Source organism: Rhinoderma darwinii, chromosome 1 (assembly GCF_050947455.1).
Source record: "Rhinoderma darwinii isolate aRhiDar2 chromosome 1, aRhiDar2.hap1, whole genome shotgun sequence".
In the NCBI taxonomy this organism is placed as follows: Eukaryota; Metazoa; Chordata; class Amphibia; order Anura; family Rhinodermatidae; genus Rhinoderma; species Rhinoderma darwinii.
The window spans coordinates 413,148,129-413,220,217 of record NC_134687.1 but is presented as its reverse complement, the minus strand read 5'-3'; the positions used below and the strand labels follow the sequence as shown (position 1 = coordinate 413,220,217).

General features: G+C 41.2%; 1 gene segment (V, D, J or C); it reads right to left on the bottom strand.

The window, feature by feature from the left end:
• Positions 1-57,749: 57,749 nt before the first annotated feature.
• Positions 57,750-64,976, bottom strand: LOC142759840 (T cell receptor delta constant-like). The segment is given in 5 exon segments: positions 57,750-58,518; positions 59,382-59,498; positions 61,157-61,228; positions 64,482-64,733; positions 64,946-64,976. Coding segments are annotated over 4 exon segments (471 nt in total).
• Between the last annotated feature and the right edge of the window lie 7,113 nt (positions 64,977-72,089).

Sequence of the window (72,089 nt, the reverse complement as noted above, 5' to 3'; positions counted from 1 at the left end):
GGGGCCCTGAGAGGATGGGCGACCTAGGCAATTGCACAGTTTTACGCCCCCTAATGCCAGCCCTGAATGCAGGTACCACCTGTTACCCAGGAATACTCAGACAACCGCTAACTAAGACTGGTAATAACTTGGCCGAACACTCTACACTGTTGAGTGCACACATTGTGTGGGACCATACATATTTTTCTTGTGTCCCTGTGCAGAATATCTCCATACAAGTGGGCCCGACGAAGGCTAATTGTTCTATTTCATCATTTGTAGTGTCGTAAAAGTGACTGGATTTAGCACTTTATTTAGTTCTTATATATAAATCTATGCTTTTTAGTACTTCTATTCCAAATCTTCTTCCTAACTTTTGCCTGCTGCATTGGAGTGGCTGAAATAAGGAAAGCGGGACTGTTCTAATATTATATCCACCTCTGTGTGCCCCTTGGGGGGAATTTCTGCATGGGCCGCAAAACTAATATGGTCCTGGCGTCTGCAACAGCAAAATCGCTAGTGGAAGGAATAAGCCAGATGGTTAATTTGGCCATGGATGCCCCACTTGACACTGGGACACCAGATAATGATAAAATCATGGCTGCTATCGCTAGCCGCCAAGCTGCCTTGATGTCTAAAATTGATCATGTTTAGACTGATATAAACTGTCTTAGGCATGACGTTGACAAAATACGAGAACGCACCACGGAGGTGGAGCGCAGACTGGGTGAAGTGGAAGACAAAGTGCATACCAGTGCAGATGCTACTCGAATACTGCAACAAGTCAAAATCTTACAGGCCAGAACAAAGGATGTGGAAAATCGGAATACACATAATAATATACATATACTTGGACGGCTGGAAAGAGCTGAAGGCTTAACCCCTTAATGACCAGCCTATTTTGGACCTTAATGACCAAGCTATTTTTTAAGTTTTTCAATCATTGCATTCCAAGAGCTATAACCTTCTTATTTTTGCGTCGACATAGCTGTATAAGGTCTTGTTTTTTGCGGGACAAGTTGTATTTTTTAATAGCACCATTTTTAGGTACATATTATTTATTGATTAACTTTTATTAACTTTTTTTTGGGGGGGAATAGAAAAAAATCTGAAATTTTGCCACTCTTTTTTGCGTCCTAAATCTACGCCGTTTACCGTGTGGTATAAATAACACAATAACTTTATTCAGCGGGTTGTTACGATTGCAACGATACCAAATTTGTATAGTTTTTGTATGTTTTACTACTTTTACACAGTAAAAACGCTTTTTTTTCAAAATTATTTGTTTTTGTGTCTCCATATTTGAAGAGCGGTAACGTTTTTATTTTTTCGCCGATGCAGTTGTATGAGGGCTTTTGTTTTGCGGGACGACTTGTAGTTTTTATTGGTACCATTTTGGAGTAGATGCGACTTTTTGATCACTTTTTATTACATTTTTTTAAAGTCAGGATTCACAGAAAACAGCAATTTTTCCATAGTTTTTTATTATTTTTTTTACGGCGTTCACCGTGCGGGTTAAATAATATAATAGATTTATAGTCGGGGTCGTTACGGACGCGGCGATACCAAATATGTGTAACTTTTTTACTTTATTTTGTTTTTTTAATAGTAAAGCAGTTTGTAAGGGGAAAAGCTGGGTTTTTTATTTTTTTCACATTTTTTTTTTTAATTAACTTTGTTAAACTTTTTTTTCACTTTTTTACTAGTCCCATTAGGGGACTATAATATGCGATTCTCCGATCGCTATTATAATACACTGCAATACTTTTGTATTGCAGTGTATTACTGCCTGTCCGTTTAACACGGACAGGCATCTGCTAGGTCATGCCTGCGGCATGATCTAGCAGGCATTCACTTCGGGCAGCATGGGGGCCTTTATTAGACCCCCGGCTGCCATTAGAGACACAGACACTCGGCGATCGTATCGCCGGGTGTCGGTGGGGGAGAGAGGGAGCTCCCTCCCTCTCTCCAAAACCACTCAGATGCGGTGCACGCTATTGAGCACCGCATCTGAGGGGTTAAACGGGTGAGATCGATACTAATATCGATCTCACACGGCAGAGCAGGGACGCTCCCAGCCCTCAGCTGCCTCTAGCAGCTGAGAGCAGGGAGATCTGACAGTTCCCTGCTCTGTAAACTTATTCCGATGCCGCGACGTAAAAAGTCTATGGCATCGGAATAAGGCCCGTTAGTGACCGACGTAGAAACACGATGGGCCGGTCACTAACGGGTTAAATTCAGAATTCTTTGCAGAACAATTGATTGGAGACCTTCTCTTTTCAATTACTCTCTCGCAGTGTTTCATCATAGACCAGGCCACAGAACTCTTACTCGCTCTTTTACGCCTTGGGGCACATCCCTTCATGCAGAAGGCTTGAGAAAGCGTGTCTACGCGAAACAGCTGTTGCCTGTAATCTGTGTACTCCGTCTCTCCCGCCACTTCACTTTGTGAGCAATAAAGCATTTGAAAACGTCGAATACGGTGAGTGCGGCTCTATTTCCTTCTTGATTCATTGTGTTACAAAGGAACTTTTCTTGCTGAGCCAGCACCTCCCTTGACACACAACGGAACAGTGTGTATGCTACCTTGGCAGTGACCTGCCAAACGTCCGGAGTACTATTCATTGCAGCAGTGCCGACTTATTTTCTTTTTACTACTGCACTTCTATCTATGGTCGCACATCTATAGATGGGCGGTTTCCCTCTCTCATAAACGTTCTTTGTCAGCGCATGCCCTGCTCCGCTGCAGCCAGTCAGAAATGCTGCGCATGAAATTAGAAGAAGATCCGAGGAAGATCCTGGACACTCTGGGGGATGGGATTCAGCTCACTGCAGTAAGATGGTAACTTACTCAGGACTCAGGAGCACACTCTGCAGAACAGAACTATGGAAAAGGAATCCTGCACCACTTCTTTGATGTCTGCCCTAGTACACAGATTTGCCGGGAGAAGGAGTGCAAGCGCAGGGTCTACACACGGACCAAAAAATTAAAAATATTGAAAGCAACTGGTTAAAATTATATTGAACGCCTTTAACACCTTAGAAACTCATGGACTTGGGATTTGAGCAATAAAGTTCATGGACAAAGCCATTTAAGATTGTTGGCTTGTGTTTTACCACCACAAGCCAGCAGGAGGTGCTAGAATACATTAAATAGACAGTGCATCTGAAATTTTTCTACTATTTGCATGCTATGAGAAAAATGTTTAACGTTTAACTGCCATTTGATCTGTCTTATCAAATAGTTCTGAAATCTTAAAGGGAATGTGTTGCCAGAAAAACATGTTTTGTTTTTTTTAATTAAACATTTAGTGTGTAGGTGATTAAACATTGTTCAAATGTATTTTTTTCACGAGTCAGGAAATATTATAAATTAGATTCTAATTTATAATATTTCCCATTGCTGGTCACTAGATGGAGCTATTCCCAAAATTGCAGCATTGCAAAATTTTGGAAAAAGCCCTCGCTTTAGTGAGCTCTCAGCATCCCCCCCCTCCTTTATCCTGGCTAGTGCCGGGATAAACGAGGGGTTTGAACGGTCTAACCTCCTACACTGTGTGTCGCCATTTTTTGAGCTAACACACAGTGTAGTAGGTTTACATACAGTAGTAAACGTACACAAACATGAACATACATAGAAATCTCTTACCTGCTCCTGCCGCCACGGCTCCCTCCGGCCCGTCCGCTCCGTCTGCTGCCGCTGGTCCAAGTGCACAAGTCCGGAAGCCGCGACCGGAAGTAGTAATCTTACTGTCCGGCCGTGACTTCCGGTCCACAGGAAAATGGCGCCGGACGGCGCGCATTTCAAATTGGACTGTGGGAGCGGCGCATGCGCAGTTCCCACACAGACGGCGTACACAGAAGTGGATGGGACGGGACCCGTTCGCAGTCCCTATGTTAATCGACACATACAGAAATGGAACAAAAAATGGCAGCCCCCATAGGGAAGAAAAAGTGTAAAAATAAGAAAAAGTAACACACAAAACACACAAATAAATATAAACGTTTTTAATAAAGCACTAACATCTTTAACATATTTAAAAAAAAATTGTGATGACACTGTTCCTTTAACTACATCTTTTGATTTTGGTGTACTGTTATTCAATTAATCTTCTGTGCATTTTTTAACCTCTTGGTAACATCCGCCGTGAATCTATGTGGTTAGACAGCGGCTAGACAAGATTGCAGGTTGCCAATAGGTAGCCATGGCAGCCGGGGGCCTAATGAAGGCCCCCTTGTCTGCCACCTTGGTCCACTTATTAGGCCCTGCTAGGTTGACATTATATATATATATATATATATATATATAAATATATATACACATGTATAATATGAAAGCAGAAAAAACACATTTAGCTCCGTAAAATAATGTGAACAATAAAAAAGTAAACATAATTGGTATCGCTGCGTGCACAATGATCCGAACAAAATGCCAGAATTGCTGTTTTAGGACACCTCACCTCCCCAAAAAAAATGGAATAAAAATTTATCAAAAAACTTATTAGTCTCAAAATATGGCAACACAAAACAATTTCTTTTTTAACACTGTTTTTACTTTGTAAAAATAGTAAAACATAAAAAATATGGTATTGCCATAATCATACTGACCCGCAGAATAAAGTTAACATGTCATTTGTATCACACAGTAAACGCAGTATAATCAAAACCCAAATAATGGTGAAATTGCTGGTTTTTTTTTTAATTCCACCCCATAAAAAAATATTTTAAAGTCTTTCAGTACATTATATGGTATAATAAATAGTGCCACTAAAACTCGTTCTGCAAAAAATAAGTCCTAATATGGTGACGGAAAAATACGAGAGTTTTGGCTCTTGAAAGGTGTGGAGGAAAAAATGAAAATAAAAACTGGCTGTGGTGCCAAGGGTTTAAATGTTCATGTCAGCCAATCAGATCAATGAATAAATTTTGTACCCTGCATTGAAAATTATTACAGCTGTAATCCGAATGGTTGTTACGTGCAACTTTTTCATTTTTATCTGCACTAGTTTTCTTTTACAAAAGGTTTTATTTTATTTTTAAATTACTAGTAATATAATGAATGGCCAGAACATTTTTTTTTACTTTCCATCTTTAATAGATATTAAGTTCACATTTGACATTGTGGCATTTAATATTTTACAGCAGCAACCAGATTTGTTTTATGCCAGCAGCAAACAAGATTTGTCAAAATTCTGTTCACACAACTCTTCTATTTTACACCCTGCTGTGTCTTTTTCAAACCACAGCATACCCTATTTCTGGTGTTTGTTGTGTTTTTTTTTGTACAAGTAATACTGCAATTGAGGTTTCCCATAGAATCTGTTCTAAAAATATTTTCTTAGATATAATGCTTCTACTATCATGATCACTGTAAAATGATGTAATCTTTTTCTGGGTGATAGTGGTAGGGCGCAAAACAAAATGGTAGTTTTTCATAATATTCACTTTACTATTACAGAATTCTAAGTACTATAGATGTTCTTAAATTCAGACATCAACTGGAAAATAGGCATGGAAATCTTTTCCTAAGAATTGGAGAAGGGTTTTGGTTAGGTGTATGCGGCTTCCTTTACTCCACCTTAGCTATACATTCGTCATGAGCCACACTTCAAAACCTGCAGATGTTCAAATACAGCACAGGTAAGATAATCATGCAATACAGTGTGAAAATAAAAGCCTCAGACACATTTTTATAAATCCGCCATATAGTGCTTACAACATTGGCAGATTGTGCCGAAGTAATTGAGCCAAATAATGCACAAATAACTGTGCCATACAATGTATAAATAACAGTACCATATGCTGTGCACATAAAGGTGCCATACAGTGCACACATACAGTAACTATGCTACACAGTGTACAAATAACATTTCCCCACCGTGTTGAAATACAGACATACTATGTGTGAATACCAAAGCCATATGTACCCAAATAAATTATGCACAGTGCCTAGATAGTGCTATAGAGTGTCCAGATGAGGTGTATACAGTCTTCAGATAAATAGTGCTATATAGGGCCAAGGTAACATCCTAAAGTTCCCCAACAGGTAGTGGCAAATAGTGCTTAGATACAATATATACAGTACATAGATAAAGCGATTATGTGGCCAAATAGTGCCATTAAGTTCCCAGGTGCATGTGTGTAGTGCCTACATAGTATCATCCAGTGCCCAGATAACGTGTATATTTTATAAAATCCATAGAGAGAGTGTAAAGATAAATAATGACAAACAGTTCCCAGATACAGTATATATGGTGACCCGATAAAGGATGAACATTGGCTAGATAATGTCATATTCTACCCAGATAAAGTGTCTATACTGCCAACATAACATCATAAAATACCCAGATAAAGTGTGTACAGTGCAAAAAAATAGATAATACATTGTAGTGCTTAGATAAAGTGTATACCGTGCCTAGATAAAATTATACAGTAGGCATCCAGATCTTTAGGTCTGGGGTTTGCTATATACTCTCAAGATTGACAGCAAGGATAAACCACAGCTGTGTGAATTTCTGGTCTCCGAACTGCCATTTATACATATGTCTTTGCATGTGCTATACTGTCCCTGAAACAGGAATTTTTAAATCGACAGTAAAATTAATTTCTAACTTGAAGAATTTCTGTACAGAATATAATGAATGTGCAGAAGGAAGAATGGTAGCACACAGAGTCCCCTGCTGCTCTGTACGATTGAGCTGCAGTTACTCCGTTTGTGGCCTTATTAGGCTCAATGTGACACCATATTGTGTGGCATGCTGTTGGATTTGTACAGAATCTGACAGAAAAAAGCTTATTTTTGTCTCCGTGTGAAACTCGGAGGCATACGAAGGTCTATAGAAGTTTATGGCAGGGCCGATTCTAGTTTTTCTGCTGCCTGAGGCGAAAATTTAAATGGCGCCCCCCAGATTTTGATTGACATCCCCCTGGCTGTTCTACATCACTAGCAGCCTACTCCCACTCTTGCGGATGCGCCGTTGACTTTACTCCCCTGGCATGCGCGGTGCAGCCAGGCAGAATACACCTCGCTGCACGGTGTGTGCCCAAGTAGCACAAGTACAAGGCGCATCCGAGAAAGTTGGAGGAGACTGGTAGTGATGTATAACAGCCAGGGGATGTCAATCAAACGTGGGTTTGGAGGGAGTACTATGTGACTCTTCAGGATAGCGGCACTGCCCGATGACCCTTTAATGAGTAATAAGCATATAGCCAGTGTCATTTTAAAAGTTGATTTTATAGATTTTGCTGCATCTGCAAAAAAAACATACAGGGGATGTTTGGAAATATTGTTAGGTCATGTATTACTGCTTGGTGGCGGTTCAAGGAGTTAAAATTATCTGACAGATTCCAATTACAATGAATTGAAAACAATTCTATCTGCCCTGCACTTTTGTTATTATAAATTTATTCTATATAATTACAGCATCAGAACCAAGCCTTGAGATATACAGCACCAGAACAAGGCTCAGTACATATATACAGTATTAAAACCAAGCTCAGTAAATATATACAGCACCAGAACTGAGCTCAGTACATATATACAGCCTCAGAACCAACCTCAGTACATATATGCAGCACCAGAACAAAGCTCAGTACATATATACAGCCCCAGAACCAAGTTCAACACATAAATACAGCACCAGAACAAAGTTCAGTACATATATACAGCTTAAGAACAAAGCTCAGTACATAAATACAACACCAGAACCAAGCTCAGTACTTAAAGACTCTTCAGAATAGCGGCACCGCCCCATGACCCTCTAATAAATAATTAGCATATAGTGTGTGCCGTTTTAAAAGTGGATTTTAAGAATTTTGCTGCATCTGAAAAAAACATACAAGGGAATGTTTGGAAATATTGTCAGGTCATGTATCACCGCATGGTGGCGGTTCAAGGGGTTAAAACTACCTGACAGATTTCCATTAAATATACATTGAATTGAGAACAATTCCATCTGCCCTGCAATTTTGTTATTATAAATATATCCCATATAACTACAGATCCAGAACCAAGCTCTGACATATATACAGTACCACAACCAAGCTCAGTACATCAGTACATATATACAGCACTAGAACCAAACTAAGTACATATAGACAGCACCAGAACAAAGCTCAGTACATAAATACAGCACTAGAACCAAGCCCATACATATATACAGCACCAGAACCAACCTCAGTACATAAATACAGCACCAGAACCAACCTCAGTACATAAATACAGCACCAGAACCAACTTCAGTACATAAATACAGCACCAGAACCAACCTCAGTACATAAATACAGCACCAGTGTAATGACAGGGATAGGGAAACAGACAAGTGAGCCCTAATCTACCCGCCACTCAGTCCCTGCCTACTTGCAACGACCCACCCTAGGTGACGGGGTACAACTGGGCGACGGTCCCTACACTCAATAAGTGAACAACAGACAACAGACAAGGAAACACAGAACAAAGGGAAACGGGGAAGTTGCCCACGGTAACACCGTGAGCAACAAGAGTAGTAAACGAGCCGAGTCAAACCAGGAGAGTACGAGATGCCAAACGTAGAGCAGGAGAGTAGTGAACAAGCCGAGTCAAACCAGGAGTGTACGAGGTACCAAACTCAGAGCAGCAGAGTAGTCAGTAAGCCAGGGTCAATACGAAGCAGGGTCAAATAGTTCAGAAGCTGCAGCAGGGCCAGGAAACCAACAGAGAAGAATCACAAGCAAGGAGGAACAGGAAAGGCAGGTATAAATAGACAGAGGGTGGGAGCTAGCTCCGTCTGGCCAGGCTGTGATAGGCTCTCCCACTCCTAAGCCTTCCATCCTGAGTGGTGGAAGATGGAGTCAGTCTCACAGACATAGAAGCAGGTGCAGACTGATTACCTATGGGTGTGGATACAGAAGCTGTGCCTGGCAGATCCTTAACAACCAGAACCAACCTCAGTACATAAATACAGCACTAGAACCAAGCTCAGTACATATATACAGCACCAGAACAAATCTCAGTACATAATACAGCACCAGAACCAACCTCAGTACATAAATACATCCCCAGAACAAAGCTCAGTACATATATACACAGCACCAAACCGAATCTCATACGTATATACAGCACCAGAACCAAGCTCAGTACTTACATACAGCATCAGAACCAAGATCAGTACATATATACAACACCAGAACAAATACAGCTCAATTTAGTGCAACCTCTGCCGTATAGGTTTATACGGCGTAAAACTACAGCTCCCAGCATGGCCCGAACAATGGTGAGGATATGCTGGGAGATGCTGTTTCACAAAAAAAAAATCATATCATAATCATGCCAACTATCATCTCGCTGCAGATAATACAGTGACTACAGCGCTGATTAGAGGCAGAATAAACATTTACATTAAGTGACTCATCGGTGACGTCTCAGATTCTAGTTCTTTTCTTCTCCCTCGGGTTCAGACATCTATGATGGATTTCTACCGGCCATGACCCATTTCTGCAGCTTTCCGCTCAGATGTCTTCAGCTTCTCACTTTTAAAATATTTCTGCATCTATAAACAAAGTTAAAATTCTCAACGCCTCTTGCACCTCTAACTATAATAGTGCCATACACTGTGTCCCTGATTACAATAGTACCATACACTGTCACACACACACACACACACACACACACACACACACCATGCCCCCTGTAGATAGTGCCCCCATAGCCCCCTGTAGATAGTGACCCCCCATAGAGCCTCTGTAGATAATGACCTACATAGAAGCCCCTGCAGATAGTGTCCACATATGGACTCCAGAGCTGCAAGGCAATAGTGCTAACCACTGAGCCACCGTGCTGCCCTACATATAGCTTCCCCTATAGATATTGCTCCACGTATAGCCCACCTCTGTAGACAGTGCCCTACATATAGCCACCCTGTTGCTAGTGCCCCATAGGTAACCGATCCCTGTATATAGTGTCCCACATATAGCCCACCCTATAGAAAGTGGCCTAAACAATAGTTCCCCTATAGATAGTGCTCTACATATAGCCCACCCCTGTATAGTGTCTCACATATAGCTCCCTCTGTATATAGTGCCCCACATATAGACCACCTTGTAGATAGTGCCCCACATCCCCACATATAGACCCCCCTGTAGATAGTGGCCCACATATAGACCGCCCTGTATATAGTGGCCCACATCCCCACATATAGACCCCCCTGTAGATTGTGCCCCACAACCCTATATACAGACCACCCCTGTATATAGTGGCCCACATATAGACAACCCTCCTGTAGATAGAGCCCCCACTATAGATAATGCCATTAACAGTTTTATGAGAAAAAAAACTTTAAATACTCACATGATACCGTTCCTGTTCGCTGGCGGTGCAGATCTGCTGTCTTCTGAGTGGGTCTGCAAGATCTGAACGAGCGTGGTCCAATTACACTGATTGGCAGGGCAGAATGACTTGCCCCGTCAATCAGCGCCTTTCAAGCATGGAAGCGGCGCGATGATGTTAGTCATCGCGCCGCTAGCCAATCAGCATGATAGTAAGGCGCTGAATGGTCGGGCACGGAACATGCCCGGCCATCCAGCGCTAATGCATGTATTTGGCTGTCGCTAGCATCGGGGCCCCCTCTGGTGCTAGCAACGCCTGCAGGCATGAGAGGGCCCAACATACTTGTTGGAGGCTCAGCGACGCAGGTCCCATAGTAGCGGCGCTACCGCTGTAGCAGCCATAACGGGTGCTAGCGGCACCACCAAACATATGGGGGGGGGGCGTTTCGGCTGGCAGAACGGGCCCCTTCAACCGCGGTAGTTACGCCACTGCCAACAGGATACCAAGTCAATATGGGTACCTGTGGTAATTTCAGACAGTAGCGATGGTAGGCTCGGATGGGACCTTGGCAGCAGGCAGATACCAGGCGTGGTATAACACGACTCCAACTCTCAATGGCACAGCAACAAGGTAGCATGGGATACAGGGTACAGGTAGCAGGAACGGGAACACTGGGAACTGGAAAACACTAAGGGACCATTTGCAAAGACTAACACGAGTAAACACAACAACGCTTAGGCAATGAAGGAAGGGGCAAGGCCCTTCTTATAGTCCAGGGTGATCATGGGCTAATTTGACATAATATTCAGGTTCGCCCTATTGGAAATAGCAGAGTGAAGCAGAAGTGAGCTCTGGCGTCTCCTGAGAAGGCGACGCGGACCAACGCTCACTGATCCATGGCTGCGGCCGTCAGGGGTTGAGTAATCCTGACGGTCCGCTTCCATGGGTGTCAAACTCAGTACATATATACAACACCAGAACCAAGCTCAGTACATATATACATCATCAGAACCAAGCTCAGTACATAAATACAACACCAGAACCAATCTCAGCACATATATACAGCAACAGAACAAAGCTCAGTACATATATACAGCATCAGAACAAAGCTCAGTACATAAATACAACACCAGAACTAAACTCAATACATAAATACAGCACCAGAACCAAGCTTAGTACATATATACAGCACCAGAACAAAGCTTAGCACATATATACAGCATCAGAACCAAGCTCAGTACATATATACAACACCAGAACCAAGCTCAGTACATATAAAAAGCTCCAGAACTAAGCTCAGTACATATATACAGCATCACAACAAAGCTCAGTACATATATACAACACCAGAACCAAGCTCAATACATATATAAAGCTCCAGAACCAAGTTCAGTACATATATACAGCACCAGAACAAAGCTCATTACATAAACACAGCACCAAACTCAGTACATAAATATAACACCAACACAAATACAGCTCAATTTATTGCAACCCCTGCCGTATAGGTTTGTACGGCGTAAAACGACAGTTCCCAGCATGGTCCGAACAATGGAAAGTTTCACAAAAAGAAAAAAAATCATACCACCCATCATCTCGTTGCAGATCATACAGTGACTACAGTGCTGATTAGAGGCCGAATAAACATTTATATTAAGTGACTCACCGGTGACGATTTCAGATTCTAGTTGTTCTTTTTCTCTTTTTTCTCCATCCTTGTCCAGACCTCATGACGACTTCTCCTGGCCACAGACCATTTCTGCAGTTTGCCACTCAGATGTCTTCAGCTTCTCACTTTTCAAACATTTCTGCACCTATAAACGAAGATAAAATTCTCACGATGCCACACGCTACACCCCTAAATATAATAGCGCCATACACTTCACCTGTAATTATAATAGCACCATACACTGTCCATGACTATAAAAGCACCATACACTGTGTCCTACACACACAGTGCTCCATGTAGATAGTGCCCCCTAAAGATCGCCCTGTAGACAGTGCCCCCATAGATAGTGCCCTACATAGATCCACCTGTAGATAGTGCCCTACATAGACCCCCCTGTAGATAGTGCCCTACATATAGCCCCTCTGTAGATAGTGCCCCACATATAGCTCTTCCTGTAGATAGTGCCCTACATATAGCCCCCTGTAGAAAGTGCCCTACATATAACCCCTGTAGATTGTGCCCTACATATAGTCCCCCTGTATATAGAGCCCTACATATAGCCCGACCGGTAGATAGTGCCCCACATATAGCCCCCTGAAAATAGTGCCCCAAATATAGCCCCCTTGTATATAGTGTCTCACATATAGCCCCCATGTCTATAGTGCCTCACATGTAGCCCCCCTGTATATAGTGCCCCACATAGCCCTCCTGTATATAATTCCTTACATATAGCCCCACTGTAGATAGTTCCCTACATATAGCCCCCTCTATAGATTGTGCCCAACATATAGCCCTCCCCTCCTGTAGATTATGCGATGCACACTTTTTAAAGAAAAAAAACAACTTTACATACTCACCTTGATCCCGTTCCCGCGCCGTCCTGTGTCAATGCAGGCCTCTTCTGAGCAGGTCAGCTGGGTCTGAACGATGCAAGCGACACGATGACATAATCGCGCCTATTGCATCGTTGAAAGGCGCTGATTGGCAGGGCAGAATGACTTGCCTGCCAATCAATGCCTTATCGCGCTGCTAGCGCCATTGAAAGGCACTGATTGGCATGGCAGAATTACTTGCCTCGCCAATCAGTGCCTTTCAAAAACGGAAGTGGCGTGCATCGTTGAAAGGTGCTGATTGGCGGGGGAAGTCTATCTGTCCCGCCAATCAGTGTCATTGTAAGGCGCTGAATGGTCGGGCACGGAACATGCCCGGCCATTCAGCGCTTTTGCATGTAATTGTATCTGTGTCATATAGACGCAGGTACAATTACTGAATGAGGGGGTGGTTTCAGTGGCACCGCCGCCCCCTAAGAGAGGCAGCAGGACGGTGCGGCCCTGGTCTATGGGTGTATCTCTTTATGGCTCTGTACAGCTTGAAGGTTGTATAGAGCTGAAATACGTCCATGTGCATGAGGCCTAGCAAATCACAACTCCCTCAAACTATACTAACACATAAAAGGTATTGTAAATTGTATCATCTTTGTAATGACGTTTTATTTAATTACTGTTTCGTACACTGCTGTGTTTTGTGGTTTGTCTAATTTCTGTGAAATGTAAAACCCTTAAATAATCAGCAACCCACAAGTTGTTCTAGACCAGTATTTTCTATATTCTCACACCACTGCTCAACCACAGCTCAGTAATGATCCTTTCATAGCGGAAACCTTGTAATAACGTCTCTTGTACATGAAAAGTTTACAATAGTGTTTCTTTGGTGATTCCCACTGCTATCCAACCATCTGGTTTCCTCTAGCTAAACCTCACTCAAACAGTTAAACAGAATTTATTTTTACCCATGACATTATACAGGAATATATATACACAATACACAATGTATATATATATATATATATATATATATATACATACACACTACCGTTCAAAAGTTTGGGGTCACCCAGACAATTTTGTGTTTTCCATGAAAACCCACACTTATATTTATCAAATGGGTTGCAAAATGACTAGAAAATGTAGTCAAGACATTGACAAGGTTAGAAATAATGATTTTTATTTGAAATAATAATTTTCTCCTTCAAACTTTGCTTTCGTCAAAGAATGCTCCATTTGCAGCAATTACAGCATTGCAGACCTTTGGCATTCTAGCTGTTAATTTGCTGAGGTAATCGGGAGAAATTTCACCCCATGCTACCAGAAGCCCCTCGTACAAGTTGGATTGGCTTGATCGGCACTTCTTGCGTACCATACGGTCAAGCTGCTCCCACAACAGCTCTATGGGGTTGACATCTGGTGACTGCGCTGGCCACTCCATTACAGATAGAATACCAGCTGCCTGCTTCTTCCCTAAATATTTCTTGCATAATTTGGAGGTGTGCTTTGGGTCATTGTCCTGTTGTAGGATGAAATTGGCTCCAATCAAGCGCTGTCCATAGGGTATGGCATGGCATTGCAAAATGGAGTGATAGCCTTCTTTATTCAAAATCCCTTTTACCTTGTACAAATCTCCCACTTTACCAGCACGAAAGCAACCCCAGTCCATCACATTACCTCCACCATGCTTGACAGATGGCGTCAGGCACTCTTCCAGCATCTTTTCAGTTGTTCTGCGTCTCACAAATGTTCTTCTGTGTTATCCAAACACCTCAAACTTCGATTCGCCTGTCCATAACACTTTTTTCCAATCTTCCTCTGTCCAATGTCTTTGTGCTTTTGCCCATATTAATCTTTTCCTTTTATTAGCCAGTCTCAGATATGGCTTTTTCTTTGCCACTCTGCCCTGAAGGCCAGCATCCCAGAGTCGCCTCTTCACTGTAGACGTTGACACTGGCGTTTTGCGGGTACTATTTAATGAAGCTGCCAGTTGAGGACCTGTGAGGCATCTATTTCTCAAACTAGAGACTCTAATGTACTTGTCTTGTTGCTCAGTTGTGCAGCGGGGCCTCCCACTTCTCTTTCTACTCTGGTTAGAACCTGTTTGTGCTGTCCTCTGAAGGGAGTAGTACACACCGTTGTAGGAAATCTTCAGTTTCTTGGAAATTTCTTGCATGGAATAGCCTTCATTTCTAAGAACAAGAATAGACTGTCGAGTTTCACATGAAAGCTCTCTTTTTCTAGCCATTTGGAGAGTTTAATCGAACCCACAAATGTAATGCTCCAGATTCTCAACTAGCTCAAAGGAAGGTCAGTTTTATAGCTCCTCTAAACAGCAAAACTGTTTACAGCGGTGCTAACATAATTGCACAAGGGTTTTCAAGTGTTTTCTAATCATCCATTAGCCTTCTAACACAGTTAGCAAACACAATGTACCATTAGAACACTGGAGTGATGGTTGCTTGAAATAGGCCTCTATACACCTATGTAGATATTGCATTAAAAACCAGACGTTTGCAGCTAGAATAGTCATTTAGCACATTAACAATGAGTGTATTTCTGATTAATTTAATGTTATCTTCATTGAAAAAAACTGTGCTTTTCTTTCAAAAATAAGGAAATTTCTAAGTGACCCTAAACTTTTGAACGGTAGTGTATGTATTTTTTCAACCGTACTAACTATGTAACTATGTAAATATATATATATATATATATATATATATATATATATATATATTACTGTATATAGTATATTTATATATATCATCACCACATCTAGTGATGTCACCACTGTAAAATAATAATTTATATACCATTAGGCTGTGTGCACACTTGCAGCTTTGTTGCGGTTTTATTTCTCATTTGCAATGTTTGAACATAGCCTTAAAGGTATTGTCCAGTTTGTGGGCTGTTTTTTTATACTGATGACATATCCGCAGGATAGGTCATTAGTATATGATCCGTGTGGGTCTTTCAACCGGACCCCGCACCGATCAGCTGTTCCGGCTGCCTCCGTGCACCAGAAGTTATGCAGGTGTCGGTGCCAGATGCAGAAGGCTCCAACCACTGTATAGCAGCTGTGCTGCAGCACTGTAGCAGCTCTGCTCCTATTAAAGTGAATAGGTGCAGAGTTGCAGTAACCCAGCACGTCTGCTATATTGTGATCAGAGCCTTCTGCTTCTGGCACCAACACCTGCATAATTCCGGTGCCCGGAGGCAGCCGGAACAGCTGATCGATGCAGGGTCTGGGTGTCAGACCCCCACCAATCATATACTGATGACCAGTAGCGTAGCTAGCGTGTGCAGAGGGTGCGGTGGCCCCGGGCCCACCGATATGGTGGGGTCCACGGCCTGTCCCCCAGCGGACCAACGCTCACTGATCCATGGCTGCGGCCGTCAGGGGTTGAGTAATCCTGACGGTCCGCTTCCATGGGTGTCAAACTCAGTACATATATACAACACCAGAACCAAGCTCAGTACATATATACATCATCAGAACCAAGCTCAGTACATAAATACAACACCAGAACCAATCTCAGCACATATATACAGCAACAGAACAAAGCTCAGTACATATATACAGCATCAGAACAAAGCTCAGTACATAAATACAACACCAGAACTAAACTCAATACATAAATACAGCACCAGAACCAAGCTTAGTACATATATACAGCACCAGAACAAAGCTTAGCACATATATACAGCATCAGAACCAAGCTCAGTACATATATACAACACCAGAACCAAGCTCAGTACATATAAAAAGCTCCAGAACTAAGCTCAGTACATATATACAGCATCACAACAAAGCTCAGTACATATATACAACACCAGAACCAAGCTCAATACATATATAAAGCTCCAGAACCAAGTTCAGTACATATATACAGCACCAGAACAAAGCTCATTACATAAACACAGCACCAAACTCAGTACATAAATATAACACCAACACAAATACAGCTCAATTTATTGCAACCCCTGCCGTATAGGTTTGTACGGCGTAAAACGACAGTTCCCAGCATGGTCCGAACAATGGAAAGTTTCACAAAAAGAAAAAAAATCATACCACCCATCATCTCGTTGCAGATCATACAGTGACTACAGTGCTGATTAGAGGCCGAATAAACATTTATATTAAGTGACTCACCGGTGACGATTTCAGATTCTAGTTGTTCTTTTTCTCTTTTTTCTCCATCCTTGTCCAGACCTCATGACGACTTCTCCTGGCCACAGACCATTTCTGCAGTTTGCCACTCAGATGTCTTCAGCTTCTCACTTTTCAAACATTTCTGCACCTATAAACGAAGATAAAATTCTCACGATGCCACACGCTACACCCCTAAATATAATAGCGCCATACACTTCACCTGTAATTATAATAGCACCATACACTGTCCATGACTATAAAAGCACCATACACTGTGTCCTACACACACAGTGCTCCATGTAGATAGTGCCCCCTAAAGATCGCCCTGTAGACAGTGCCCCCATAGATAGTGCCCTACATAGATCCACCTGTAGATAGTGCCCTACATAGACCCCCCTGTAGATAGTGCCCTACATATAGCCCCTCTGTAGATAGTGCCCCACATATAGCTCTTCCTGTAGATAGTGCCCTACATATAGCCCCCTGTAGAAAGTGCCCTACATATAACCCCTGTAGATTGTGCCCTACATATAGTCCCCCTGTATATAGAGCCCTACATATAGCCCGACCGGTAGATAGTGCCCCACATATAGCCCCCTGAAAATAGTGCCCCAAATATAGCCCCCTTGTATATAGTGTCTCACATATAGCCCCCATGTCTATAGTGCCTCACATGTAGCCCCCCTGTATATAGTGCCCCACATAGCCCTCCTGTATATAATTCCTTACATATAGCCCCACTGTAGATAGTTCCCTACATATAGCCCCCTCTATAGATTGTGCCCAACATATAGCCCTCCCCTCCTGTAGATTATGCGATGCACACTTTTTAAAGAAAAAAAACAACTTTACATACTCACCTTGATCCCGTTCCCGCGCCGTCCTGTGTCAATGCAGGCCTCTTCTGAGCAGGTCAGCTGGGTCTGAACGATGCAAGCGACACGATGACATAATCGCGCCTATTGCATCGTTGAAAGGCGCTGATTGGCAGGGCAGAATGACTTGCCTGCCAATCAATGCCTTATCGCGCTGCTAGCGCCATTGAAAGGCACTGATTGGCATGGCAGAATTACTTGCCTCGCCAATCAGTGCCTTTCAAAAACGGAAGTGGCGTGCATCGTTGAAAGGTGCTGATTGGCGGGGGAAGTCTATCTGTCCCGCCAATCAGTGTCATTGTAAGGCGCTGAATGGTCGGGCACGGAACATGCCCGGCCATTCAGCGCTTTTGCATGTAATTGTATCTGTGTCATATAGACGCAGGTACAATTACTGAATGAGGGGGTGGTTTCAGTGGCACCGCCGCCCCCTAAGAGAGGCAGCAGGACGGTGCGGCCCTGGTCTATGGGTGTATCTCTTTATGGCTCTGTACAGCTTGAAGGTTGTATAGAGCTGAAATACGTCCATGTGCATGAGGCCTAGCAAATCACAACTCCCTCAAACTATACTAACACATAAAAGGTATTGTAAATTGTATCATCTTTGTAATGACGTTTTATTTAATTACTGTTTCGTACACTGCTGTGTTTTGTGGTTTGTCTAATTTCTGTGAAATGTAAAACCCTTAAATAATCAGCAACCCACAAGTTGTTCTAGACCAGTATTTTCTATATTCTCACACCACTGCTCAACCACAGCTCAGTAATGATCCTTTCATAGCGGAAACCTTGTAATAACGTCTCTTGTACATGAAAAGTTTACAATAGTGTTTCTTTGGTGATTCCCACTGCTATCCAACCATCTGGTTTCCTCTAGCTAAACCTCACTCAAACAGTTAAACAGAATTTATTTTTACCCATGACATTATACAGGAATATATATACACAATACACAATGTATATATATATATATATATATATATATATACATACACACTACCGTTCAAAAGTTTGGGGTCACCCAGACAATTTTGTGTTTTCCATGAAAACCCACACTTATATTTATCAAATGGGTTGCAAAATGACTAGAAAATGTAGTCAAGACATTGACAAGGTTAGAAATAATGATTTTTATTTGAAATAATAATTTTCTCCTTCAAACTTTGCTTTCGTCAAAGAATGCTCCATTTGCAGCAATTACAGCATTGCAGACCTTTGGCATTCTAGCTGTTAATTTGCTGAGGTAATCGGGAGAAATTTCACCCCATGCTACCAGAAGCCCCTCGTACAAGTTGGATTGGCTTGATCGGCACTTCTTGCGTACCATACGGTCAAGCTGCTCCCACAACAGCTCTATGGGGTTGACATCTGGTGACTGCGCTGGCCACTCCATTACAGATAGAATACCAGCTGCCTGCTTCTTCCCTAAATATTTCTTGCATAATTTGGAGGTGTGCTTTGGGTCATTGTCCTGTTGTAGGATGAAATTGGCTCCAATCAAGCGCTGTCCATAGGGTATGGCATGGCATTGCAAAATGGAGTGATAGCCTTCTTTATTCAAAATCCCTTTTACCTTGTACAAATCTCCCACTTTACCAGCACGAAAGCAACCCCAGTCCATCACATTACCTCCACCATGCTTGACAGATGGCGTCAGGCACTCTTCCAGCATCTTTTCAGTTGTTCTGCGTCTCACAAATGTTCTTCTGTGTTATCCAAACACCTCAAACTTCGATTCGCCTGTCCATAACACTTTTTTCCAATCTTCCTCTGTCCAATGTCTTTGTGCTTTTGCCCATATTAATCTTTTCCTTTTATTAGCCAGTCTCAGATATGGCTTTTTCTTTGCCACTCTGCCCTGAAGGCCAGCATCCCAGAGTCGCCTCTTCACTGTAGACGTTGACACTGGCGTTTTGCGGGTACTATTTAATGAAGCTGCCAGTTGAGGACCTGTGAGGCATCTATTTCTCAAACTAGAGACTCTAATGTACTTGTCTTGTTGCTCAGTTGTGCAGCGGGGCCTCCCACTTCTCTTTCTACTCTGGTTAGAACCTGTTTGTGCTGTCCTCTGAAGGGAGTAGTACACACCGTTGTAGGAAATCTTCAGTTTCTTGGAAATTTCTTGCATGGAATAGCCTTCATTTCTAAGAACAAGAATAGACTGTCGAGTTTCACATGAAAGCTCTCTTTTTCTAGCCATTTGGAGAGTTTAATCGAACCCACAAATGTAATGCTCCAGATTCTCAACTAGCTCAAAGGAAGGTCAGTTTTATAGCTCCTCTAAACAGCAAAACTGTTTACAGCGGTGCTAACATAATTGCACAAGGGTTTTCAAGTGTTTTCTAATCATCCATTAGCCTTCTAACACAGTTAGCAAACACAATGTACCATTAGAACACTGGAGTGATGGTTGCTTGAAATAGGCCTCTATACACCTATGTAGATATTGCATTAAAAACCAGACGTTTGCAGCTAGAATAGTCATTTAGCACATTAACAATGAGTGTATTTCTGATTAATTTAATGTTATCTTCATTGAAAAAAACTGTGCTTTTCTTTCAAAAATAAGGAAATTTCTAAGTGACCCTAAACTTTTGAACGGTAGTGTATGTATTTTTTCAACCGTACTAACTATGTAACTATGTAAATATATATATATATATATATATATATATATATATATATATATATTACTGTATATAGTATATTTATATATATCATCACCACATCTAGTGATGTCACCACTGTAAAATAATAATTTATATACCATTAGGCTGTGTGCACACTTGCAGCTTTGTTGCGGTTTTATTTCTCATTTGCAATGTTTGAACATAGCCTTAAAGGTATTGTCCAGTTTGTGGGCTGTTTTTTTATACTGATGACATATCCGCAGGATAGGTCATTAGTATATGATCCGTGTGGGTCTTTCAACCGGACCCCGCACCGATCAGCTGTTCCGGCTGCCTCCGTGCACCAGAAGTTATGCAGGTGTCGGTGCCAGATGCAGAAGGCTCCAACCACTGTATAGCAGCTGTGCTGCAGCACTGTAGCAGCTCTGCTCCTATTAAAGTGAATAGGTGCAGAGTTGCAGTAACCCAGCACGTCTGCTATATTGTGATCAGAGCCTTCTGCTTCTGGCACCAACACCTGCATAATTCCGGTGCCCGGAGGCAGCCGGAACAGCTGATCGATGCAGGGTCTGGGTGTCAGACCCCCACCAATCATATACTGATGACCAGTAGCGTAGCTAGCGTGTGCAGAGGGTGCGGTGGCCCCGGGCCCACCGATATGGTGGGGTCCACGGCCTGTCCCCCAGCGGTGGCATGTCCCCGTTTTCAACTGTATTTGTGTCCTCAAGACGCAGAGACAGTTAAATCCAATGCTGATGGCTTCTTGCTCCAGTATTCACTGTGTAATGCCAGCTCCAGCTGTGAGCGACTCGGTGCAGACAGGCGCAATGTTTTGACGTCGTTGCGCCTGTCTGTGCAGAGCCACACACTGCACAGAGTGGAGGAGCAGACGGGTCTCCTCCACTCGGCATGGGAATGAGGATAGGTAAATATTTTTGTTATTATTTTTTTATTAGGCACTATAGGGCATTATACTGTGTAGTGCCAAATAAGAGGGCATTACAGTAGGTATGGGGCTGCAATGGGGCATTATGCTCTATGCCTGCAGCTATGGGGGAATTTTACTGTATGGGGCAGCTGTGGGGTGTTATAATGTATGGGGCAGCTATGGGAGGCTTTATACTGCATGGGGCAGCTATGGGGCATTATACTGTATTGGGCAGCTATTAGGGCATTATACTGTATGGGGCAGCTATGATGGCATTATACAGTATTGGGCAGCTATGGGGACATTCTACTGTATGGGAGGCATTATACTGTATAGGGCGGCTATGGGGGCATTATACTGTATGAGGCAGCTGTGGGGGCATTATACTGTATGTGGCAGCTATGGATGTAGTCATCTTTATCTTGACTATGATAACTTGCTGCAGCGTGATATCACACAACAAAAGCCATTGAAAAGTCATTGAAAAAGTCAAGATAAAGGATCTTTCCACTGTGTATTTAATGCGTTAAAAGTCAAGATAAAGACGGCTACATCTGTATGGGTTTTTTTATACTGTATGAGGGCAGCTCTTGGGGCATTATACTGTAAGTAGGCAGCTATGGGGCGTTATACTGTATGGGGCAGCAATGGGGCATTATACTGTGTGAGGGCAGCTATAAGGACATTATACTGTGTGAGGGCCACTAAGGCGTCATTATACTGTGTGGGTTGGGGCCCGCTCAGATGTGTTTCACCCCCCCCCTGTGCTAAAGTTCTAGCTACGCCACTGCTGATGACATATATATATATATATATATATATATATATATATATATATGTATATTTATTCAGTATCTAGATATTATTTATAATTGCATAGTAAATAGATGCAGATCTTCAACTTAGTCTCTGTTTTTGTCATGAAAGCTTTTAAAGGCTATGTAAACCTTTGAAGCTTTTTTTTTTACTAAAACAGTGTATTTTGTTTAGTGCAATCTTGTAATTTGTTTTTATTAATTTTTTTTTAACTTTTTCAGATACAGCCTCTATTTTTCCTGGATACATAGAAGTTGTGTCTTGTTCTGATACCTGAATCGGTCAGGATCCACCTGTTACATATGTTCATAACTTAGATGTGATTGATAACAGGTAAATCCTGCGTGTCAGAGATATGCAGGACCCGCTATCATTGAAGCCGTCAGTCCTGCAGGCCTGACGGATTCAGGTTTCAGCACAACATATAGCTTTTATGTATCCAGGATACATAGAAGCTGTGTCTGAAAAAGTAATTTTTTTTTTTAATAAAAACAAATTACAAAGTTGCACTAAACAGTAAAATACACTGTTTTCGTAGAAAAAAAAAATGTCTTTAAAGGTTTATATAGCCTTTAACATATTTAGTCAATGAATTTTGTACGTTTTCAGCTGTACCTTCTGTTTACGTGCTCTCCATAAACTTCTGAACTCTCAACAGAGCTCTTGTACATGCTCTGTGATCTAGCATCCAGTATGTAGTATAGGCAGCCATGCTGTATGGTTGGCATGATAAAACTGTACACCGAGGTTGCCAATACTGAATAGGAAGTCAAAGAACCATCTACAGAACAAACCTCTGAAGCCACAGAAAAAGTCAAAGTTCTACTATTTAAGAGTAACAACAATGCTTGTTTTACCTGCATGATCCCTGAGCTCTTTAGGAAATTGTCCCATGGATAGATGAGTCAAAGCTTGACCTTTTTAGAATAGTCAGGGCCCATTATAAGTAAACCAAATACAGCATTCCATAGTAAGAACATCATACCAATTGTGATAGTTGTGGTGGTGTGGGGGATGCTTTGCTTTCCATTAGGGAAGGTACCATGAATTCTGCACTGTACCGAATTCTTTAGGAGGTTGTCTGGTCATCTGTCTATAAGCTGAAGGTAAAAATAAAATTGGCCCATTTTTTTCAGACTCTGGAGCCTTGGAGAGATTAATCTGCCAGCCTATGCATGGATATTATTGTAATGCTTGCCGTTCCGGAGTCTAAGAAAAACAGTTGACGACCCCTATAGGAGCTGTAATGGCTACCATATTCTTTAGGTGAACATAGAAAGAGTTCTGGAGCATCTTTATTTTGAACGCTGTGTTGTGATGTTCACCTGTTATTCCTCCTGGAAATGCATAATGAAGGCCTGGCCTACATAGAGACTTTTTGTAACCTAATGAATTAATTTTAACTATAGAGCCACAGCTGCGGTACTAAGCAATACATTGAGTTGCATACAATCTTGTGGACTGCAACTGTCACTCGATTGTTAACATCAATCAGTCACACTACAAAAAAATATCTGTGGGGCCCAAGCCTTATCACAAGTGTTACCATTTCCCTTGTTAATAATATATTCCCTTACACAGTCTGATACTGTCAGCGATTATTGAACGCTGTCTGTATGTAGGGACACAGCCCTCTGACAAGGGGAATTGTAACACCCAGTTGTCAATTTATTTATAAATTTCTAGGAAGAATAGCAGAGGAACGGCACAATTCGGATTTCTAAGAAAAGATGCTACAGAATTTTTATTTGAGATATACAAGTATTTAATAAACAGACATGCTAGGATAGGTGACCGGTCCTATTTAATTGTTATGTATTTTGCCTCTAGCTACGTCTGATTAGTCCTGTATTCTCTTGTATAGTCTGCAGCGTGATAATACTCTGCAGGGCGCCTGTACAGAACTGGTATCTGACACTATATGGTCACTGTATGGTGATCATATTCTGCTGAGTGCTGCATAGAACTGGTATCTGACACTATATGGTCACTGTATGGTGATAATACTCTGCAGGGCGCCTGTACAGAACTGGTATCTGACACTATATGGGTACTGTATGGTGATTATATTCGGCAGACCACAAGTATAAAACTGGTATGTGACCACTATATGGTTACTGTAGGGTGCTTTTATTTGTTATATTATGCTTGTATAGTCGTAGTATACAATTGCCCCTGACTGAAAAAGCTAGTGTAGGCCTGTCCTTGACCCTATTATTAGGTGTTTCTATGTTCCACTTTAATTTTCCTATTTGTGTTAATGGTGTGTTTTACATATTAAAGGGAGCGGTGAGGGGAGTGACCAAAGAAAGCAAAACTCTCTGTGGCGTGCGTTTCACTACACTATTTTTCCACCCACCCCTAGGATTCACTTCTAAATCCGCCACTGCAAATAGGTCAGCAAGAAATTTTATTTAGGTCATTACCCTGCATCAGGGAAAAGTACCCTTGGCTCTGTGAGTCATCATCTGCCGGCCTGAACCAGAGTTGTGTTTAAGTGACTGTGTCTTTCCGGTGTGAGAAGTGTTTGTTAGGCTTCGTTCACATCTGTGTCGGGGTTCCATTCATGGATTCCGTCAGACCTTTCCGTCAGGGGAACCCATGTACGGGAACCAAACGGAAACCATAGCTTTCAGTTTGCATTACCGCTGATTTCAATGGTAATGATTCTGTTGCTAATGGTTTCCGTTTGTCTCCGTTCCCCTAAGGTTTCCATTTTTTTGGCCTAATTAATAGGGTAGTCGTTATGAACTTCGATGTGATCGCTTACAGGTGGATCCTGCATTTCACAGACACGCAGAACTCGCAGACTGAACCCGTCAGGTCTGCGGGACAGACAGATTCATTGTAAAACGAGCGATACAGCTGTTCTGTACAGAGAACACAGAACAGCTGTATCTCCAAAAGTGAAAAGATGTACATAGCCTTTGATCGTGGGACAACCCTTCTGGTGCCACATACTCAAATATGTTCAATCTGTTGCACCAACAGGAAAAAACTTGCAGTTCCCAGAATCCACCTGAATCATATGATGCTTCTCACACTCATCTACACTAAAACATTGTGGCACTCTATGGTTTCTTTAGTCTAAGAGATTAGAGAAGAGCCCGCACCACACCATTGGTCATAGTCCATGCCAAAAGTTTTCAAAATGACCTCAATTGATCTTGAAATTGGTCTCCTGAACCAAGCAGAACATTTAAACAAGCACAAAGGGAGGCAATTCTATTGCTAAACCAGAGATATTGCTGCAGCCAGAGAAAGGCCAGTGCAGTATATAGTGACTTCTGTGAAAATGGACACCCCAGCAGATCCCCACCAACAACTGTGTGGCGCCTAACTAGTGATGCCCATCTCACAGTTTCAGAGGCGCTGGTGTAGAACAGAGTATTTGAAAAGAAAGGCATAGTAAAAATATTATTGTTTTTCTTTTATAGCATTCAAGAAAATATTGTTTTATAACATTATACATTAGTAAGGAAATATTTTATATAATGAATATATGAAATGCAGCCCTGAATATTTTTGTATGGTATAAGGATAACACAGCAGCGCATATGAAAAATTATATATATTTTGTACTGTATTCTAAGCAAGCTGGGTGATATATTGGAAATCAGGTTAATCGTTTTCTAGATACAATATATATTTGATAGAAGACTAATATGAAGACACTTTTAATGTTCAGAAGAGACCGGAGGAAACTGCTGATCTGGTCCATAAACTGAATACGCAAAGTTGATAAAGTCAAGTACATTCAATCTTTACTTGGCCACACACTGGTGTCTGCAAAAAAAAAAAAAAAAAAAAAGAAGAAGAGAACCATCGGTGATCCACAGAACTATTATATCCCTCGATGTAAAAAAGTCCATTTATAGTATATAGCAGATCAATATATCAGTATCAACTCATACAGCGAGATTTCTGACCATAGCCAAACTCTATTTTATTATCATGAATTGAAGGGGATGCCTCATCTGAAAAATCCCTCGAGTGTAATCTGCTGTCCGTGCTGGCTCATAGAGGGGGCTCCCCTTTATGATGTCCATATACACTGCTGCTTTATTAGGTATCATTGCAATAATTTATATAAGCGTCACATAGCCACAATCCCATTGCCAGGAGCATTGTCATGATTGTCAGTAACACTAGCAGTTACTGTAGGTGCTTTGTGGTGTTGTTTTCTGTTCCACTCCTTTTTGTCTTTCTCTTAGTTCACACTATGTTTTAGATCAGCCTCTGTTTATTCTGGTTATTTTCTCTATATCTGGCTAGATTGACACAAAATATTCAATAATCAGACTGATATCCCGATAATTTATTATCAGGACAACCACATGCATTATTTATAGGAAAAAATTGTTCTTGCAAAAATTCATCCACTTTGCTGCTACTGTAATGTACTGCGGAAATTCCACAGCGTATATGCCACGTGCGAACAAAGCCTTATAATCATATGGTCACTTGGGACTATTTTACCCTTTGAGGTTTCAGAAATGTCACAATTTTTCTGTGACTTGTTGGCATTGCTGCTAAGCAATAGCCTCAAGCTCTGTTCTCACCAGCCTCATGGCCTCCATTTAAAATGGAAAACACTGACAGGTCTGTCATTTGACAGAACCAAATGTTGACCAACAGATCCATTGGGATTCCATCAATGTTTCTGTTTTAATAGCAAGAGAAGTGTTGCATGCTTGCTAACAAAAGGGACGTAGGCTCATAACTCATATGTAAACAGAGCCTAGGAGTGTTATTCCTTTATCGTTTAACCCCTTAATGACCAGCCTATTTTAAACCTTAATGACCAAGCCATTTTTTAAGTTTTTCCATCATCGCATTCCAAGAGCTATAACATTTTTATTTTTGCGTCGACATAGCTGTATAAGGGCTTGTTTTTTGCGGGACAAGTTGTATTTTTTTAATAGCACCATTTTGAGGTACATATTATTTATTGATTAACTTTAATTAACTTTTTTTGGGGGGGGATAGAAAAAAACCTGAAATTTCGCCACTCTTTTTCGCGTCCTAAATCTACGCCGTTTACTGTGTGGTATAAATAACACAATACCTTTATTCAGCGGGTTGTTACGATTGCAACAATACTGAATTTGTACACATTTTGTATGTTTTACTACTTTTACACCGTAAAAACGCTTTTTTTTTTCAAATTATTTGTCTTTGGGTCGCCATATTTGAAGAGCCATAACTTTTTTATTGTTCTGTAGATGCAGCTGTATGAGGGCTTTTTTTTTGTGGGAAGACTTGTAGTTTTTATTGGTACCAGTTTGGAGTAGATGCGACTTTTTGATCACTTTTTATCCAATTTTTTTAAAGTCAGGATTCACAGAAAACAGCAATTTTTCCATAGGTTTTAATTTAATTTTTTACGGCGTTCACCGTGCGGGTTAAATAATGTAATAGATTTATAGTCAGGGTCGTTACAGATGCGGCGATACCAAATATGTGTAACTTTTTTACTTTATTTTGGTTTTTTAAATAGTAAAACTTTTTTTTTAACTTTTTTACTAGTCCCACTAGGGGACTTTAACCCTTTCAAGACTCAGCTCATTTTGACCTTCATGACCAGCCCCATTTTCTCAAATCTGATATGTGTCAATTTATGTGTTAATAACTCTGGAATGCTTTTGCCTATCCAAGCGATTCTGAGATTGTTTTCTCGTGACATATTGTACTTTATGTTAGTGGAAAAATTTGGTCAATAAATTCATTGCTTATTTGTGAAAAATACCAAAATTTAGAGAAAATTTGCAAAAATTATGATTTTTCTCATTTTAAATGTATCTGCTTGTAAAACAGATAGTAATACCACACAAAATAGTTACTATTTTATATATTCCATATGTCTACTTTATATTTGCATAGTTTTTTGAACATTATTTTATTTTTCTAGGACGTTACAACGTTTAGAACTTTAGCAGCAATTTCTCACATTTTCAAGAAAATTTCAAAAGGCCATTTTTACAGGGACCAGTTCAGTTCTGAAGTGGCTTTGAGGGCCTTATGTACTAGATAGACCCCATAAATCACCCCATATTAAAAACTGCACCCCTCAAAGTATTAAAAATAGCATTCAGAAAGTTTCTTAACCCATTAGGCGCTTCACAGGAATTAAAGCAAAGTAGAGGTGAAATTTACAAATTTTATTTTTTTTGCTGAAATTCATTTGTAATAAAAAAAAATCTGTAACACAGAAGGTTTTACCCGAGAAATGCAACTCAATATTTATTGCCCAGATTCTGCAGTTTTTAGAAATATCCCACACGTGGCTCTAGTGTGATAATCGACTGAAACACAGGCCTCAGAAGCAAAGTAGCACCTAGTGGATTTTGGGGCCTCCTTTTTTTAGAATATATTTTAGGCACCATGTCAGGTTTGAAGAGGTCTTGTGGTACCAAAACAGTGGAAATCCCCCAAAAGTGAGACGGTTTTGGAAACTACACACCTCAAGGAATTTATCTAGGGGTACAGTTAGCATCTTGACCCCACAGGTCTTCTGCTATATTTATTGGAGTTTGTCTGTGAAAGTGAAAATCTACTTTTTTTCTGAAAAAATATTTAAAAAAAATAATATTTGCAAGGAATAAAGATTAAAAAGCACCCCAGAACTTGTAAATCTACTTCTCCCGATTACGCCAATACCCCATATGTGGTACTAAACTGCTGTTTGGACCCACAGCAGAGCTCAGAAGGGAAGGAGCGCCATTTGGATTTTGAAGCGCAGATTTTGCTGGATTGGTTTTCAGTGCCATGTCACGTTTGCAACTCCCTGGAGTAAGCAAAACAGTGGAATCCCCCCAAAACTGACCCCATTTTGAAGACTACACCCCTCAAGGAATTGTTCTAGGGGTATAGTTAGCATTTTGACCCCACAGTTTTTTTGCTGAATTTAGTGGAATTAGGCCGTGAAAATGAAAATCTACTTTTTTCTGAAAAAACATAGAAATGTTTAATTTTTACAATGAATAAAGGAGAAAAATTACCCCAAAATTTGTAAAGCAATTTGTCCTGATTACAGCAATACGCCATATGTGGTAATAAACTGCTGTTTGGACCCACGGCAGGACTCAGGAGGGAAGGAACAATATTTGGCTTTTGGAGCTCAAATTTAGCTGGACTGGTTTTCGGGTGTCATGTCGCATATGCAAAGCCCCTGAGGTACCAAAACAGTGGAAACCTCCCAAAAGTCCCTTTAGGGGACTGGAACGAGCGATCATTAGGTCGCTGGTACAATACACTGCAATACTAATGTATTGCAGTATAATGTCATTTTACAGGCTCCTGTAACAGCGCGATCGCTGTTCCTGTCCGTTAGTCCCGGGTGTCAGCTGTAATACACAGCTGACGGCTGCAGAATATGGAGCGGGCGCAGCGCGTGAGCCCGCTCCATATATAACCCCTCGCACCACGACATTCTATTAAGTCGTGGTGCGCCAAGGCGTTAATGCGCAGCGGATGGTGCAAAGTGAAAATTAAAATTTTCCAATGATATGCCATTTTAATGCACAATATATTGTGCCCAGTTTGTGCCACTGAAGACAAATACCTCATACAATGTTGAGCGGGTTCTCCCGGATATAAAATGTCATATATGTGGACGTAAACTGGTGTTTGGGCACGCTGTGGGGCTCAGAAGGGAGGGAACACCATTTGGCTTTTGGAGCGCAGATTTTGCTTGGTAACTGTTTGGGGTTTTGCTGGTATTTCAGTTATGATGTGGGGGTATATGTAAGCTGTGCGGGGTACATCAGGGCATAATAAGAGGGTATAATAATGGGGTACATAAATAATAATTCGCAGATATGTGGCCTGTGTCACACTGATAAATGGCGCCTGATCCTATCCGCTTTTGGAACACTGCACATTTTGCATCGCCATATTCTGAGAGCCAGAACTTTTTTATTTTTTCTCCAACGGAGCTGTGTGTGGGCTTATTTGTTGCGGGACAATCTGTACTTTTCATTAGTATCATTTTAGGGTACATGTGATTTTTTTTTATCACTTTTTATTAGATTTTTTTTGGAAGCAAAGTGACAAAGAAACATAAATTCTAACAATGTTTTTTGTATTTTTTTTTTTACAGTATTCACCGTGCGGTATAAATGACATTTTACTTTATTCTGCGGGTCGGTACGATTACGGCGATACCATATGTATATAAGTTTTTTATGTTTTGTGGCGATTGCGCAATAAAATCACTTTGATAAAATTATTTATTTTTCTGTGTCACCATATTCTGAGAGCCATAATTTTATATTTTTCCGTCAAAAAAGCGGTGTAAGGGCTTGTTTTTTGCGGGACGGGTTGTAGTTTTTATTGGTATCATTTTGGGGTACATGCGACTTTTTGATCACTTTTTATTCTATATTTTGGGAGGGTTGATGACCAAAAAAAAGTGATTCTGACATTGTTTTTTAATTATTTTTTTTGTGGTGTTCACCGTGCGGGAAAAATAATATCATAGTTTTATAGGTTGGGTCGTTACGAACGCGGTGATACCAAATATGTGTACTTTTTTTAACATTTTCATTTTTTTCCTATAATAAAAGAGACTTATAGGAAAAAAAGCATTATTTCTTTTTGTAACTTTTATAACTTGTTTTTACACTTTTATAAAACTTTTTTATTACTTTATTTTTTACTTTTTACTTGTTTTACTTGAAGCCTGGCAGCACTGATCGCTGCTATAATACATTACACTACCTAGGTAGTGTAACGTATTATAAACTGTCAGTGTGACGCTGAGAGTCACACTGACAGGAAGCTTATGAGAACCAGCATCCGGCTGGTTCTCATAGGCTGCTGTGCATGGCAGACCCGGGGGCTGTTATATGGCCCCCGGTTCTGCCTTATAACCGACTGCAGCACCTGCAATCGGTCCCCGGGAAAGTTTGTTGTAGCAACAAACTTTCCAGTTTGTTATAGCAACAGACTTTCCAGTTCGTTGCTACAACACACTTTCCCTGCGATCACATGACCGGGACCTGAACTAATCAGGTCCCGATCATATCTCCGGGAACAGAGGTAGGTGATAACAGCGCGATCCGGGTGTCAGCGCTACTCTGAGACACCCGGATCGTGCTTTTAACACCCACCGTGAATTCACGTCGGCACTGCACAGAGCCCAGCAAATGCCGACGTGAATATACAGTGGGCGGTCGGGAAGCGGTTAATATGCGATTCTCCGATTGCTATTATAATACACTGCAATACTTTTGTATTGCAGTGTATTACTGGATGTCCGTTTAAAACGGACAGGCATCTGCTAGGTCATGCCTCCGGCATGACCTAGCAGGCATTCGCTACAGGCAGACCTGGGGGCCTTTATTAGGCCCCCGGCTGCCATGGGAGACACAGACACTCGGCGATCTTATCGCCGGGTGTCAGTGGGATGAGAGGGAGCTCCCTCCCTCTCTCCAAAACCACTCAGATGCAATGCACGCTATTGAGCACCGCATCTGAGGGGTTAAACGGGTGAGCCCCCAGCCCTCAGCTACATCTAGCAGATTTCACGGCTCCCTGCTCGGTTTACTTATTCCGATGCAGCGACGTAAAAAGTCTATTGCATCGGAATAAGGCCCGTTAGTGACCGACGTAAAAACACTATGGGCCGGTCACTAACGGGTTAATGCTCTTTCCTACCAATAACACAATTGCGGCTTGTTCTAAGAGGTTGGTATCTTGACTTGTACTGTCCTAAGATTTTATTTTGTTATTTCTGTATGAATTTATTTTTATCGAACTTGCCAAGGAAGTTACATCTTTATAAGATCATTATAGCCCCCTTTTTGACCATACCAACTTTTCTTTTGATGTGCTTTTATGTCTACAAAACCCCCGAGTTGCTTTTAACCCTTAAACGACTGGCGTATAGTGTTTTTACGCCGCCTTTTTATGTCGGTACTTCAGAAGAACTTTTCCCGCATCACACTAACAGCCTTGGGCTTCAGGGCAACGATCGGAGATCACTAGCAGTGGTCTCCGATCATATTTAACCCCTCAGATGGGAGGGGGGAGCTACCTCTCTCACCCAACTGGCATCCAGCGTGCATCTCAAGGTGCCAATGGTTCTATGGCAGCCTGGGGGCCTAACAAAGGCCCCCAGGTCTGTCTTTAGTGATTGCCTGTTAGGCCATGCCAGAGGCATGGCCTAACAGTTGCCTGTCCGTTTTACTCTGACGGGCAATAATACACTGCAATACAGAAGTATTGCAGTGTATTATAAAAGTGATCAAAAGATCGTACAGTATAGTCCCCTAGTGGGACTAAAAAAAAGTAAAAGAAAAGTAAAATCAAGTTTGAAATAAATAAATAAATGTCCCTAGTGGAAAAAAATTAAAAACCCACTTTTTCCCTTACAAAATACTTTATTATGAAAAAAAGTAATAAGTTACCCATATTTGGTATCGCCGCATCCATAACAAACCCAACTATAAAACGGTTACATTGTCTAACCCGCACGGTGAACGCCGTAAAAGATAAAATAGAAAACAAAGCCAGAATTGCTCTTTTCTGATCATTCTACCGTCAAATTTTTTTTATAAAAAGTGATCAAACAGTCGCATCTACTGCAAAATAGTACCAATAAAAACGACAAGTCGTCCCACAAAAAAAATCCCTCATACAACTGCATTGGTCAAAAAAAAAAAAAGTTATGGGTCTTAAAATATGGCGACACAAAAACAAATAATTTTGGAGAAAAAGTGTTTACTGTGTAAATGTAGGAAAACATAAAAAATCTATATAAATTTAGTATCACCGCAATCGTAATGACCCGCTGAATAAAGATATTACGTTATTTATACCACACGGTAAACGGCGTAAAATTAAGACGCAAAAAAAATTGCAAAACTTCAGTTTTTTTTCCAGTACCCCACTAAAAAAAGTTTATAAAAAGTTCATCAATAAATTATTTGTACCCCAAAGTGGTGCTATTATAAAATACAACTTGTCCCGCAAAAAAAAAAAGTCCTTATACAGCTACGTCGACGCAAAAATAAGAAAGTTATAGATCTTTGAATGCGACGATGGAAAAACCTAAAAAATAGCTTGGTCATTAAGGTCTAAAATACCTTCGGTATTAAGGGGTTAATATCTATCTATCTATCTCATCTATCTATCTATCTATCTTTCTATCCATCCATCCATCTATCTGGACCATTTTCCGGCTTTTTTTTTTTTTTTTGTTGAATTGTGGTAGGTTCTTACCTTACATTATGAAGATCTTTGCACTCATTAGCAGGTTAAAGGCCAGAGTCTTGGCGAACAATGCCCTCATCCCCAGTACAGTTAAGGAGAGCATATTGATAGAATAAAGACAAACAAGTAAACCGTAAATATTTCTTAAACATCTATCACAATAAATAATAATATCCTTTCTAACTAGTGAGTTATCACATGCTTCCCTGTTTCTTGGATAGCATATTTACTGAAGATGAAAACTAGGGCACCCTGCTAACCAGAATTATGTTATAATGATACACATTGTATAGTAGCAGAAACCACTTACTAAACTACACTTCAACAGCTATTACTACCTAGAAGGCGAGTCAAGCTATCCATGCACGCCCATGGCATTCTCATGAGTGAGAGAAAGAACACTTAACCTAGTGAGCGCTTATTTTATTGTTAGCATTATAACCTATGTACTGTACATAAATGTGAGATTATTACCATAGGTAATTGCTTAGGAATATATCACTTACGAGAGGTATCCGTTCTCTCACATGTGTTGTCTGTCTCCTCTTCAGATGGATCATCAGTATCTGCATGGCAAACAGGAAACAGTTACGTGCTCTTCTATTCTAGTGTTTCTGTGACTGACACCTTTACTGTACATATAGAAATTCTAAAGACAGAGAAATTCTAAATAATTCTAAAATTATTTACAGAGCCTCAAATTTTTGTGGTTGGTATAATTGTATGGAAGCTTGGAAAGCACCTTGAGATGGTCTCTATATATAATTGGAAAGTTCTCTTGCATTTCTACAACATAAATTGGTAAACAGATTAATCTACATAGCTAAAAAGAGCAATGCAATAAAGCCTGGCGATATAAATAAAGATGTCACATTCATTTGCGTTGTCTGAATCTCTATGTAAGTTTCATAATTATGTTGTATAGAGGCCCAATAGTTGTAAATGTTCTCTTGTGCATGAATATACATGATCATAACTACAGTTCTTATCTATGTATGCTATTTTACAGAACTGGTTTTCAAACCTTAACCAACAAGAGACTAGTTTGTGGAAGACCTCAATCTGTGGATATTCTAGAAAATTCTAACCTCCGCTAAGTATAGCCCCATGTATATTTATGAATGACATACACTATACAGCGCTTACATAAAAAAAAAAATATCACCATCCATTGGGCTTTTTTATGTAACATAATATTGACTCTGGACTTAATCAAACTTTTTATTTTTTATGACATTAAAAGAGGACAACTTGTTTGAAAGTGAAAAGAAAACTTTGGAAAGGAATCTACATTCATTACAATTAGTTAATACGAAATAATCGAATGCATAACTATTCATCCCTATTAGGGCAAAGCCCCACGTGGTGGAATTGCTCTGGAATTCCGCTGCGGACACTCCACAGCGTTAATCCGCAGCGGACCCGTTTCTCCATTGCCTTCCACTTCTTTTTAGTAGGCTTCGTTTAGACGAGGCAGAAAATTCAGCTGCGGAGCATAGGCTGCGGTGCGGAATTTGGTGTCCGCAGCATACAATGGATGTTGCGGACCAGTGGCGGACTGGTTGCGGACTCATTGCGGAAGTTCTCCATTGACTTCAATGGAGGTTCTAAATTCCGCAATGAAGTCCACAGATGTCATGTACATGTTATGTGTGCTGCGGATGCGTCTTGCTTTTTTAACATGACATTTCTTCATTCTGGCTGGACCTATGTATTTCTAGGTCTACAGCCAGACTGAGGAAGTCAATGGGGCTCCCGTAATTACGGGTGACTATGTGTGTGCACCCGTAATTACGGGAGCGTTGCTAGGCGACGTCAGTAAATAGTCACTGTCCAGGGTGCTGAAAGAGTTAAGCGATCGGCAGTAACTGTTTCAGCACCCTGGACAGTGACTACCGATCCCAATATACAGCAACATGTAAAAAAAATAGAAGTTCATACTTACCGAGAACTCCCTGCTTCTTTCTCCAGTCCGGCTTCCCAGGATGACGTTTCAGTCTAAGTGACGGCTGCAGCCAATCACAGGCTGCAGCGGTCACATGGACTGCCGCGTCATCCAGGGAGGTCGGGCTGGATGCCGAAAGAGGGACGCGTCACCAAGACAACGGCCGGTAAGTAGGAAATTCTTTTACTTTCACTAGGGAAAGTGCTGTCCCTTCTCTCTATCCTGCACTGATAGAGAGAAGGGAAGTACTTTCACCGCAATACGCAGCAGCTAGTCCGCATCAATTTACTGCACATTTTGGGCAGATTCGCCACACAGATTCTGTGCGGCATTGATGCGGACAGTTGTGGAAGAAAACTGCCACGTGGGGCCATGCCCTAACTACTACACACCTAAACCACCACTGCCACAGCCATTTTATAAGTTACATGATTAGTTAATTCAAGATCACCTGAAAAGTACATTTGAAAAAAAAAAAATGCAAGTCATGTAATATATCTTGTAGTGTAGCCATACAATATTAAAATAATATTGTATGTCCAAGCCATGGAATATCCCTTGTAGTACAATCAAGAACAGTTAAATAAATCAAGTGCTGGCCATCCTCCAGTGACTATCCAAGGAGGACACCTATAAACACTGAAGAAATTGAAAGCTTTATATAAAGCCAATCCTAAAAATAAATGGTGTAAAAACAACAATGTTAATGTACCGGACTGGACTTGAAAATAGCTGTACAAGTTCCTATGGCATTGGACCTCTGATAAAGAAGGCACTGTTCAGATTATCATTTTAGCTTCTGCTTTTTACGAAGCCATGTACAGTATGACAGATCCATATTCAGACTGATACAAACAAAACCCAACGGCGCTCATGGACCTATAATGGGGTCCGTCAAATTTCTGTTAGGGTTCCAGTTATTTCTATAGCAAAAGTACAATATTCTATTCCTGATATTAAAAATACCTGAACCCAGAGTAATTGGCACAAAAAAATGGAATAAAAAATGTAATGTGAACACATCCTGCAACAACCCAATAATTATTAAGAATTCTAATTACTTTGGGAAAAATATCAGATAAAGAGAATAAACACATTTTCACCTTGTGGCTTTACTGTCTCGTTTAGCATGATATGAGGCTGCTTGACTTCACACGTAAAGTCGTCTGACTTCACATTCTGAACACTGACCGCACTGTAAAATCCCTCCTTAGACAACGTTGGAAGCACATTTTCTTGTTTCTTATTATTAATGTAAATGTCAACATCCTTAGGGAAGAAATCTTTTGCCAGGCAGGCGGTGGAAGAGACATCCCCTTTGGCTTCTAACTCAATAACTTGAGGCAATGTGGTAGGCTTCTTACCTAGAATAACACAAACACCAAAGATGTTGACTATGGTCACTTTAGTAACATACAAAACAACATGAGTGTGACTGACACTAGCTACATCTTGCCTTCCTCCCTATAGTCAACCAGAGACAAACTTTAAAAACTTAGTTTGAAACTAAATTTAGCAAAATTCATTTGTATGAATTAGGATTTACAAGATGAGGTCACCTCACAAATGAAAATCCTTCTGTGTAGGCTTTTGGAACTGTGATGTGCATGAAATTATACTTTAGACCTGTTTCAGTTGGTCAATTTTGCTGCATTTTAAGATCCATATTATGATCGCAATACCAATAGCAGAAAAATGATATGAAAGTGTATAAATGCACTATATGTAAAAGGGTCAATGAAGTATATTTTATAAACAAAAGGTTAATTATTTTATTTGGCTGAATTATGAGCTTGATTTCCTCCTCAAAACTAAGATATAACCTTTCAAATTGCTCAAAAACACATAATTAAAAAAAGGCTATGTATTTAGCTATACACACCCTTAATAAAAAATGACAGACACACACACACACACATATATATATGTATATATATATATATATATATATATATATATATATATATATATATATATATATATATGGGATTGATTGTAGTGATAAAATAATAACAATACCTTGGAAAAATTGTCTGAGATAAACATAAATGTTCTTCTTATAGTAAACTATCCCAGAATGGAGTGAGTACAATTTAAATGTAGGTGTTGGAAAATTTGCAGAGCCATTGAAATATAAACATTGGATGCAAAGCGAAAAGTATAAATGTAAAAAAACACATGACATTTTTGTATTAAATGCAAACGATTTTGATTTGAAAATAAAGAATGAGATCGTGGGTCATGGGAAAATTGTTGCTTGAGTAAAAAAAAAAAAAAAGAAATGTCCACATTTTTTTTTCAATATCCCTATTACTTAATAATTATATGAAATATTCTAAATTTAAACTGAAGTATTTTGAGTATTTTTTTTTATACTTTGTATAAAAATGCGGAAAACCATTTATTTCATATTATAAATTTGAGACATTTATAGAATTGATTGAAAATGACTAATACATTTCCTTTTTTGTTGCTTATATTTTTTATTCTGTTTTTTTTTACCATATAAAAGTATACGTATTTTTAGCATATTTCTATATTGATTAAATCAGAACTATATCTAATTTCTTTGTAATTTTATATGATACAAAATGTCTAATAAAATATGTAAATTTGTGTAATTCTAATAACACTTCTTTAGATAATATAGATTTATGATATAGATTTAAACCAGATATCGCTCCAATAAATGCTGTTTCATTATTACAAAACTGAAGTAAACCAACTGTCTCACCAACTTTTCCAGAAATGCTATAAAAATGTTTGACATAGAACATAAATCTGACTATATAAATTGGTTTAGTCACTTACCTGGCAGGACTTGAAGTCTTGTTCCAGTTCCGAATATAAGCTCAGTCTCATAAAAACACAGTCTAAGCTCAATGTCATAAAACCTACATTACTCTTAAAGAAAATGATAAAAGTTGCATTTTGAAATTCAAGTTTTTATCTGGGAAAATGTCAACAATGATCATGAACAAAAATGAAACTGTTAACTGTTACTATGACAAATATAAAAGAATAAAGAGAGACATTTGTCACTGAAAATGTAAAAATACAAAGAATGGAATATGCTTCATGTCACTTCTTTGTAGCTTTAGTTATTTTCCATGAGTGCCAGAACATAAATAAATAATCTAATTATTAATGTATTTTGTGTTAAATGAAATTTTACTTTATTTTCAATATTCATTTTGCACTTCATACTTTGTGTACAAGTGATAGATGTGTTTGAATCATTGTGCTAGCTCCAACTACACTGTGAAATAAGTTCATTCAAAAACATCTCCCTGGAAAGCCCATATATATTGCATGTTGATGGAATCTTTAGACTAAAATTTGACACATTAATGAAAAATGTATTAAAAATGATAAATTAACTTAATTGATAATACATTTGACATTTTATATGACACCAAAATTAGACTGTAAGTTATATTGGTTCCAACTTTACCTGCTTGTGGCCCTTATGACAGAATTACAACCACAACGTTAAAGTGTAGCTAAATGTTCGACAAACTTCTGACATGTCATAGTGACATGTCAGAAGTTTGTATTGGTGGTGATCCAAGCACTGAGACCCCCACCAATCTCTAGAACGAAGCAGCTGAAGAGTTCGTGTGAGCGCTCAGCTGCTTCGTTTCTGTTTGGCTTTTTCCGGAAAGCCGATGTATCGGAGTACCGGCTCATAGACTTTCTATTGAGTCCGTACAAAGATGAATTTCTTTCTGGAAAAAGCCGAGCAGAAACGAAGCAGCTGAGCGCTCACACGAACTCTTCAGCTGCTTCGTTCTAGAGATTGGTGGGGGTCTCAGTGCTCGGACCCCCACCAATACAAACTTCTGACATGTCACTATGACATGTCAGAAGTTTGTTTAACGTTTAGCTACACTTTAAGATATCCGACTTGGGCTTTTCTGGCCATGATATCAGCTGCTGTACTGCACCTACATGTCTTTTAGTGGTACTCAAACATTGGTGGTATGTTCACTTTTAGATATAGTTACATTTGTAAACTACCCACATACCCCCATGATGACATGCACAGAAGCCCTAAATATAATCTCTAACGCCAAGTATAAATAGATTACCTGCAGTAGTGTAGCATCTTCTATTAGTGTATTTCATATTTCCTGTCAGACCATGTAATAATTATAATAATATGGGAAGTTTACACTTTAGGTAAAATTAAAACAAATAAACACAGTCTTGCTAAATAGTGAAACCTCAGTGATATCCAGAATCTCACATGGAAATTCTTACAAGTAATCATGATGTGTGATGTCAGTACTGTCATTTTTAGGTTTTCTGAATAATAAAATCAGTAAATGCCTGGGCTGTTGCGTTTCTAGGAATGCACTGGGTGGCAACTGTAAATGGGCATAGCCTGTTTCCTGTAAATTATGTAAGGCCTTTGTCAGGCAGCCAGCTGTGTCCTTCCAGAAATGGGTTGGCACTGCATGAGACATGCTACATATTGCTGCACAATGCATCTGTGGTTGTCCTGTAACCTGGTTATTTGGAATGAATGATATACATTATATATATACATAAATTATTATGCAAATGTTAATTTTCGCTGATTTTCCTAAGTAGTCGATGCAAATGACAGTCAGTATAATCTTCAAACCATCAACCATTGGAGTATAATGCAAATTTTATTGAACAAATCTCCTAATGATAACAGATTTTTTTTTAGAAGTAAAAAACTCAAAATGCACTGTTTCAAATTATTATGCACAACAGAGATCAAAACATTCTAAAGGTTGTAAAGAGAACTAAAATGGTAATTTGTTGAATTTGCAGCATTAGGAGGTCATATTTACAGAAATCAAAAGCTCTTTCAATAAAAAAAAAACTTAGCAGGCCAACTTACATGTTAACATAGGACCCGTTCTTTGATATCACCTTCACAATTCTTGCATCTATTGAATTTGTGAGTATTTGGACAGTTTCTGCTTGAATATCTTTGCAGGATGTCAAAATAACCTCCCAGAGCTTCTGTTTTGATGTGAACTGCCTCCCACCCTCATAGATATTTAGCTTGAGGATGCTCCAAAGGTTCTCAATAGGGTTGAGGTCAGGGGAACATGGGGGCCACACCATGAGTTTCTCTCCTTTTATGCCCATAGCAGCCAATGACACAGAGGGATTCTTTGCAGCATGAGATGGTACATTGTCATGCATGAAGATAATTTTGCTACGGAAGGCACGGTTCTTCTTTTTGTACCACGGAAGAAAGTGGTCAGTCATAAACTCTACATACTTTGCAGAAGTCATTTTCACACCGTCAGGGACCCTAAAGGGGCCTACCAGCTCTCTCCCCATGATTCCAGCCCAAAACATGACTCTGCCACCTCCTTGCTGATGTCGCAGCCTTGTTGGGACATGGTGGGCTGTAAAGGATTTGCCTGACACAGCTTCTGTGTCGACGCCCGTGGTTAATCAGCCTTCATCTGTTCCTAGGTCTGCTAGAGTGACTCGATCTGCTACCACTCAGGCTGGTACGCTGAGGAGTGGGAGAGCCTATCGCAGCCTGGCCAGACGGTTCTAGCTCCCGCCCTTGGTCTACTTGTACCTTCATTTTCTGCTTGTCCTTTGACTGTGATTCTCTTGTTTCCTGGCTCTGCTGTTATCATTGACCTCTGCTTCATATTGACCCTGGCTTGACTGACTATTCTCCTGCTGTAAAGGATCTGCCAGACACAGCTTCTGTGTCGACGCCCGTGGTTAATCAGTCTGCACCTGCTCCTAAGTCTGATAGAGTGACTCGATCTGCTACCACTCAGACTGGTAAGCTCAGGAGTGGGAGAACCTATCACAGCCTGGCCAGACGGTTCTAGCTCCCGCCCTCAGTCTATTTATACCTTCATTTCCTGCTTGTCTCTGCCTGTGATTCTTTCCTGTTTCCTGGCTCTGCTGCTCCTGCTATCATTATTGACCTTGCTTCATTTTGAACCTGGCTTTACTGACTACGCTCCTGCTCTGCGTTTGGTACCTCGTACACTCCTGGTTTGACTCGGCTCGTTCACTACTCTTGTTGCTCACGGTCTTGCCATGGGCAACTGCCCCATTTCTCTTAGCTTCTGTGTACCCTTGTCTGTTTGTCTGTCATGCACATATTGAGCGTAGGGACTGTCGCCCAGTTGCACGCCGTCGCCTAGGACGGGCCATGCAAGTAGGCAGGGACTGAGTGGCGGGTGGATTAGGGCTCACCTGTCTGTCTCCCTAGCCTGACATTACATAATCACAGGTCCGTATACCTTTTCTACCCTGGTCCCTGACACACTATGGACCCCCTTGAGGCCCTGGCTCAGCAAATGCAGGGTCTCTCCCTACAGGTCCAAGACCTGGCTCAGAGATGCAACCAGCGTGATGCTACCCAGGTAGTACCCTCCACACCACCTCTTGAACCCCACCTCAAGTGGCCTGACCGGTTCTCAGGGGACCAGAAGACCTTTTTCTTCTTTCGGGAAAGTTGTAGGCTCTATTTCCGTTTAAGGCCCCACTCCTCAGGTTCTGAGAGCCAGCGAGTGGGTATAATTATGTACCGACTCCAGGACGGCCCCCAGGAATGGACCTTCTCCTTGGCCCCTGACGCCCCTGAACTCTCTTCTGTTGACCTTTTCTTTTCGGCTCTCGGACTCATCTATGACGAGACTGACAAGACTGCCTTTGCCGAGACTCAGCTGGTGACCTTACGTCAGGGTAAGAGACCCGTTGAGGAGTACTGTTCTGACTTTAGGAAGTGGTGTGTAGCTTCTCGGTGGAATGAACCTGCTTTGAGGTGCCAGTTTAGATTGGGTCTGTCGAAAACTCTGGAAGACCTGTTAGTTAGTTATCCCTCTTCTGACTCTCTAGATCAGGTTATGGCTTTAGCGGTACGTCTTGACCGACGTCTCAGGGAACGACGACTTGAACGTTTTTGTGCCTTCTCCTCTGGCTCCCCTATAATGGCTTCCGAGGTTCCGTTGCTTCGTTCTTCCACGGAAAACTCGGATGAACCAATGCAACTCTGGGCCTCCGTGTCTCCCCAACAACGTAGAGAGTTCCGCAGGAAGAATGGTCTCTGCTTCTACTGTGGGTATGACAAGCATCAAGTGAATGACTGTCCTAGGCGTAAGAATAATCAGCCGGAAAACTTCCGCGCCTAAGTGACCTTCGGGGAGGTTGCTTGGGCGCATAGGTATTTTCCGTATACATGAAACCTAATAAGATCTTGCCTCCCTTTCAGGTTTCTTTTTATGGTAGGTCTGCCACCGAATGTGCCTTCGTGGATTCAGGGTCTTCTGCTAATATTATGTCTGTGGAATTTGCTATGTCTCTAGCTATGCCATTGATTTGCCTAAACCTGTCCCGGTAGTGGGTATCGACTCCACTCTACTTGCTAATAGTTATTTTACGCAGCATACCCCTGTTTTTGAACTCATTGTGGGCTCCATTCATTTGGAGCAGTGTTCTGTGTTGGTGATGCAGGGATTATCGTCCGATTTGGTTTTAGGCCTTCCTTGGTTGCAGATGCATAATCCCACGTTTAACTGGAATACTGGGGATCTGACTAAATGGGGTAATGAATGCATGACGTCCTGTTTTTCTATTACTTTGGTACCAGGAGTTAAGCTCCCTAAAGGTAGGATATTTAATCCATCTTGTCCCGAATGTGAAGCCATGAGAGAATATATCCAGGAAAGCCTGGCCAAAGGTTATATTCATTCCTCTACTTCTCCGGTAGGTGCTGGCTTCTTCTTCGTAGGGAAGAAGGGTGGTGGTCTTAGGCTGTGCATCGATTACCGAAACTTGAATAAGGTCACTGTAAGGAACCAATATCCCCTTCCTCTGATTCCTGATCTCTTCAATAAGGTTCAGGGGGCCCAATGGTTCTCTAAGTTTGATCTTCGGGGGGCTTATAACCTTATCCGAATCAGAGAAGGGGATGAGTGGAAGACTGCGTTTAACACGCCCGAAGTTCATGTCGAATACCTCGTCATGCCCTTTGGGTTGCGTAATGCTCCCGCGGTCTTCCAGAATTTTATAAATTAGATTTTAAGAGACTACCTGGGGGTATTTCTTGTAGTGTACCTTGATGATATACTTGTGTTTTCCAAGGACTGGTCCTCCCACATTGAGCATGTCAGGAAGGTGCTCCAGGCCTTTCGGGAAATCAAACTCTTTGCTAAAACCTAAAAATGTGTGTTTTGGGTGCAGGAGATATTATTTTTGGGTCAAATCCTCACTCCTAACGAATTCCGCATGGACCCTGCCAAGTTTCAGGCTGTGGCTGATTGGGTCCGACCTGCCTCCATGAAGGCGTAACAGTGCTTCCTGGGGTTTGCTAATTATTATAGGAGATTTATTGCTAACTTCTCGGTCATCGCTAAGCCTCTTACGGACCTTACTCGCAAAGGTGCTGATCTCCTCCACTGGCTTCCGGAGGCGGTCCAGGCTTTTGAGGTCCTTAAGAGGTGCTTTATCTCTGCCCCGTATTTCCCTCTTTCCCTCATATGAGTTATCAAAAGCAGGATTGAGAGAGAGGTGGGAAACAGCCCTAACAAACTGCTCTAGGACTCTGATGGAAATTTTGATTGAAGACGAGTCTTGCATTCTAGATAGAGTAGAAAAAGAAATAGAAACACTCACTCCTGAACTACAGACTCATGAAAGCTCACGTGGATTTGAAGAAGCCTTTAATAAAACTTTAGATCAAGTTGACATTGTAGAAACTAAAGTTAAAAATAGAAAAAGGAGAAAATATCTTAGGGATCAATCAGATTACCTTAAAGGGGAAGTTTTTCAATGGGGAAAAAAGAGATCCACCAGGTTTAATAATAAAAACAGAACAAGAAAACCTGACCACCTTGAAACACATAACTTTACAGACACTGATACGGAGGCAACAGAAGCCTCAGAATCAGAATCAGAATACCCAATACAGAGAAATAGAATCAGACAAAATGATCCATCTAAAAGAAAGCCAGAATTAGATAAAGAACTAAACTCCAACCCGGAAGTCCCTTTTTTACGGGACAGAGGGACATGGGGTTTCAGGGGATCCCAGAGAGGGAAAAAGAAAAACCAAACACATCAAAGGATGTAACTCAAAATAATACAAAAACTGTACCTTTGGATTCACTACAAGTCATAAATCTCTCTAAACATTCTCTGACAGGAGCACAAGCTAGGATTTTAAAAAGAGGTCTAAATTTTTGCCTGACAACCAAATTAAACAAATTCTCTATTATTAAAGATCTACATCTTTTTGGACGTAAACTCACTTATAAAAAGATTTTCTCCAAACATGAGCAAAATACCTTGCTGGAAAACCAAACCTTGATATTCCCAGATGACATACTGCTTGAGCAAGAAATGGAAACTATTAGGGATTTGGAAGAACTTCTCTTGGAAAACCTTAATCAAGAAGAAACTAATAATCCAATTTTTGGAACCAAAAAACATCTCAAACCAAAATCTACCACGATGCCACCAATGGATACATGCCCAGCTATAAAAGTTTTTGTGGATTTAGTAAGTAGGGACATTTTGTCACTCCCGGCCCATATAAAAAATGATAACATCTCGCGGGAAGAACAAAAAGCGATAAATGAACTTAAATTATGGGATGATGTAGTCTATAAACGATCCGATAAGGGTGGTAATATTGTCATCTGGCCTAAGGATAAATATATACATGAGGCAAAACGTCAACTACTAGATAGAAATTGTTACAAACCATTATGGGGTGATCCCACATCACAATTCGTAGAAGAATATAAAATCATGATAGAAGAGGGCTATGGCCTGGGAGCCATATCCCTCAATGAGAGAAAAAATATTTATCTGTCAAAGATCCTAGAGTATCTACTCTATATCTGCTTCCGAAAATACACAAAAACAAGGAGAATCCCCCAGGAAGACCCATAGTCTCTGGTGTGGGAAATTTAACCGAAAAATGTAGTATCTGGTTGGATCACGAACTTAGAGATATAGTCTACCAGCTTCCTTCCTACACCAGAGACACAATGCAGATTCTGAAAGAGATAGAAGGGATAAATCTAAACCCAGATGAGATACTAGTGACTTGTGATGTGGAGAGTCTCTACACAAGTATTGACCACTCCAGAGGATGTAGAGCTGTAGAATTCTTTCTATCAAAAGACACCGATTATAACCCCATACGGAAAAACTTTGTCCTGCGGGCCCTCAAATTCATTCTCACTCGGAACTACTTTTTATTTGATGGTCGTTTCTACTTACAAACTCGCGGAACTGCAATGGGAGCGGCAGTTGCTCCTACCTTTGCTAATATTTATTTAGGTTGGTGGGAAGAAATGATCGTCTTTGATGACAAAATGAGGTATTTCACAAACCATGTCAGTCTATGGCGGCGTTTTATAGACGATATTTTGGTGGTTTGGAGTGATACTGTCTCCAACCTTCATGAATTTATACACCAACTCAATGATAATGACCTAAATCTTAAATTAACCCTGGATTTCAGTTATAGCTCAATACCATTTTTGGACATTAAAATATACAAAGATGACAATGGAGAGTTACATACTGATTTATATAGGAAAGAAACTGCCACCAACAGTCTGTTAGATGCTGAGAGTGCACACTCTCCTAGCACTATCAGGGGAATTCCCAAAGGAGAATTTCTGCGTCTGAGACGCAACTGTTCAACATTTGGGATTTTCAAGGAAAGAGCTGCAGAATTAAAGTCAAGACTACAGATTAGGAATTATTCCAATAGAAGCATAAAAGAAGGCTATAATATAGCATTACGAACTAATAGAACTGATCTCTTAACTCCAAAGAAAAAAGATTCTGAATTTCCACGCCAACCGAGATTTATCACTGACTATCATGAAGACTGGAATAAAATGCTTGATATTTTAAACAAACACTGGCATGTCCTAAAAACTGATATAGATCTGAAAAAAATTTTGGGAGAAAGAATTCCCACAGGCTATCGTAAAAGTAAAAGCATCTCAGACATTTTGGTTTCAAGTCATTTCTCCCGAACAAATAATCAACCAAAAATCCTAGCACCAGGATTCCATCCTTGCAAGTTATGTAGGGCGTGCAAAATTTTAAGAAGTACAAAAACCTTCCTGGATGGATCAGGTAATATTTACACAATAAGGGAACACATAAGATGCTCATCAACAGGTGTCATTTACTGCCTCGAGTGCCCTTGTGGCCTCAGATATGTAGGCAAGACTAAAAGAGAATTGAGGGTTAGAATCAGAGAACACATTGGTTCAATCCTAAATTATGAGAAAAATAAACTGGATAGTCAGGCACAAAATAAACCCTTTACCCCGACCCCAATTGCTAGACATTATAAACAACATCATAATTTAGATTGGACAAACCTCAAAGGATGGGCAATATGCCAGCTAAAAATGGGCATAAGAGGAGGTAATTTGGATGAAGCCCTTCTAAAAAGAGAAAGTCAGTGGATTTTTCAAATGAATTCTGTTAATCCAAATGGCCTAAATGAGAGCTTTAATTTTGGTTGCTTTCTGTGAGACATGTATATGTATGTATATATGTGTATATCTATATATGTGTATGTATATATATATATATAAATGTGTATATAAAAATCCCCTAAAAATCCCTTTTAAATCTATAAAAACAAATAAATATTTTGATACAAAACTTAAAATAATTAATAAACGATTACCATAAACTTACCATGAGAAAGATGCTGTGGGAGTTCGTCACGATGGGCGTTCTGTATCCCCCTTTCTCTTTCCCTATATATATGAAAGAACAAGAATCAGATGATAAAAATATGGACATTAAAACAAACATCTAATATTTGAGCATAGCAACCTCTATAACACTAAAGAATTCACCCTTGGCATATCTGATTAAACTAGATGTCTGTATATGTATGTGTGTATATATGTGTATATATATATATATATATGTATATATATATATATATATATATATATATATGTGTATATGTGTGTATGTGTGTATGTGTATATATATATATATATATATAAAAACTTGATATAAAGTAATTTGAAATATAACTACCATCCATATATATACTAGCAACTCATAACTTTAATAAATATAGGAAACTAAGAATAATAATCAATATCTAAATAAAATATCATTCAAAATTGATTTTTCTGTCAAGATATAATATTGAGCCTTGTGACAGACTTCTGAATTGATCTACCTGTCACTTACACATTGTTACAATCAAAACAATCCTATTGGCCCCCTTAGCTGTCACTCAGCATTTCTGATATATAAGGGCGCCAGAACCGGCGGGTTACACCCCAAGAGGAAGCCGGAATGCCGGCGAAACGCGCGTCGGGTGTCCAGACATATTAACTAATTCAATGTTGAAGGTCCTAGCTTAATCGAATGCTACCTACAAATATCAATCAATAGTCGGCAACGACTTAAAAGCAAAAGCGCTGCTCCTTATAGGAGAGTGGTGCGAGTATCCTGAAAGACGCTGCAGGGTAAAATCCCTGACAGCACTAACTAAGCCAGCTGACGTATAGAGGCCAGCTAATTTAACATTGTGCTGCTATTCACTGCCTCTCCGTGAACACGGTGATAATAAACAGAGAGCAGATAACTAATAGAGCACATCAGCAAGTGCATTTCTAATTAATTTTATAGCACTCACTAAGTTCACCTACGTAAAGGCTACCTAGCTAGATCACTGCATTGCTGCTATTCTCTAATACGAGGATCGTAGGTGCATGTCATTTGCAAAAGTGGAACACAAAGCCTTTTATTCATTCTAACACTATAAAGTGCCGTCATTTAGAGTTTTGCTACTCACAGCTTCTCACAAACGCATGGTGGGAACTGACATTGAGCAACTAAGAATTAGAGCACTCCCTGTAGTGCTCATTCACACAGGTTACCGCATCACTGCTATATCTGGTAAAAGTGACCAGCGTGGCATAACAAATAAATGTGGACTGTTATATTAACATAACAATTGTAAAACAGACACTTTATAAAATCTAGCTGCTGTTCCCTAATACGAGGATCGTAGGTGCATGTCACTTGCAAAAGTGGAACACAAAACCTTTCATTCATTCTAACATTTTAAAGTGCCGTCATTTAGAGTCTTGCTATTCACAGCTTCTCACAAACGCAGGGTGGGAACTGACATTGAGCAATTTAGAATCAGAGCACTCCCTGTAGTGCTCATTGACACAGGTTACCGCATCACTGCTATTTCTGGTAGAAATGACCAGCGTGGCATAACAAACAAATGTGGACTGTTATATTAACATAACAATTGTAAAATAGACACTTTATAAAATCTAGCACGATACTCCAACAGTAATTCAATCTTGAGAATATCAACTAGCAGCAAGTGCTGATTTTTTCAGTAAATACGAGCATTTAAATAACCTTACATTTCTATGAACTAGCTAGCCAACATTGACACAAACAGTGCATAGCATAGAACCAAGGAATTGATACAATGTCTATTTACTAACAGAAACATTGCAACTATCAGTGTACACAGAACAGTAGATACAATGTTCAGAGACTGACAGCCAGTGCTGAAATACGTAGTGCACATAACATACCAGTGTAGTCAGATCTTTACTCACTCTAGTAAGCAATAAAGTCCAATTTGATATTGTATGATAGTAGCAACTTACAATTAAACATATACAAGACAAATTTTGTTCTTTAAGTGCAGGACAAGGGGTCTTCTGCACTGCTAATTATTTTTGACCTACATTGAAAAAGATAGAATTATTTTAACATAAATATATTAATAAAGTTTATTATTTTTATTTCCTACTAGAACCACAGTTCTTTTCCTCTCTTCCCTTTTCCCAAATAATTTAATAAGTAATTATTGGTGGTATACACCTTTGTGGTTCTCTCTAACTCACTTTGTATATAATAAATAAGTGGGGGTATCAGCAAAATCCCTGTTTTTGTACTGTGGGTATGACAAGCATCAAGTGAATGACTGTCCTAGGCGTAAGAATAATCAGCCGGAAAACTTCCGCGCCTAAGTGACCTTCGGGGAGGTTGCTTGGGCGCATAGGTATTTTCCGTATACATGAAACCTAATAAGATCTTGCCTCCCTTTCAGGTTTCTTTTTATGGTAGGTCTGCCACCGAATGTGCCTTCGTGGATTCAGGGTCTTCTGCTAATATTATGTCTGTGGAATTTGCTATGTCTCTAGCTATGCCATTGATTTGCCTAAACCTGTCCCGGTAGTGGGTATCGACTCCACTCTACTTGCTAATAGTTATTTTACGCAGCATACCCCTGTTTTTGAACTCATTGTGGGCTCCATTCATTTGGAGCAGTGTTCTGTGTTGGTGATGCAGGGATTATCGTCCGATTTGGTTTTAGGCCTTCCTTGGTTGCAGATGCATAATCCCACGTTTAACTGGAATACTGGGGATCTGACTAAATGGGGTAATGAATGCATGACGTCCTGTTTTTCTATTACTTTGGTACCAGGAGTTAAGCTCCCTAAAGGTAGGATATTTAATCCATCTTGTCCCGAATGTGAAGCCATGAGAGAATATATCCAGGAAAGCCTGGCCAAAGGTTATATTCATTCCTCTACTTCTCCGGTAGGTGCTGGCTTCTTCTTCGTAGGGAAGAAGGGTGGTGGTCTTAGGCTGTGCATCGATTACCGAAACTTGAATAAGGTCACTGTAAGGAACCAATATCCCCTTCCTCTGATTCCTGATCTCTTCAATAAGGTTCAGGGGGCCCAATGGTTCTCTAAGTTTGATCTTCGGGGGGCTTATAACCTTATCCGAATCAGAGAAGGGGATGAGTGGAAGACTGCGTTTAACACGCCCGAAGTTCATGTCGAATACCTCGTCATGCCCTTTGGGTTGCGTAATGCTCCCGCGGTCTTCCAGAATTTTATAAATTAGATTTTAAGAGACTACCTGGGGGTATTTCTTGTAGTGTACCTTGATGATATACTTGTGTTTTCCAAGGACTGGTCCTCCCACATTGAGCATGTCAGGAAGGTGCTCCAGGCCTTTCGGGAAATCAAACTCTTTGCTAAAACCTAAAAATGTGTGTTTTGGGTGCAGGAGATATTATTTTTGGGTCAAATCCTCACTCCTAACGAATTCCGCATGGACCCTGCCAAGTTTCAGGCTGTGGCTGATTGGGTCCGACCTGCCTCCATGAAGGCGTAACAGTGCTTCCTGGGGTTTGCTAATTATTATAGGAGATTTATTGCTAACTTCTCGGTCATCGCTAAGCCTCTTACGGACCTTACTCGCAAAGGTGCTGATCTCCTCCACTGGCTTCCGGAGGCGGTCCAGGCTTTTGAGGTCCTTAAGAGGTGCTTTATCTCTGCCCCAGTGCTGATTCAGCCTAACCGATGGAGCCATTCATCGTGGAGGTTGACGCCTCCGAGGTGGGAGTGGGCGCTGTGTTGTCCCAGAGTACTAGGTCTCTCACCCATCTCCGTCCCTGTGCCTACTTCTCCAGGAAGTTCTCCCCCACTGAGAGTAACTATGACGTTGGCAACCGCGAACTCTTAGCCATTAAATGGGCATTTGAACCAGTTCAATGGGACAATCATAATTCCGATGTGGAGGCAACATCTCAGCCTCTCGCTTGCAGAAGACATCCGCAAAACTGGCATACTGAGATGGTAGACCGGAAGGTGACTGAGGCAGAGGGGGCATAACAGGACAAACTTGTGACAGGCAATGGCTATGGCATCTGGAACCCCATTGAAGAACGTCTCCGGAACTCCAGTCAAGAACCAGGGCATGCAGGTTAAGCCATGGCAGACCCAGGAGGATAGGATTGATAGCCTTAGGTACTACAAGGAAGGCGATCTGCCCCGAGTGAAGAGCTCCGACCCATAATGTTAACGGCTCCGTGATGAACACAATCGGAATGGGGAATGGTACATCATTTACAGAGGCAACAGCCAGGGGTCTCTCCAGAAGAACTGTAGGTAGATGCAAACGATCCACTAGATCCTGCTGGATGAAATTAGCAGCCGCTCCGGAGTGAAGATAGACGGAGGAGGGATGTGATGTCTCTCCAAAGACGATGGCCACAGGAATCGACAATTTGGGAGGGGTTTTAACGTTTGGAGACGTTCCACCTAGAGTTGCCTCTCCAACCCACCCTAGGTACTGTAGTTTCCCGGTTTCTGTGGGCATTGGTGCACAAAATGACCCATAAGGCCACAATACATACATAGCCCAGAGGAGCATCTGCACTGCTTCTCCTGTTCATATAACAGGACTCTATCTACCTGCATGGGTTCTTCAGGTAGCGTACTAGGGGAAGGCAATAGTGGTCTCTGGACCAAGGGTGCTGGTCTGTGGACCCATCTCTCCTGACGAACCTCTTGAGTGCGCTCCCGGATTCTCATATCAACCTGGGTGGCTAACAGGATGATGGCATCCAAGGTAGAAGGAAGGTCGTGGGCTGCCAATTCGTCCTTGCTGTGAGAGGAAAGTCCCTGCCAGAAGATCGCCACCAGTGCCTCATTGTTCCATGCCAGCTCGGCTGCCAGAGTACGGAAGGAGATAGCATACTCCCCTACTGTGGAACCCTCTTGCTTGAGGGTCAACAGAGTAGCTGCGGCAGAGGATGTTCAACCCAGCTCCTCGAACACGGCACGAAAGGACTGCAGCAACAAGGCTAGGTCCGAGGATACAGGTCCTTGTTGCTCCGTGATTGGGTTCGCCCATGCGAGGGCCTTGCCAGCAAGAAGGGAGATGATAAATCCTACCTTGGCCTCCTCGGAGGGGAAGAGATGAGCCCGTAGCCTAAAATGAACTGTGCATTGATTAATAAATACTCTACATGCTCTGGGATCACCGTCGTAGTGAGGAGGAAGAGGCAGAGGAACTGTGGATCCGGAAAAAACAGGAGGAGCAATGGGAGGTGGCACAGCAACAGCCTCAGGAGGAAGAACCGGAGGTGGAACAGTGAGTAGATCTAGGCGGACCATGATAGTATTTACCGCCTCAAGGAGCTGATCCTGACTTGTGCGTAGGTCATGCATCTCCGTCTGTATCTTCTGGACTGCAGTCTTGGGCTGGCCAGCGGGTTCCATGGCCTGAGCGTACTGTCACGGTCCCAGGGTATGTGGACCCACTAGGCCGCTCCGCTGTAGTGGAGAGGCAGCTGACCAGGTCACAGTCTATACGAAAGTCTATAGTAGTAGTAACACTTGGTTACCTGAACTAGTCTAGACAGCGGCTGTGGCTTCAGTACGGATGGGGGTTGGTTCAGCAGGTAGCGCCAGACGTGGCGGACAGTATCCGATGTGGCAGAAGACACTGGACGTGGCAGAAGACACTGGACGTGGCAGAAGACACGGGACGTGGCAAACTACAGCAGGTGCAGAAGACACGACTCCGTCACTAGTAGGCACAGGAACAAGAACAGCACGGGATACAGGAACAGGTAACAAGGCACGGGTAACAACTGGAGCGGGAAACACTAAGGGACCATTTGCAAGACAGACTAGGGATGACTAACAATGCTCAGGCAAGGAACAGAAGGGCTAGGGCCTTCTTATACTGTAGACCAGGAAATCATGGGCAGTTGATGATGATGATTTCCTCTTATGGCCCGGACACGAGCGTGCGCGCGCACCTCTACAGGATACAGCAGACAGGAGTGGAAGTGAGCGCTGGCGTCTCCTAGGAAGGAATGGGGACCAGCGCTCACGGATCCATGGCTGAGGGCGTCGGGAGGTGAGTAAACCCGACGGCCCGTGGCCATGGACACTACAGACCTTTTGTCTAAAGGTCCCTTTGTAGGACATATACAATGCCATTTCATCTCGGTTTTTGCCGCGATTTGCTGCAAAATGGCGGAAAAAACGCGACAAAACTACATTGTACTTTGGGCGGCCATGGGCCACCCGGGAGCCTCGGCCTGGGTGGCTGCCCAAAACTCCCTATGATGATCCGCCATTGCTCTCTGTCCTCACTCTCTCTCTCTCTCTCTTCTCTCTCTCTGTCCTCACTCTCTCTTTCTTTCTCCTCTCTCTGTCCTCTCTCTCTTCTCTCTATCTCTGCCCTCACTCTCTATCTCCTCACTCTCTCACTCTGTCCTCACTCTCTCTCTTTCTCTCTCCTCTCTCTCTCTGCCCTCACTCTCTCTCTTTCTCCTGACTCTCTTTCTCTCTCTTTACTCAATCTTTCTCTGTCCTGTCTCTCCTCACTGTCTCTCCTCACTCTCCTCTCTCTCTGTCCTCACTCTCGCTCTCTCTTTCTCTCGCCTCTCTCTCTGCTCCCACTCTCTCTCTTTCTCTCTCCTCTCTCATTCTCCTCACTCTCTTGCTCAATCTCTCTCTGTCCTCTCTCCTCTCTCTCTCTCTCTCTCTCTCTCTCTCTTCTCTCTCTCTCTCTCTCTCTCTCAGCAGCAGCTCACAACTGTTATTATACACGTGTGTTATTATACACAGATGTCTATACTGGTGTTTGTGGCAGTGATATGAATACAATGTGTGCAGGATATTATAGTATGGGATGATGAGTAACATGATCACTGTGGTTCTGTAGCACAGTAATAAACAGCAGCATCTTCCAACTGAACGTCACTTATATCCAGGTAAGCCATGCTCTTACTATTATCTCTCCAAATATTAAATCTCTCTTGAAATGATTGTGTGAAATATTCATATGTACTCCCAGTAGATATATCACCCACGTATACAGGTTGTTTTCTTGGAACTTGTTTGAGCCAAGTAATCCCAAAATCAGTAAACTCAAATCCAGAAGCATGGCATGTTATCTGGACTTGTCCCCTATATTGTACAGATAGTGATTGTGGCTGAAGAAGCTGAACCTCGGCTCTGACTCCTGAAAAATACAAAGAAATAGAAAAGTAATGACCAGTGACACCATTATCATCACATCTGCCCTCACATCATGTTCTCTTACCCAAGTAAAGGAGCATTAGAAAGCTGCTGAGAATAATCTTCATCTCTTCTGTTACCATACAATGCTTCCTTCATCTATATATATATATATATATATATATATATATATATATATATATATATATATATATATATAATATATATATATATATGTGTGTGTGTGTGACTACTAGAGGACGTAATGGTACAGGGTCACATGACCAGAATTACTCTTCTTTACTTTTCTGTACAATGTACCACACACGTATTTTACAGAGACTCACCAGGACAGGAGGGAGATGAGGTGAATCAGAGCCCGAGGTTGAGATGCTAATATGTGCCTTCCTTTTCACTATACTACAGAGACCGGCTTCAAGTTAATAGTTTGTATAATACATTTATTAGTACTTAAAGGGATTGTCCAGTTTAGAAAAAACACATTCTTATATACCTTTTTAGTGAATTCTGAGATAATAAAAGGGGTCCTCTGTTAAGGAGTCTCATCTCTTATCTAGAGTGGAGAGCAACTACAAAAAGCATCTCTTGCACTGGAGGACCTGTTCTGTCCTACATTACACAGACAGCCCATTGATATGAATGGGCATTGTGTAATGTCTAACAGGGCCGGCCTTAGGGGTGTGCAACCTATGCCATTGCACAGAGCGCAACACTCCAGCAGATGGAAGGGTTGCTGCGCTGGCTCTCTTCTCATTCTTGTGTTCAGAAGAGTCCAGGCCCGGTGACTCAGCAGCTGCCTTTCCACCCGGGCGCTTCTTTTTTCAGTGGCGTCGATACCACTGTAGTAGCCATAGTGGCTGCTAGCAGCAACACGGGTATGGGGGCCCCCCCATGGCCGGCAGTGCCGCTAGCAGCCGCTGCAGCGGTAGCGACTCCACATTCAATAGTATCTGCATCCTTAGGACACAAATACTATTGAACTCTATAGCAGAGCAGGGAGGAATCCCTGGTCACACGGGGATTCAGATCCTTCAGGGAGCTACAGTGGCGTTATCTACAGGAAGGGGGGTGTGTGCTATCTACAAGGGGGCTAAGTGGCACTACCTACAGGGGGGCTTTGTGGCACTACCTACAGGGGGGCTGTGTGGCACTACCTACAAGGGGGCTGTGCGGCACTACCTACAAGGGTCTGTGTGGCACTATCTACTGGGGGCTGTGTGGCACTATCTACTGGGGGCTGTGTGGCACTATGTACAGGGGGCATTTGTGAGTAGCGGACTGATGGTCATTTTACTGTGAGTGGGGGGTTGATGGTCATTTTACTGTGACTGGGGGGCTGATGCTCATTTTATTATGAGTGGCGGGCTGATGGTCATTTTACTGTGATTGGGTGGCTAATATATTTTTCCAGGTGTGCCTCGAGTCCGAATTGGTTGGGAAACTCTGTACTATGCTACAGGATCCCGTCATTGGCGTTGTGGAGCATCTCAGTGTGTAGTTGGAAGTAGTAGGTGAGTCATTTTTTTTTTTTGGGGGGAACTGTCTACAAGGGGAAGGTGGGGGCTGTATGGCACTGTCTACAAGGAGGGGGTGGGGGATTATGGCACAGTCTACAGTAAGGCTGTATGGCACATTCTACAGGGGGGCTCTATCTACAAGGGTGGGGCTGTTTGTGGCAGCCAGGGAGAGGGGGCATTATACTGTGCGGAGCCAACTAAGTGGACATTATACTGTGTAGGGGCATTACAGGGGGCAATATTCTGTGTGTGGCACTTAGGGTGCATAATACTGTGGGGGGCATTATAGTTTTATTATGGGGTATTTTTTTTATGATTGGGGTGGGGCGCCCAAGATAATTTCACACAGGGCGCCATCTATCCTAAGGCCAACACTGATGCCTAATTTCCCCTGTGATGTCGCTGCAGGAAACTAAATACTTACTGTCACGGTTCCCCACAGATTACAACTGATCGCTGGGGGTCCCAACAGGGGGACGCTTTGTTGTCTGCTTATTGTCAAAGGACCCTTCTAACAAGTAGAAGTGGAGAACCCATTCATAGACTATGTACATATGTGCAAACATTTTCTATTGCTCCAATGCATCTTATAATAAAATATCCTAAGGTTTTGTGTATATAGCTCTTTTATGAACACACCTTTTCAACAAGTGTAAGGGGTTTGTCAATTTCTACTCACTCAATCTTGCTCTTTCTTACCCCTAAGTTTGCAAATTTAACCTGCCACACGCCAGATATTCGACTCGATGCCACCTCCTTTCCGAATCTGGGCCAATAGGTACCCAACGTTTTCATTAGGCTATGTTCACACGGGTTGGATTTACAATAAGCAAATACGAACTGTGGATCTGCGGCAGAAATCAGAAACTTTACCTTTGTAGCCTTCCTTTAATTAAAGGAGGCCCGCTCTAATTAATCTGATACACTCACTATTACGATTAAATTTTAACCTGTGGTCGGACCCCTCCTATTGTTATTCGCCTATGATCACCACTCACTTATGATCCAATATACAATATATAGGTTATTTTTATCTTACTATACAATTAATCACATACATTCCCTATCTACAGCCTTAGTAATACACCTAGGCTTCAAATTTGTTTCCATGTCCATTCTTTCTCTATAGCCTCCTTTGTAGTAGGGAATGATTCTTTGCCTATTTTTATTTTTTGAATTATCTCCCTACATGCTGTAGCCATTAATTAGTGTCTAGGACTAACAGCATTATGTACCCTTATATATCAAGTGAATTACTGTAACATTAATTCTTATCAGTATAGGTACCTCACTAATTACATGTCTTAATCCCTTTTCGATTTCGAAGTAAAAGGCCTCATGCACATGACCGCAGCCATGGAGTGTCATTATTTTCAATGAGCCCGGCCGTGATAAGACTTGCCCGTTCTTTCTGCGGTTCGGGCTCCGGGGTCATGCACGGACCGTGGAAACCACGGTCGTGTGCATGGCCTCATAGGAATGAATGGGGCTGCAATTCTCCCGTGGATTTTCGGCGGAATTCCGGCCGCAAAAGCACGCTCGTGTGCATGGAGCCAAAGGCTCATCGCAAGTTATCACAAGCAGTTATTAGGCTTAGGGCGGCAATAACTTTTTCACATGGGTGAGGTAGGCTTTGAATAAATTTTTATACTCAACAATGGGATTGATAATTTAAAATCTGTATTTTGTGTTTATTCGTGTTGTCTTTATCTTTTATTAAACAAAGTTGGATGATCTGAAACATTTAAATGTGACAAATTAGCAAAAACCCTCAGAATAAGCCATCAATATCGGATCGGCGGGGGGTCCGGCTCCCAGACTGTGACTCTCATGTGAGCGATGTTTCCCCTTAATTCCTGTCACTGCCCGTACTGTAAATCGCTGACACACTTGTGGTGGTGGACTGGCGGTTGCTTGATCAGATACTGACGGTCTACCTTGAGGATAGACCATCAATTTCTTCGAACTGGAAAGAAAACACCTTTAAGGATAAGACAATGAGCCCCATTTATCAATTATTGCACAAATACAAACTGTAATGTATGAACTGAATGTTTAATATTATACACATGAAAATAACACTGCAGATTGTAATGAAGATATTACTTTATTACGTTATATATCAGTAATACAATACTATTATGTATAAATAAAGTGCAGGCTTAAGCATTTACTTCTAAAGTTTAAGGATAAGACATTAAGCTTCATTTGTCAAGACTGTCGAGCAGAAAAAAAATTACTTTGTTGCCAATAGCAACGAATCACTCTGCAGCTTTCATTTTTCCAGAGCTGAAATTAAATCTGAGCTCTGGTTGTTATGGTAACAGCAACAGTCTTTCTGTCAGACTGTTGTGATAAATGATCAATTATTCAACTTTAATATGGTATATGTTTTATTATAAGCAAATAATACATTGGATTCATTCATATTTATCTAAATATAATATATAACACAAGCCTTTTTGAATATTAAGTAGAGAGTCCAGAAGAAAATGCTGATTTTTTTGTTCCATAAGGTAATATGTAAAGATGAATAAAGTCGAGGTACATTAAACCTTCACTTGGCCACGCAGTGGTGCCTGCAAGAAGAAAGAATCATTTGTGGTTGCTCATTCTGAAAATCCCCCATGTAATACGTTATAGTATATATGGCACATCTATGTATCGATATTAAGTGGGTTGTGTGAGCTGCAGTACCAAACACAACCTGTGGACAAGTGTGGCGATGTTTATGGAAAATAAGCAGGCCTTTTCTAACAGCTCATAAACCTCTTCGACACCCACGGTGAGATTATTTGTTCTTATCTGTATGGAACATAGAATATGATATAAAATATATTATTGGAATTATCTGACCTAAGTAAAAATGAAGTTATTTTATTGAGTCCAATAAATATACTCTGTTCTATATAATTTTATCAGAAAAAATAATCATAAACTTGCAATTGATTATGTTTCCATCAAAATGCACACAATAATGGTTTCAATAATAATGAGTAATAAAAATAGAGCATTCTTAAAAATATCTCAAATACTCACGATATACTAAAAATAGAAATACATGTGCATCCACATTCAATTTGCAATATACAATTAGTTTTTTTATATTAATTTATTTCCATTTTTTTATTGTGATGGATCCATAGCCATAGTCTAGTTTAACACTATAATATACAGGTCTGTAATTCCCCTTTCAATGACTTGGCATATGGTAGGAGGAGAAATGGACGGGGTTGTCGTAAAAGTCTCATATGGCAACCCCTTTCTAAAATGAAGATGCTTCATAAACTGCCGGCGATCAGCTGTCATATCATGGAAACTCCGACTGGCCATACATTTTATCCACAGGGAAGATGTAGTATTACTTGGCCATTCAAATAAATGGCCATCAATATAATACATGGATGGGCTGGGTCCGCTAGGGAGAGAGCTGCTGTTTGCTAATAGAGAGGGAACTTGAACGGGGACCCCCCTCTATGACATCCATATGACCTAAAATGACAAATGAACGGGGGTTGTCCTACTTCCTTAGAGGAAAGCTTCAATTTTGAAGAGATTTTCTGCACTCATCTTTAAAATTCTTCTAGTTGCTACTTAACAACTGGATATAAGCTGCTGGTTGTTTCTAAAGGCATATGCTTTGTTAAATTTTTACATTGGGTCCTTACCTTATATTATGAAGACCATTGCACTCAAGAGTAGGTTAAAGATCAGAGTTTTGGCAAACAATGCCCTTATTCCCAGTACTGTTAAGGAGAGCATATTGATTTGGTCAGTGCTCTGGACTGGAAGACAGAAAAGTGTTTAGTGACTGTAAGAGCAAATTCATGATATATATATAAAAAAAACAAAAACGCATGCATAGGTCAAGTATATAAAGCGTTGTTCGCTATTGTTTCCAGTAAAACCAAAGACACGCTGATGGATACCCGACAAAATCCATTAAAGTCATTGGAGTCCGTCAGCCGCTGGTGGAGTCCGTGGTGCACGGAACCAGTATGTCTAGTATTTTCACTGTTTTACTTTGGAATAATTCCTATCAATCTGCCAAAAATAGAGAACCTGGATAATCATTCTTACGAACTGAAGCTGATTTGTCTTTCTGTTTTTCCTATGTGTTTTGTTATAATTGTGTTGTTAAACTTCATATATTATATTTCTAATGTTTTTTTATATAAGAAAACTAGATTTAGAATTGCAATGGGGCACTGTGAAGTTGTTAATATTGACAATTACTCTTAAAAGAACCTTAAGGCTAAATTCACACGACAGGGAAAAATTCAGAACAATCTAGTTCTATGTCTATATTTACATGGCCGTTTTTTTAACGGCCCATGAATACTGCCATCAAATAATGGATCAGTTTTTAATGGCCGTTTTTCAGGAATCAATCCTTGGGACGACCTTTAAAATCTGATTCTGGCCCTCACAAGAGGACTCCCGGGGCATAGCAATACTTTAAGCGCTGAGCCCGGGGAAGTCCTTGACATATATGGACAGTGATGTCAGGGCTTTCAACTATGGAGTCCCCAGCCAGAGCATCACAAGCTCTCGTATACTGTATATGGACAGTGACGTTAGGGGCTTTGAGATGCCGGAATCCCCGGCCAGAGTGTCGGCAACGCTCTGGCCGTGGATTCCGCTCCTAAGGGTAGCCCCTGACATCACTGTGGACAGTGACGTCAGAGGCTTCTCCAGGAGCAGAATCTTTGGCCAGAGCATAGGCAATGCTCTGGCCAAGGATTCCGATACCTGAATGAGCCCCTGGCATCACTATCCATATATAGACAGTGACGTCAGGGGCTCCTTCTGAAGCAGAATCCCAGCCAGACGTCGGCAACACTGTGGCCAGGGATTCTGCTCCAAGAGGGAGCCCCTGACATCACTGTCCATATATGGGCAGTGACGCAAAGGCTACTCCTGGAGCGGAATCCCCAACCAGAGCATTGCCGATGCTCTGGCCATGGAATTTCCCTCCTGGAGGAGCCCCTGGCGTCACTATTCATATATGAAGAGTGACGTCAGGGGCTCCTCCTGAAACAAAATCCCCTGCCAGAGTGTTGCCAACGTTCTGGCCAGGGATTCCGCTTCTGGAGGTTTCCGTCGGGTGAACCCTGCAATGGAAAGTGAAAGTGAAACCACAGCTTCCATTTCATTCACCATTGATATCCATTATGACGGAATCAATAGCGGAGTCGACTGCGCTATTGATTCCGTCTGAAAAACTGAAACCTGCTGGAATGGTGACGAACGAAAACCATTAGCGATGTTTCCGTCACCATTGATATCAATGGTGACTGAAACGGAAGTTGTGGTTTCAGTTTGACGGAACCCCGGAACGGAAAGCCAACACTGATGTGAACAGGCCCTAATATTATGTATGTACTATAATGGAAAGTATGTTTTTATTTACTCAGCTCAGAACATGTAATGTCACACTGACCTCCAGTGTCATCTGTTCGCTCACAATGGTTGTTTATAGAATCTTGTTCCTTGTCAGAGGATTTCTTAACATCTGCGTGACAAAAAGGAAAACAGTTAGGGCCTGTTCACATCAGTGTTGGCTTTCCGTTCCAAGGTTCCGTCTGAGGTTTCCGTCGGGTGAACACCACAACGGAAAGTCAAACTGAAACCACAGCTTAGGTTTTCGTCACTATTGGTATCAATGGTGACGGAAACATTCCTAATGTTTTCCGTTCGTCACCATTCCGGCAGGTTTCCATTTTTCCGACAGAATGAATAGCGCAGTCGACTCTGCTATTGATTCCGGCGTTAAAACGGAAACCTGACGGAATGGTGACGAACGGAAACCATTAGCAATGTTTCCGTCACCATTGATTTCAATGGTGACTGAAACGGAAGCTGTGATTTCAGTTTGACTTTCCGTTGCGGGGTTCAACCGACGGAAACATCCGACGGAACCCCGGAACGGAAAGCCAACGCTGATACTTCACCTCAGATTTCCAAGATGCTTGGCCTATTTCTGTATTTCATTTGCTATGTCTTGACATATATCACAATATAACTTCTTGACATGGGTGTAAACATTGGAAAATAAGCCCCAGCATTTCATTGTCTGCACAACTCATGTAAGTCTATGCACAATACTAGTAACGTGCAGTGCTACATTATCCACCACACAATAGTTACAGTATTTGTTTGAAAAAATTTATTTGAAATTATCCCATTTTAAGATAAATCAGTCTATGAATCTTTGGGAGATTTTATATTTAGGTTTAACCCGTTAGTGACGGCCAATACGCCTTTTTACGGCGGTCACTAATGGGCTTTATTCTGATGCATACGCCTTTTCACAGCCATTAATTCTCCCTGCTCTCAGCTACCTCCGGTAGCTGAGGGCCGGGGTCATACCTGCTTGAACAGGCGAGATCGATATCAGTATCGATCTGGCCAGTGTAACCCCTCAGATGCGGTGCTCGATAGTGAGCGCCGCATCTGAGTGGTTTTGGAGAGAGGGGAGGAGCTCCCTCACTCGCCCCAACGGCACCCTGAGTAAGACCGCAGGGTGTCAGTGGGTTCTATGACAGCCAGGTGGCCTAACAAAGACCCCCAGGTCTGCCACTAGTTATGCCTTCTTGGCCATGCCAGAGGCATGTCCTAGCAGATGCCTGTCCGTTTTACACGGACAGGCACTAATACACTGCAATACAAAAGTATTGCAGTGTATTATAAAAGCGATCAGAGCATCGCATAGTGAAGTCCCCTAGAGGGACTAGTAAAAAGTTTAAATAAAGTAAAAAAAATAAGTGAAATAAAAAATGTAAAACCCATTTTTTCCCATTACAAAATGCTTTATTAATAGAAAAAACTAAAAAGTTAGACATATTTGGTAATGCCACATCCGTAATGACCCCAAACATTAAAGTTATTACATTATTTAACCCGCATGGTGAACGCCATAAAAAATAAAATAAAAAACAATGCAAAAATTGCGGTTTTCTGTGAATCCTGCCTTAAAAAAAATGTGATAAAAAGTGATCAAAAAGTCGCATCTACTCCAAAATGGTACCAATAAAAACTACGAGTCGTCCCTCCCAAAAAAAAGTGGGTGAATAAATTCCTCATGTTTTGGATGTGCTGTCTCATCTCCCTCTATTTGAAATATGGGGACACAAAAACAAATCATTTTGAAAAAAAGTGTTTTTACTATGTCAAAGTAGTAAAACATACAAAATCTATATCAATTTGGTATAGTTGAAATCGTAACAACCCGCTGAATAAAGTTATTGTGTTATTTATACCACATGGTAAACAGCGTAAATATAGGGTGCAAAAAATTGTGGCGAAATTGCTGTTTTTTTCTATTCCCCCGCAAAAAAAACGTAATAAAAGTTAATCAATAAATTCTATGTACCCGAAAATGGTGCTATTTAAAAATACAACTTGTCCCACAAAAAACAAGACCTTATACAGCTATGTCGACGCAAAAATTAAAAAGTTATAGCTCTTTGAATGTGACGATGGAAAAACGTAAAAAATAGCTTGGTCTTTAAGGTTTAAAATAGACTGGTCATTAAAGGGTTAAAAGGGACAATATAGATGTAAATGATCTATTGTGCAATTCTAACCACCAAGCTTTAGCTATGTAAACTATTTCAGGTTTTTTTCTTTATTTTTTAGATATGTTCAACCATTTTTGACATTTTCATCAAGACTCTTCTATCTCTTGCTCAGATGATAACTTCAGTCTGGTGTTAAGAAAATGCTGAACTAAAGCTATATCAAGTCCTTTGTATTTTCTTTTGATTTAATAGAGGTTTCCCACCATTAGAAGTGATATTGCCCTCACTTCTTATCAGCGGTGGTCCGAATACTGTGGTCCGAATACAGTCTCTGTCTCGGATTTGAAACTCAAGTGAAGGAGCTGTAGTGCTAGTAAGTGTTGCAGCTCCTTCACTGTTTCTTCCTGCACAGATCTGCCGCTACAGTGCCCCTGCACAGGGAAAAGGCTGCAGGCAGTGCAGGGACGTTTGTTATCAGAATCATTGAGGGTCCTAGAGGTCGTACCCCCATGATCATAATGTTTTGTATGGCAGGTTGTTAGTTTGACGGACGGTTTCCCCCGATAAACTTTAACGTTAATGTAACAGTCAAATTTGAGGTATACACATCAATGACCTTTTCTGACATTGTCCTCCTGTCTTTTTGTTATAGTAATCAATCAATCATAATGCTCATGTATGATATCATGAATAATTGTATGTCCAAGATCTCCATAAACATATCGACTAAAAAATGTAACTATCTTTCATGCAACATTTTCACACAAGCTTCAGCGGAACCAGTCAAATTGGCCATAATGGCCAACTTCTATCTAAAATATATATAGTAGGTTGTAGTCTGCTTTGCTTTACACTTCTCCCTGTTTTTTTTTCATTCTGAGAGTTGACATCTTTAATAGGTTTGAACTCCTCATGCATTATTCAGACGAGTATATAAATCAGCCATGTGACGGACGTTTTTTTTAATGGCCGTCACACGGCTGCATATTATTCTATGGAGCTATTCAAACGGCCGTTGTTTTAACGGACCGTGTGAAGGGCCTGTGGAAAAATAGGACTTGTCCTATTTTTGTCCGTTTTCACGGATCCCTCAATAGACTCAAGTCTATGAGGGATCTGTGAAAACGGGTCGCGCACGGTCGCCGATTTGACACGCTTGTTTGAATAAGGCTTTATAGTGTAAAACAGCTCAGAAATTAAGACATCAATAATTTAATCAAACAAAGATAATAAATAAATTTTCACCTTTAGAAGATGTAGTCATGTTCTGGTTCTGCTTGACTTCACATTTCAAGTTGTCTGACTTCACATTCTGAACACTGACCGCACTGTACAATCCCTCCTTAGACAACGTTGTAAGAACATTTTCTTGTTTCATGTTATTCACATATATTTCAACATCTTTAGGGAAGAAATCTTTTGCCAGGCAGGCGGTGGAGGAGACTTCCCCTTTAGCCTTCAACTCAAGCAGTTCGGGAGCTGTGATAGGCTTCTTACCTAGAATAACACAAAGAACAAAGATCTATTCACAAATGGGAATTCCACTTTATTTTAACCTTCTGAAAACCTACTGTTCTGATTGCGTTATATTTGATTTAACACATGACAGATACATTATTGAGATGTAAAGAAAAGTTAATATTTGTCTGGTCATAACACATAGTTATCAGGAATAGGGTGCATACATACATTGTTAAGTTTCAGCTTACTAAAGTTTGAATAACTTCTTACTGAATACATGAAATAGTACTAAGTCGAGATTTGCCTTTCCAGGAAATAATAACCTTGTCTACCTAAAAATAAAGGAAAAAACATCAATGTCCCATTATTATGCAGGTATCACATATCTATCTATCTATCTATCTATCTATCTATCTATCTATCTATCTATCTATCTATCTATCTATCTATCTATCTATCTATCTATCTATCTATCTATCTATCTATCTATCTATCTATCTATCTATCTATCATCTATCTCATATCTATCTATCTATCTATCTATCTATCTATCTATCTATCTATCTATCTATCTATCTATCTATCTATCTATCTATCTATCTATCTATCTATCTATCTATCTATCTATCTATCTACAATACATCTATCTATCTATCTATCTATCTATCTATCTATCTATCTATCTATCTATCTATCTATCTATCTATCTATCTATCTATCTATCTATCTATCTTCTATTTATCTATCTATCTATCTATCTATCTATCTATCTATCTATCTATCTATCTATCTATCTATCTATCTATCTATCTATCTCATATCTATCTATCTATCTATCTATCTATCTATCTATCTATCTATCTATCTATCTATCTATCTATCTATCTATCTATCTATCTATCTATCTATCTATCTATCTTCTATTTATCTATCTATCTATCTATCTATCTATCTATCTATCTATCTATCTATCTATCTATCTATCTATCTATCAATTCAATTCAATTCAATTCAATTCAAAGAAGCTTTATTGGCAGGACCAAATACATATTAGCATTGCCAAAGCAAGTAAGAAGTAAGGGAATGAGGGATAGGGACTGAGGGATTGGGGGATAGGGACATATCTAGGGTCGGGGTTATACAAGTCCATGGCATATCATGTCTCTCTCAGTTTGTGGCATGCAGTGACATATTGTGCCGCTGTGCCCACTGTGGTTTCCTCTTCACCCAGCAGGATGTAGAGTTTCTCTTGCTCTTCCATGGAGCTGAAGTCCGGTAAGAGATCAGAGAGTCTCCTGAAGTGAGTGTCCCTCACTGCTGAGTATTTGGAGCAGTGTAGCAGGAAGTGGGTCTCATCCTCCACGGCCTCCTGGTCGCACTGTTGGCACAGTCGGCTCTCCCTGGGCTTGTAGGTCTGTCTGTGGCGCCCGGATTCGATGAGCAGGTTGTGGGCGCTCAGTCTGTAGCGGCTCAGGATCTGTCTGTCTCTGGGGTTTGGCAGTTTCTCCAGATATGGCGCCAGTTTATATTCCCGCTGTAGACTCCGGTATATTGTCAGTTTCTGGGATGTCTTTATGTCGTTTCTCCAGTCACTGATATATTCCTCTTGGCCTTTGTTTATTGTCTTCTTGATTTCGGCTTTTGTGAGGCCGCGCTGGGTGACATTTTCTTCAGGCCGGGTCAGGGTGAGATGTTCTGGGGGGCCTGGTTTACCTGGGACCCCTTGGTGTAACAGGGCTTTATGGTGATAGGAACTTTGCCTGCTGCTGTGTAGATGGGCCCAGAATGATAGCGCCCTCTTCTGAATTGTGAGGTGTAGTGGGAATCTGCCCAGTTCTGCCCGACAGGCACTATTTGAGGTGCTCCGATGGACTTGGAGAAGGTGTTTGCAGAATTCTAGGTGGAAGATTTCTGTTGGGCTGGAATCCCACCTTGACCAGTCTGGGTATGTGTCCGGACCCCAGACTTCACTGGCATACAGGAGGATTGGGGAGATGATGGAGTCAAAGATTTTCAGCCAGACCGTCACTGGTGGTTTGAGATGATAGAGTTTTCGTCTGATGGCATAGAAGGTTTTGCACGCCTTGTCTTTCAGAATCTCTATGGCTTGTTTAAAGCTTCCTGATTGGTTGATTTCTAGGCCCAGGTAAGTGTACCTGTCGGTCGCTGTGATTGTGGCGTTATTTAGTGTGAAGGTCGGGTGCCTGGGGGATTTTGAGTTTCTCTTCTGGAACACCATGATGTTGGTTTTCTTGGCATTGATGGGTAGTGCCCACGTGGAGCTGAATTTTTCTAGGATTTGCAGGTTGTCTTGGAGACCTTTCTCGGTTGGTGATAGTAACAGAAGGTCATCTGCATACAGCAGGAATCTCACCTGGGTGTCATGGAGGGCGAGACCTGGTGCTGAGGAGGATTCCAGAGCTGTGGCCAGTTCATTGATGTAGATGTTGAAGAGCGTTGGACTGAGGCTGCAGCCTTGTCTGACTCCTCGGCTCTGCTGGAAATCAGCCGTTCTTCTCCCGTTCACCTTCACGCTGCATCTGTTCTCTGTGTAGGAGCTTCTGATGACGTCATAGGTTTTACCTCCTATTCCGCTCTCCAGCAGTTTCAGGAATAGGCCCGGGTGCCACACTGAGTCAAAGGCCTTCTTAAAGTCCACAAAACAGGCGTAAATCTTCCCATGCTTTGTATTGTGGACGTGGCTCTTGATGAGGCTGCGCAGGGTGTAGATGTGGTCAGTGGTGCGGTGGTTTGGCATGAACCCAGCTTGGCTTTGGTGGAGGACATTGTGCTGGGAGAGGAAGCTGAGGATTCTCTTATTCAGGATGCTGCTGAACAGTTTCCCCCGGTTGCTGCTGACACATATCCCTCGGTAGTTGGCCGGGTCGTACCTGTCCCCACTCTTGTGGATTGGTGTTATAAGGCCTTGGTTCCAGATTTGCGGGAAGTAGCCGGCACTCAGCACTATATTAAATAGTTTGACTATTGACTATCTATCTATCTCATATCTATCTATCTATCTATCTATCTATCTATCTATCTATCTATCTATCTATCTATCTATCTATCTATCTATCTATCTATCTATCTATCTATCTATCTCTATCTATCTATCTATCTATCTATCTATCTATCTATCTATCTATCTATCTATCTATCTATCTATCTATCTATCTATCTATCTATCTCATATCTATCTATCTATCTATCTCATATCTATCTATCTATCTATCTATCTATCTATCTATCTATCTATCTATCTATCTATCTATCTATCTATCTATCTATCTATCTATCTATCTCATATCTATCTATCTATCTATCTATCTATCTATCTATCTATCTATCTATCTATCTATCTATCTATCTATCTATCTATCTATCTGTAACCCAGCAAAAGGATTGTATGGCATTGAGAAATGGGAGGTTGTGGCCGGCCACTAGAGGGCGCTGTGAGGTTAGTACATCGACAGTGTTTAGTGTGTGGAGTGATATACAAGAGAGGTCTAGTAAGGAAGTGTCGGGGGAGAGGTCTGAGAAGCGCTGGACAGGAAGAGACAGAGACTGGACTGAGAGAGCTGTAGCAAGTAAGGAAGACATTGTGACTCAGATAACTGTAAAAGATAAAGAGCATTCTGGCCAGCAGCAGAGCATAAGTAATGTGAAGTATCAGACACGCATTTACTGGAGTTCCAAGTTAAGGAGATCCGGCTGAGTTAAGAGGAGAGTGTTTAGAGCAAGAAGCTGAAGACGCCATTTTTGAGCATAAGGTAACATAGAGCATTAAGTGCCGGATCATCAGAGAGTGCATTGTATTACATTGCCGGACCTCAAAGATCACATTACACTAAACCTGGAAGCTAAGAGACTTTATTATCCTAAGGCACAAGATAAAGAGAACATATTTTAATCATTACGGATTATAAGAGACTGTGTTATATTGAAGTGCCGGATAAAAAGCAGAGACTGTATTGTTTACCGAGCACCAGTTATATTTTGCCTAGAGCTCAAGTTTTCACTGTTGTCATATTTTCTGCATGTTCAGTAAAGACAAAACGAATATAATCCCGGTGTCAGTAATTATTGTCCTTAAAGTCATATTACAACTTGGCGTAGTCGGCAGGATGGATGCAGATACAATGGACGAGACAACATTATCATCCAGTGTGACCCATCCAATGATACCGGTGGGAGCCCTCTTAAATCATTTGCCAAAGTTTAATGGATCTGATCTATTGTTGGAAGATTGGAGTGAACGGCTGGAAGGAGCGGCACGGCTCTGTAATGTCGCTCCACATTTAAAAGTAGAATTGGCGCTAAGTACCTTAGAAGGAGAAGCTAGGAAAACCGTTTTGTTACAGCCAGCACGACATCGACAAACCTTCGAACAAATTCGGCAGCTATTAGATGATGTGTATGGGGATACGTCCTCTGAGGGCATGATAAGGAAGCGATTCTTTGCCCGCCAGCAGAAAGAAGAAGAGACACTGGCGCAGTTTGCAAATGGATTACAGGAAATAATGGCAATGTTGCAACGTAAAGAAGAACAATCAGCCGGGTCCTTTACCAATGTACACGTAGTATTGCGGGATCAGTTTGTAATAGGTCTCAAGAATCCACCGTTAAGGAGAACTCTGAAGGAAAAGTTAAAGAAAGAACCAGATATGACGATTCATCAATTATTGACGGAAGCTATCGCATTGGAAAAAGAGGAATCGGCCAGCACTGATACGGTGGTCAGGCAAGCAGAAATTGTAACCAAGAAGAACCCCGAAATGGAGGCAAGGATGGAGTCATTGGAAGGTGCCATGAGAGAGTTGAAAGCCGCTATTACTAATAAGCCTGACCCTGGAACTCCAGTTCGATACTCACAAGAGAGACAGTCGTTTGCGGATAGAAGGAATCAAGGTAGGAATGCTCCAGACCCTACCATCTGCTATAATTGTGGCCGAGCAGGACACATTGCTAGAAATTGCATGCGTTCTCACTATCAGAGCAATCGCAGGAATTTAAACTAGAACGACCTGTAGTTGAGGGGCAAACTACAGGAGAGTCCACGGATACATGCCCTGTGTTAGATGCTACAGATATAGTGGGGGAATGTCCCGTCGTTGTAGCAAAATTCAATGGCGTTGAGTTGTCATGTTTAATCGATACTGGATCTCAAGTGACCACTATGGATAAAGTTGTGTTTGAAACTTATTTCCCTTCCTTGTTATGTGAGAAGAGTGACACTTGGATAAGACTCAAGGCAGCTAATAGTTTACCTATCCCTATCCTGGGAGTTATACAAATGGACATTTCAATATGGAATCGTGATTTGAACAAAAAGGGGGTTATCATAGTAGAAAAAGCTATGGACTCTGACATTCCCGTGATTCTAGGAATGAATATATTGCGGGACTTAGATGGAGTAATGTCACAAGAGCTGGGCCCAAAATACTGGAAACAAATACCCACTCAACGACCTTCTCAAATGGCTTTACAGCGCACTTTAAAACATTGTCGCATTAATGGAGAACTGTTAAATTGGCCTGGAAGGGTAGGACTGGTTAAGATACCAGCCTCTCGAAGTATACAAGTACCAGCAGGCCATGAAATGTTGTTACCCTTGCCAGTGGGTACTAATAAAGTGTTAAAGGGCACCACTGTGTTAATTGAATCAGCTCTGCAGAAAGAAGGAGTAGCCGTGGCCCGGTCGATATGCAAGGTACAGGCTGGACAAGTATTATTACGAGTGGTTAATATCACGAAACAAAATGTAACCTTATTTCCCCGGGAACTAGTAGCTGAAGTGTTTCCGGTGAGGGAGGAACAAGTGGAAAGCCGTTCAGATTGGCAAGTGAGTTATCCTTGTGAAAGTGTAGCTGTGGTTACAGTGTGTCGAGCCACCACTCAAGCTAATGACACCATTGGGAGGCGATTACTGGAGCAAATACCTTTAGAAGGAACGGATTTGACTACCAGGCAAATAGATGAAGTGGCGGGAGTGTTAGGAGAGCACTACAAGGCTTTTTCCAAGAATGAAGCAGACTTTGGGTTGACAACAACTTTAGAACATGAAATACATACGGGAAATGCTCACCCGGTACGAGAACGATACCGTACCATTCCGCCCGCTTTTTATCAAGAAGCCAAAGTGTTGCTAAAACGCATGCTAGACAGTCATGTTATCCGACCCAGTAAGAGTCCATGGGCTTCTCCCATAGTATTAGTAAAGAAGAAAGATGGAAGCTTGCGGTTCTGTGTAGATTACCGGCGATTGAATGCCTGCACCGTCAGAGATGCATACCCTTTACCACGAATAGAAGACTCTTTGCTGGCTTTGGGTAAGGCCAAATACTTCTCTACCCTGGATTTGGCCAGTGGGTACTGGCAAGTACCAGTTGCAGAAGAAGATCAAGAAAAGACTGCATTTATCACCCCTATGGGGTTATACGAATTTTTGAGAATGCCGTTCGGTCTAACCAATGCACCAGCTACATTTCAGCGCTTGATGGAAGTTTGTTTGGGAGATTTAAACTTTGAATGTTTGCTCATCTACCTAGATGACATCATTATCTTCTCAGCCACTTTCACAGAACATTTGGAAAGATTGAAAGTGATACTTACGCGTATCGAAGAACATGGTCTAAAACTAAAACCGGGCAAATGTCACTTGTTTAAAGAAAGAATTGAGTACCTGGGACACGTGGTTACTAGAGATGGTGTACAACCAATGGATGCCAAGGTACGAGCCGTGCAACAATGGCCGGTACCAAAGACAGTAACAGAGCTTAGAAGTTTCCTAGGACTGATTGGATATTACAGACGGTTCATACAGAATTTTGCTAAGGTGGCTGCTCCTCTATATGTGTTACTGAACGGAACCAAACCGGGAGTCGATCATAAGAGAAGTATCACTTGGGGAATAGAGGCTGAACAAGCCTTCCAAGAGTTAAAAAGACGACTAACTGGTGCTCCTGTCTTGGCGTATGCAGATTACTCTCTACCATTTGTTTTGTGTACCGATGGAAGTTTAAAAGGATTAGGAGCTGTTCTTTCTCAAGTGCAGAATGGACGGGAACGTGTCATTGCTTATGCCAGTCGGACGCTGAGAGATGGGGAAAAGAATCCGGACAACTATAGCTCATTCCGGTTGGAACTTTTGGCAGTCGTATGGGCGGTTACCGAGCGATTTGCAGATATCTTGCTGGGCGCAGAGTGTGTGTTATGGACTGACAATAATCCATTGGTTCATTTAGACTCGGCTAAATTGGGTGCTATGGAGCAACGTTGGCGAGCGCGACTTAGCAAATTTAAATTTACTGTAAAGTACCGCCCAGGACGAGCTAATGGGAATGCAGATGCCCTGTCCCGTAATCCAGTAGATTTGCCTGAAGGACTGACTGA